This window comes from Lactuca sativa, chromosome 2 (genome assembly GCF_002870075.4).
Source record: "Lactuca sativa cultivar Salinas chromosome 2, Lsat_Salinas_v11, whole genome shotgun sequence".
NCBI classification, from domain to species: Eukaryota; Viridiplantae; Streptophyta; class Magnoliopsida; order Asterales; family Asteraceae; genus Lactuca; species Lactuca sativa.
The window spans coordinates 163,797,437-163,869,525 of record NC_056624.2 but is presented as its reverse complement, the minus strand read 5'-3'; the positions used below and the strand labels follow the sequence as shown (position 1 = coordinate 163,869,525).

At 41.8% G+C, this 72,089-nt stretch overlaps 1 protein-coding gene across 1 annotated transcript; it reads right to left on the bottom strand.

Moving 5' to 3' along the window:
• Nucleotides 1-35,259: 35,259 nt before the first annotated feature.
• Nucleotides 35,260-36,957, bottom strand: LOC111902585 (uncharacterized). Its single transcript, XM_023898413.3, has one exon. The coding sequence runs from the start codon at nucleotides 36,466-36,468 to the stop codon at nucleotides 35,428-35,430; it is 1,041 nt and encodes a 346-aa protein (XP_023754181.2). The 5' UTR covers nucleotides 36,469-36,957; the 3' UTR covers nucleotides 35,260-35,427.
• Between the last annotated feature and the right edge of the window lie 35,132 nt (nucleotides 36,958-72,089).

Below are 72,089 nucleotides of genomic sequence, written 5' to 3'. Positions count from 1 at the left end.
CATACCTAATGGTTCGAGCAACTTACAAACATCACCATAATCCTCCACATTATGGCTTGATGTTCCCATTACTCGAACCTTAGGTTCATAACTAATGGTTCGAGCAACATACAAAGTTCTCCATAATCCTCCCCATTATGGCTCGATGTTCCCATTACTCGAACCTTAGGCTCATACCTAATGGTTCTAGAAACTTACAAACATCACCATAATCCTCCACATTATGGCTCGATATTCCTATTACTCTAACCTTTGGCTCATACCTAATGGTTTGAGCTACTTACACATCGCCATAATCCTCTACATTATGGCTGGATGTTCTCATTACTCGAACCTTATGCTCATACCTAATGGTTTGAGCAACTTACAAACATCGCCATAATCCTCCACATTTTGGCTCAATGTTGCCATTAATCGAACCTTACGCTCATACCTAATGGTTTGAGCAACTTAAAAACATCGCCATCATCCCCCACATTATGGATCGTTGTTTCTTATTAGTCGAACCTTAGGCTCATACCTAATGGTTCGACCAACTTACAAACACCGCCATAATCCTCCATATTATGGTACGATGTTCCTATTACTTGAAACCTAGGCTCATACCTTGTTAACGTTACCATAAATGGTCTTGTTAAATGTAACGGACGTCATAAACGAGACGTTATCTCGTCAGGACTTTGGTCAAGGCCCGGTCTTGGCTAAGGAAGTCTAACACCGGGGTGGCAGTTCGTTTCCTGCCACGAGGGACGAATACCCCCTCCCCCCCCCCTCGTGTGCAATCTACTCATTCACTCACGACCAATCAGAACGTGACTTAAAGCTTAGGTGACACACATAGCTGGCGTCACCAGGCAGTTAGTTAACGTGGGCGTGATTCTCCTTGTCAGAGGAGGCCACGTTTGACGCTCATCGGATGAGGTCCCCATGATCCGTTAGAAGTAGGTTTAAAATAATCTCTTCCGTCTCAAGGAAAGGATCCATCTTCTCTGTCGAAAAGATTACCCTAAAATTATTTATCTCAGAAATCAAACTTGATCGTCGGAGCGACGTCGGAGGAGAACACCCAGACGTCCTTTAACAATTCTTCTCTTTGTTGTGTTCTTAGGAAAACTCGCAAGGAAAACTCGACAATTCACAGGAGTACACTCGACGAGTCAGGTCAAACATGGACTGTTGAATCAAGTTTGACTTCTATTGACCTTGGGGTTTTGGTCAACATGTGTAATAGAGGCCATGGAGGGGTAAAATGGTCTTTTATCCACCTCAAAGAGTTACAGAGAGAAAGAATATTCTTCGGTTATTTGAGTCGTGAAAAGAGTATTAATTAGAGATATTCATCCTTTGTGTTAGGAGGAGGCTAGTTCGATATCCGGGCGCGAGGTTAATTGCTCACCTGCTTGCGAGGTGAGTCTTCTCACTATACTTTACCTAGAGTGGTACTTATGTGTGACCAGAGGGTCTTATGTGCTTACTTGAGTTATGCATTTTGTCTGTTTGATATATATGCTATGTTATGTGTTACTGAGACCGGACCGGAGGGTCCAACGAGTTGTGAGACCGGAGGGTGCTCACTAAGACCGGACCAGAGGGTCCAACGAGCCGTGGGACTGGACGGCCCACTGAGACACATAGAACGGAGGGTCTTACATAGTTATAGCCTCGAGTGGCTAAAGTGTTGTATGTGGTATTTTGGGGGACTCAACAAGCTTCGTGCTTACCTTGTTGTGTGTTATGTGTTTCAGGTTCCTATCAGGATCGTGGGAAGGCGCCGGCTTGATTGTACACACATCCGAGTTGGAGATATGTCTTTGGAGGATATTGGATTTATGATAAACGATTTTTAAAATGTGTTGAAAATTTGTTACCTGTGAGTTTTAAGAAAACGTGACATGTGGTTTATTGTGTTTTAAAAATGAAAAATTTGGTCAAAAATTTATGTCATTACAAGTTGGTATTAGAGACTTAGTTTAAGGGATTCGGATGCACCTCCGGGTGTGTTTGAACTCAAACTGAGGATTTGAAAAGATTTTCAAAAGAGATAATTTTTTCTAAAATGAGAAAGAGTTTAATAGAAAACGAGTTGGAGCAGTGTGTACAATCAGCCAGAGCCCGAACAGCGATTTCCCAAAATACCCTTACTTATATGTTATGAGATATTTATGGGATATTATGCATGCTAGCGATAGGCTAGGTATTACATATTTTTAAACTAGAGTTGACTGATTTTTGATGCCTTAGCATAGGAGTTGCTGCTATCTGTGATGTGCTTTTGAGTATGTGCTGAGTAGAGTAGTTAGATACCTCGAGAGGTAGGATTGCCCGAGTCGGCAATGTCTTTTGAGTTGGGAATAAAGCAAGAGGAAGTATATGCCAGAGTGGCTTTATGTGTTAGTGGGGGGGGTCATTTGATGCCCGAATGTTGCTTGCTTGGTGCTTTGTGGAATTGTTGATGATGGGAGACAGCTACTAAGTGAATATGATGATATTCAGGAGGTAGATGGTTGGCATCATGAGGAGGTCTTCAAGCAGTTGATGGAAGAGAAGTGTGAGAACATAGGAAGAGCCTAGGGAGTGAACTTAGTCAGATGAGTATGCTGATGGAGGAGAGTATTCGCTGGAGGGAGAACTTGCGTAACGGGATTGGTCATCGAGAAGGTTAAACAACTACTTAGGAAATCTGGGACGATCTGTGTGGAAGGTATGGGTAGATGTGGTAGGTAGTATGGGCCCATACTACTAAAAGCAGAGGAACCATACTCGAAACAGGGAGAATTCCAGAAGTTCTAAGTAGCGGATTGAGAAGAGAGAACATGGTTCAAGTACCATGATTCGTAGCAGATTAAGAGGAGATAACATGGTTCGGGTACCATGATTCATAGCAGATCGAGAGGTGGCCACATGGTTCGAGTACCATGACTGGTAGCGGTTAGTGCTTCTGGTTTTACCAGTTATTCCGTTGTGATTGGCTAGACTGAGATCGGATGTGAAAGAGTATGGGGCCAGAGGGCCATGTTGAACGAGTTTCAATGGAGCATACCTTAAGAGGGAAATCGAGTTAGTTTCCGAGGGATTTTTGGTGAGATGCCAGTTAGAGTCGCAAGATTCAGGGATGAGTAGAAGATGGTGATTTATGGAGGATTACGGTCTGAATTAAGCAATCGGCCGATAGAGGAGATGGTACTTTCTATGACTAGAGTTGTGCTATTTCCGTTTCCTGTTAGAAGCAGAAGAGATATTGAGACTTTCGGTTTCTGAGCTTGGGGGTAAACCCTATTGGGTAGCATTGGTTGTGATCTTTCACCAGAGTATATGGGCAGTATGTCGACCACAAGGTGGTATTATAGTAAGAGAGGATCATCAGTGGTGACTGAGATGATCAAGGACAAGGATATACCCTATTTAAGTATAGTAGGGCATGTTTTAGCAGTAGTGCCAGGTAATCTAGAGGAGCATTTTGATGGGTTTGAGCCACAAGAACTTTCCTATGTGCACATGCAAACCCTAATTGCTTGGATCTAGGTTTCTCTAATTGAACATGCATTGAATCCAAGACTTACAATACTAGATCTAATGTAAAAAATTGAATCATATCATATGAAATCAGATCTAAAAGAATACCTTGAGTTGCTTGCTTGAAACTTCTTGTTCGTGGAGCTTAGAGTCACAATTTTCACTCCTCTAATGGCTTACAAACACCAACTAGCAAGAGGATGATCTTGAGAGAGAGAGAGAGAGAGGAGGTGAGAAATCGGCTCTAGGATTCTTCCTTGCAAGAGTATCACCGATTTCCCTCACCCAAGGGGTCTATTTATACTATGAGATACTAGGGTTACACCCTTAACCCTAATTGAATAACTTAGGCCCTAAGCAATCCAAAGATCCTCCTAGATATGAGGCTTGGACGATTTTAAGGTATCCTAACCTTAAAATCCGTCCACCCTAATATCCATAAGGATACATAGCCCAAAACACAACTATCACACATTTGACAGTTCATGCCCCTTGGAGCTTAGAGTCACAATTGTCACTCCTCTAATGGCTTACAAACACCAATTAGCAAGAAGATGACTTGAGAGAGAGAGAGAGAGAGAAAGAGAGAGATCGGCTCTAGGGTTTCTTCAAAGATAGAGTGGCCGATTTCTCCAACCCTAAGGGCCTATTTATACTATGAGCTCCTAGGATTTCACCTCAAAACCTAATTGGATAACTTAGCGTCAAAGCAATCCAAATATCCTTCTAGATAAGGCCTTGGACGATTTTTAAGATATCCATATCCTTAAAATCGTCTCTTCCCATATCCATAAGGATTCATAGCCCTAAACACAACTATCACACATTTGCCAGTTTATGCCCCTTTATTCAATTAATCTCTTTAAGTCACCAAATTAATTCTCAATTAATATATGAATTATATTAATCAAATAATATTATTATTCTTTTAATATATTACTCTCAAAATATAATATCTCTTCTCTCTTAACAAATCATCCTGTCAAGTTGCTATGGTGAAGGCAACCCAAAAGGACCATGCACAACCGGGTCAAGTACTTCTCTCTTAACAAATCATCCAACAGTCTCCCACTTGGCTAAATCTAGTAACTATATATGCAAACACAATCCGATTAGCAATCGTAGCTCCTAAAGACGCTGTCAAAATGTGATCTTATCAGTATCCTGTCCTTTAGATAAGGGATCGTACAGTCCTCTGTTTAGATATTATGCGGATAATCTTATGGAACTTATTGTCCAACAATTGGTTTCTTGATCTCAGATTCATTTGACATAGAACTTAATTGAACACATCAATTTAGTCCTGACCGGGCCTGGCACATAAGTCAAATTAAATCATCGAGTGGCCGTGATATCGCTTTTACCCTCTTAGGATAAAAGTAACAGATAAAATTTGACTTATATGCATTTACTTATCCACTAATCAACTATACACAACAATGCGTTTTATAACATCAATTTACTGATGCGGTTTCACATTATCAATACACAACCAATTACTATATAATAAATCATATATCTAGGTTGTAAGACCATATGATATTATCGTCTTGCGATCACTTTTGTCACATTCCATAAAGTGATTCTAGCAAGCGCGGTTTTATTCCAATGCTCAAAACTTGTTCATAAGCACTCATGAACGTTGCAGCAAACCTTTGCTATGTCTAATACCTTTAAAACACTCTACACGCCAATTCATGACAATCTTCATTCATACCTACTTCCAACATATGAATGATTGTGGACTGTTTGAATAATTCAATTATTCTTAATAACTCAATTATTCAGGAAGTCAAAACATACAAATTGAAACAATAGTTAAACAATTAACATAAGACAGTAACTTTACTTATAAATAATACTCCTTTATTTAATCATCAAATGTCAATTACATTTATCTATTATATGTTTCTAAAACTATCTAATCAAAACTAATATCATCCTTCAGCCCAATGCTACTAGCATGCTGCAAGTGCTTAACCCTGCTCAGTCCCTTCGTAAGCAGATCTGATGGGTTATCCTACGATGATACCCTCTTTACTACGAGGTGTCCTTCTTCTACTCGATGTCTAATAAAGTGATATTTTTTGTCGATATGTCGAGATCTACCATGATCCCTCGGTTCCTTGGTCAAGGCAACCGCTCCTTCATTATCACAGAAAATTTCCATAGGCTCCTTTATGGCAGGCACAACTCCAAGATCACCAATGAAGTTCTTCAACCACATTGCCTCCTTTGATGCTTCGCTCGCTGCAATGTACTCTGATTCGCACGTTGAATCAGATACGGTTTCTTGTTTGGAACTTTTCCAAGTCACTGCTCCTCCATTAAGGGTAAAGACCCAGCCCGACTGCGAACGGTAGTTGTCCTTGTCGGTCTGGAAGCTGGCGTCACTATACCCTCGCACCTTTAAGCCATCACTCCCTCTGAGGACTAAGAACCATTCCTTGGTCCTCCGAAGGTACTTAAGTATATTCTTGACCGCAATCCAATGAGCTTTACCCGGGTTCCCTTGATATCTACTAACCATGCTCAAAGCAAAGGCCACATCAGGGGGAGTACAAGTCATAGCGTACATGATCGAGTCAACTGTGGAAGCGTAAGGTACTCGGCTCATCTCAGCTATCTCGACTTCAGTACTCGGACATTGAGTCTTACTCAACTTGGCATTACTTTGTATTGGTAGTTCTCCTTTCTTCGAGTTTTCCATACTAAAATGTTTTAGCACTTTATCTAAGTAACTATTATGACTAAGTCCTATTAGTCTCTTACTTCGCTCTCTCACTATCCTTATTCCCAAAATATAGGAAGCCTCTCCGAGGTCCTTCATAGCGAAGCATTTCCCGAGCCAAGATTTAACCTCCTGCAAGGTCGGGACGTCGTTTCCTATGAGCAGTATGTCATCGACATACAAAACGAGGAAGCTAACTATACTCCCACTGGCCTTGACATATACACATGATTCATCTCCACTTTGTACAAATCCAAACTCTTTGACTTTCTCATCGAAGGAAAGATTCCATCAGTGAGACGCTTGCTTAAGTCCATAAATGGACTTCTCAAGCTTGCACACTCTATTGGGATGCTTCAGATCGATGAAACCCACTGGCTGAGCCATGTAAACATCCTCAGCCAACTTCCCATTAAGGAAAGCGGTCTTGACATCCATCTGCCATATCTCATAATCATGAAATACAGCAATGGCTAGCATCACCCTAATAGATTTTATCTTAGCAACTGGTGAGAAGGTCTCACCATAGTCAACTCCGGGAGTTTGAGTAAAGCCCTTCGCCACTAGTCGTCCCTTATACGTGTGCACATTCCCATCCACGTCGGTCTTCTCCTTGAAGATCCATTTGCACCCAACCGTCTTACGTCCGAGCACATTGTCAACCAAATTCCAAACTTCGTTGTCATACATGGACTGAATCTCGCTGTCCATCGCCTCTTTCCATTTTACAGACTCTGGGCCAGCCATGGCTTCCTTATAGCTATTAGGCTCATCTGGATTTATTAGTGTACCATCACTAATATACGTATCCCCTTCGGTAGTAATATAAAAACTATAAAATTGGAGTTGAACTCTAACTCTTTCAGAACGTCTAAGAGGTAAGGATTCGTCAATCGGTTCAACCGGAGTTTCCTCCTCGGGTTGAGCGCCAACGTTAGAGGTTCCTTAATCGCTCGACTCTTGAATCTCTTCAAGATCGATTTGCCTCCCACTGTCTCCTTGGCTTATGATTTCTCTCTTTCGGAAAACCCCTCTCCTCACAACAAAGACAACATTGTCACTCGGTCTATAGAAGAGATATCCAAAGGATTTCTGCGGGTAGCCGATGAAAATACATCGCTCACTATGAGGTTCGAGCTTGTCGTGAGTCTCTCGTCTTACGAAAACCTCACAGCCCCAAACCTTGATATGTGCCAACGAGGGAGCTTTCCCTGTCCACATCTCGTGAGGTGTTTTGGCAACCTTCTTTGTAGGGACTCGGTTAAGGATATGGGCAGCAGTCTCTAAGGCATACCCCCAGAATGAGATAGGTCGTGAAGCACGACTCATCATAGAACGAACCATGTCTAACAGGGTTCGATTACACCTTTCTGCCACACCATTCAACTGCGGTGTCCTAGGTGGCATCAATTGCGAAACTATTCCACATTCCTTGAGATCCTGGAATTCAAGACTTAGATACTCTCCTCCTTGATCGGATCAAAGCATCTTGATTTTCCTACCCAATTGATTCTGCACTTCATGTTTGAATTCTTTGAACTTTTCAAACGTTTCTGACTTGTGCTTGATTAAGTAGATATACCCATATCTACTATAATCATCAGTGAAAGTCACGTAGAAGTGGTTCCCATCCTTTGTGGTAGATCTAAAGGGCCCACACACTTTGGTGTGTATGAGATCCAATAAACCTTCACCCCTCTCACAAGTGCCAGTGAAGGGTGACTTGGTCATCTTTCCAAGTAAACAAGATTCGCACGTGTCATCTTCCCTAAGGTCAAATGACTCCAACACTCCATCCTTTTGGAGTTGGGCTATGCGCTTCTTCTTGACATGTCCAAGACGACAATGCCACAAGGATGCTCTATCGATACTATTGGAAGAATCCATACACAACACATCATTTCCTAGATTATTTACAACCATAACAGTTTCATAAATTCCATTACAAGGCATTGCTTCAAAATATAAAACACCATTTAGATAAGCATAAATCGAACCATTCTCATTATTAAACGAATATCTAAATCCTTGTTTAAACAAACCATGAAAAGAAATGAGGTTTCTTGCCATATCTGGCGAGTAGCAACAATTATTTAAATCTAAATTCAATCCATTACTAAGCACTAAAGAATACACTCCAATCTTGGTAACAGGCGACGATCTTCTGTTCCCCACGATTAGATTTATTCTTCCAAGCTCCACATCCTTATTTCTTCCTAGTCCCTGCAAATCAGAACAAATGTGGTAACCACACCCTGTATCAAGAACCCAAGAAATAGCATGGGATGAATCATTAGATTTTATTGTGCATATACCTACAAAAGATGGCTTGATCTTTCCATCCTTGATGGCTTGCAGATATTCTGGGCAACCTCTCTTCCAATGCCCTATTTTGTGGCAATGATGTCACTCTGCCTCTTTTGGGTTAGGGTTAGGATTAACGGGATCAACCTTGGTCCCATTAGAAGAGGAACCATCTTGGGACTTTCCTTTGTGGTGGTTCTTCGAATAAGCATTCCTTTTCTTTCCCCTTCCCTGCCCAATAGCCAAAACAGGAGCAGCAGACGGATTGGGAGTTGGTGCAACAGACTTGTCCTTTAGGTTGCTCTCAGTAGTCCTTAGGAGACCTTCGAGTTTGCTTATGGTGACCTCTTCTTTGTTCATGTGGTAGGTCATCCTAAATTGATTGTAGCATGAGGGCAAGGAGTGAAGAACAATGTCGATAGCCAAATCTTCCCCAAAGTTGACATTCAACTTGCGAAGACGATCGACATACCTTTGCATCTTTTGCAAGTGCACGGTTAGAGATTCTCCACTTCCCATTTTAGCAGTGATCATATTCATTATGATCTCATAGCACTCTTGCCTCACGCGTTGGTGATATCTCTCCATCAAGTCTAGATGCATCTCATAAGGATACATGTCCTCATAGGACTTTTGGAATTCGGAGTTCATTGTGGCTATCATGATGCAATGGACTTTCGTTGCATCATGCTCATGAGTCTCAAACACAGCCATTTCTTCGGGAGTGGCAGTTTCTGGATTGATCTTTTCGAGCTTCTCATCGAGAACATACTCCTTGTCCTCGTAACGAGCGATCGTGCGAATGTATCTCATCCATTCGCTAAAGTTCGATCCATCGAAAGTCACTTTTTGACAAAGGCTCATTAGCGTGAATGATCTAGCAGCAACGTTGTTTGCGTTAGACATCTGCAAATAGAAAGGAACAAAGTTGATTAGAGGTAAGTCCCTAATTAACACCCAAAATGGAAATTTAGGGCTAGGACCCAACAACAATATTTACACATTAGAAAAGGAATACCGTAATCCAACATGCAAATAATTTTGGAGGTAAGTGAATGACGATTCACTAATTCTTCACCACGAAAAACATAAGCTTTAAGTTTTAAATGTATTAAGAATTCCTAGATTTCTTTGAGATTCATTGAACTTTTCAACGACATGTTTAAATCTCGATATGCCCCTCTAGTTTGTGACTGGGATATCGAGGATCACAAAGCGGGTGTGAATAACCATGCAAATCTACATGGTGCCTTCATTGTTACAATCACCTATTCGATGTGCCGGTAAACCACACACGCTCCACCGAACTATGACAAACAATGAATCACCCTTTTCCACCTTTGCTTAGAACCAATTAGTGGGCCAGTTAACCACACACGTTCCACTAACATCTAAACAAGGGTGCAAAGTGTAATTTCATGGGATTGCATCAATTCACTTTTCCTAAAGTAACTAAGATTGGGAATTTTATAAAATAGTTTAGTTACTTTAACTAGACTGATTATACTTATTAATGAGAAGAGGTTTGCCCTATCCTACCCGTTCGGCTAACGACCCTCCACCAGTCAAGCAAGCGGTGGGTGTGAGTGTACACCCATTAAGCGCCATTTTATAGGCAGCAACCTTATACCCACCTTATAGACTGGCTTCGTGAATGAGGCTTACTAACGGTAAGACTAGCATCTTTAATCATATATATATATATATATATATATATATATATATATATATATATATATATATATATATATATATATTAAGCTTGTAAAAATATATTAGTATAGTGTTGGATTTTATACTTGTAAAATTCTAGGGTTTGAAATTTAAATTATTCAAATTAGACTTTTAATTACAAAACTTAAATTTCAAAACTTGAGGACAAGTTTTAAACTTTTCAAAACATAAGGATCAAATAGCAAATAATATAAATCAACTAATTAGATTATCTTAATTTGATCTTATTTAATATTACTTGCAAGACAATCCACCAATTCAATTTAAATAATCAATTGTTATCAAATAAGGAAATTATTATTCAACTAATTGGTAATTATCTTTTGTTTGGTCAAGAATATACTCATATATATGTTTAAAATCGGATTTTAATGACCCAAAGCAGTTAAGGTAAGTTTCCTCAAGTAAAACAGCAAGAAATCCCGAAACTCCCTCTTTCTGACGCTCGAACTTGCCGATTTCCCACTATAGACTCGCCGAGTTGGAGCTACTCACCGAGTCCACAGTGGAACTCGCCGAGTTCATCAGGCAGAATCACAAAATCGAATTTTTTTAAGCAACAAGCAATCAACCAATGCATCAATTCAATAGAAATCAATCAAAGCTCTGATACCACTGATGGGTTTGAGCCACAAGAACTTTCCTATGTGCACATGCAAACCCTAATTGCTTGGATCTAGGTTTCTCTAATTGAACATGCATTGAATCCAAGACTTACAATACTTGATCTAATGTAAACACTTGATTCTAATCATATGAATTAGGATCTATAACAATACCTTGGATTACTTGTTTGGTACTTATTCTTTCTTGGAGCTTAGAGTCACAATTGTCACTCCTCTAATGGATTACAAACACCAACTAGCAAGAAGATGATTTGAGAGAGAGAGAGAGAGAGAGAAATCGGCTCTAGGGTTTCTTCAAAGATAGAGTGACCGATTTCTCCAACCCTAAGGGCCTATTTATACTATGAGCTCCTAGGGTTTCACCTTAAACCCTAATTGGATAACTTAGCCTCAAAGCAATCCAAATATCCTTCTAGATAAGGCCTTGGACGATTTTTAAGATATCCGTATCCTTAAAATCGTCCCTTCCCATATCCATAAGGATTCATAGCCTTAAACACAACTATCACACATTTGACAGTTTATGCCCCTTTATTTAATTAATCTCTTTAAGTCACCAAATTAATTCTCAATTAATATATGACTTATATTAACCAAATAATATTATTATTCCTTTAATATATTACTCTCATAATATAATATCTCTTCTCTCTTAACAAATCATCCTGTCAAGTTGCTATGGTGAAGGCAACCCAAAAGGACCATGCACAACCGGGTCAAGTACTTACCATATATAGTTACAGCCTTAGACACTAATCCAACACATTTTTGGGGCGGTGGCTCTCGTTGCCTAAGTTGTGTATCGGCTATGAGAGTGAGGTCTCTTGCTTTTATGATTATTCCCACGTTGGGAGGCTGATCGAGGAGTCGGTGACGAAGTGCATAAGAGTTCATTATTTCCGGACCGAGAATCAAGACTAACTCATAACAGTGAGGTACCCGATAGTGTGTAAGTCTGAGGCTTCAAGATGACTAGAGGCAGTCACGTACGTTGGGAGGATTTTGAGATTTTTGGTCAAAGACAGGATATTTGGAGATTGCTTGGTTCAATTGGGAAGGTCCTTGAGTGATTACATAGTACGTTTTAAGAGTCAAGTGTGACATACCTGGTTAAAAGGTATATGGAATAGATTGTTGACATGCCAATCGGTGATGGTTCGAACCCTGAGTGGGGGAGAATTGGGTATTCTATTGAGGGGATCAACGATCCGTTCAAATAGGGTTAGAGAAATGGTTATGGAGATCTATGGTGCGAACACATGAGGCCAGGGTTATTGGGGTCGAAGTGAGGGCAGAGCGAGATAATGCATGTTGTATGTGTTAAGGAAAAGATGAGTGTCTCCATGACAGGTGGCCGTCGGTCGAAGACCTTGTGCTGGCTCGTAAGGATAGTTTCGATGGTTGAGAATGTCTGGTTCAATGTATGGGTTGTTATATGCACTTTGGGAAGGGTAGGAGTTGATTGGGCAACCAATTTCTGGTTGCGTATGGGTATTCTTGCATGGGATTTTGAGCAATAGAGGAGGGAGTTTCGGATGTTCATTAACGTGTTCTTAGTCGTTGACGATTCTTCCATGATTCATTTAAGAGTTGGAATATTCGGAAGTTACGTGTTGTGTGAAATGAAGATTATTTATGAGATTCTGAAGGAATTCATAGATGTATCTGTGTATGATGCCGTTGTAGCACCTGGTTCTTGGTATGTGTTCTGTAATTAATCTTCTTTATTTTTGCACTTTTGGCCCTGGACTCGGCGAGTCGAAGGACTGACTCGCCGAGTAGAAGCGGGATGAGGCGCGGGATTTAAGTGGCGGACTCGGCGAGTCGAGTCCCGGACTCGGCGAGTAGCCGTTGTTTGGACAAAAACCCTAATCTAGGGGTTTGCACCCTATTTAAACGACCTTATGCAGACTCCTTTTCCCTTTATGCTCCCAAACACTCCTCATAGCAAACCATACCCGTTTTGTGAAGATTAAAGGCTTTTAAGTGATTCTTGTGAGTTTTGGTCTCAAGGAAGAAGGAAGAGCATAGAAGGATCAAGAGGGGACTGAAGGATTCGAATTTGGTTCATCATTTACAGTCATTGGAAGGTATAAAGTCTGAACCTTGCTCATTCTTTTGTTAGATCCCTCTTTGGGGTGATTTAGGGCTTTTATGAGCCATTTTTGGTGGCCAACCATGTTTTCAAACATGGTTGGGGGTTTGGGATTCTGTAGTATGTCATTTTATGAGCCACAAGTTAGATCTAGGTTGCTTTTTGCACCAAGGAAGGCCCCATGCAACAAAAGAACCATTCTAGAGCCTTTTAAGCCCTAATGTCTCATGCATTGACGTAAAATTTATAACTTTTACGTGCTGGATCGAGTTTAGGGGTCTGGATCTATCATTTGGTTAAGTGTTGTACATCATAAATCAAGGTTCTTAGTAAGGAATATGTTAGACTCAGCGAGTCCATTCCTGGACCAAGGGGTAGGCCAGTACCCGGATAGTGGTCCGTAGGACCAAGGGGTAGGTCAGTACCCGGATATGTCGGAATGCGTGCTTATATCTTGCTATTGTATGCTAGTGGTGGGGGTGGAATAGTCCCCAGTTACCGGTTGAAAGATACCGACGATGATTACCGGTTGAAAGATACCAATGATGATTACCGGTTGAAAGATACTAATGATGATTACCGGTTGAAAGATACCGATGAGGATTACCGGTTGAAAGATATCGATGGTATTGTATGGTATGTGGTATGATGGGGGAACTCACTAAGCTTTGTTCTTACGGTTTCAGTTTTGGTTTCAGGTACCTTTTCATCGAAGGGGAAGGAGCCAGCGGCGTAGCATGGCATTACACACACTCACATATGATTTCCGCATAATGTTTTCTGGGATTGTACTCTGATATGTCATTTATTCATGGTTGTGGGTTTCAGACATGATACTTGGTTTTGAGATGATGTGTTTATACAATATTTCCTAATGAATGTTTTATGAATTAATTAATCAAAAATGAAATTTTTGGGCTTAAATTTTAGGATGTTACAAGTTGGTATCAGAGCCCTGGTTTGAGGGATTCGGACATGCCCTCGGGGGTTTCTGGACTCAAACTAAGGGGCTAAAAGATTTTTACTATAAAATGGTTTTCAAAAAATCTAAGCGAAAGGATTTTACGAAAGACAAGGTGTGTGATGCATGCGACCGGCCGGGCTCAAGTAAGTTTTCCCCAGGATACCCATACATGTTATGTTATGCTATATGGCTTGATTCAGAATTGCATGCTAGAATAGAACTAAGGATCTAGGAAGATTCCTTGTGTGCCTGATATATGATTCTGATAATCGCATGCTAGTTAGGGCTGAGGATCTAGGAGGATGCCTTATATGCCTATTATATGAGCTGTATACTAGGGCTGTTTAGTCAGCAGTAGGATGGCCTGTATAGGTTATGCCTGATTTGGTTACTTGATGTACGAATGCTGCTTGCTTTCTACTATAGGGGTTCTGGCTATTTCCAACTAACTAAGGAGCGGATATGTAATAGTACCTGCAAGTTAGTTGGAGGGAGATGGTAGGGGCTCCTGTGCAGCTGATGGCGGAGAGTAGGTCGGAGAGTGCCCTAGGGAAGCCTAGGATGAGGTTAATGGGAAGGGGTATCGGTAAAGGGACCTGGTGAAATCGAAGCAATCCTTGAGGAAAGCACGGGTAGATGTGGAAGGTAGTATGGGCCCGTACTACTGAAAGCAGAGGACCCGTACTCGAATCAAGGAGGGCCTAGATGAAATCGGGAACCTTTGGGAGCGTGTTAGAACTCCCGGTATATGTATGATCCTGAAGTTTATGCATGTGTTTTTAGTATGGTGACCACACGACTTGGAGCAGGAGGTTACGGATCAGGATCAGGATCGGGCTCGGGTTCGGGATCCGAGCAGGTTGATGATGGGCTACGCGAGTTCATCGCGTCTGAGATCACGAGGGGCATCCTTGAGTCGACCCTTATCATTTTCGGGTCGATCAAGGAGGGGATTGTTGAGCTGATGGAGGATCGTCTCCGATCATTCAGGAGTGATTTGGCTTCTAGCCAGATGGGTACACGCACACTGTCCTTTAAGGATTTTGTGGGAGTGGTGCGCCGGATTTCCATGGGGTGAAAGACCCCATTACTGCTAGGAGATGGATCGCAGACATTGAGTCTACGCAACTGATGAGCTTCTGCCCTGAGGGGTCGAAGGTGAGATATGCAGCAACATGCTTGCGAGACAGGGCTAGCGATTGGTGAGAGTCCGTTGGCGACTCATTTAGAGCCTCGATTGTTGAGGCTATGACTTGGTCGGATTTTGTGACCAGATTCAGGACGGAGTTTGCGCCAGCTGTGGAGCTTTAGTGGCTGGCCAGGGAGTTTTTGGACATGAGGCAGACTAAAGAGACTATGGCGGAGATCACCGCCAAGTTCCGGGAGAGGGCATTATTGGTGCCCCAGTATGCGGGTGATGAGGATATGAGGAGGACCCGCTACCATGACATGCTACGAGCTAACATTAGGGAGCATGTTAGTTTTTCGGCTTGCCCTACCTTGGACTCCATGATTGCCAGGGCTAGGGAGAGGGAGATTGATCTGGAGCACGTCAAGAAAAGGAAGGCAGTGGAGGGGCTGACGACTGGGGCTTCGGGGAAGAAGCCCAAGGGATCTGATGGTAGGCCGAAAGGCTAGGTAGGACGGGACCGCTGTGGGAAATGCGGTCGGTCACACGAGGGAGCTTGTCGCACTGGGCCGGGTTCGCGCTGCTATAAGCGTGGCAAGGTGGGGCATTTTGGCAGGGATTGTACTGCCCCCACCCCTGTGGTACAGATGACATACCTGATTTGCTTCCATTGCAATCAGAGGGGCCACAAAAGGGCCAATTGCCCGAGATTGACAGCAGCGTCAGCAGCAGTGCCAGCGGCAGCGCCGGTCTTAGCGACGGCGCGGGTTATAGATGGCCGAATGGTCAAGGCAGAGGTTCCAGTGGTGCTGAGCCGAGCATTTCAGCTGACAGCCGAGGAGGCACGCGATGCACCTGATGTGGTGACAGGTATGATTCTTTCCCTCTGATCTTCTTTTTGTGGTGATTGTGTTATTGATATGTTCTTTGTTTAGGATCGTTCCATGTGAACGGCATCCCAGTTCTGGTATTGTTTGACTCGGGCACTACCCGGTCATTTGTATCTCTTGCGCTTAGCAAGAGATTTTTCGAGTCTTTGGGGATGTTGGATTGCCCTCTAGAGGTAGAGATTGCAGACGACCATTCGGTGCGGGCATCGACGGTATTTCGAGATTGTGTACTGAGGTTATTTGAGGAGCGCTACCTGGTAGACTTGGTTCCCATTCCATTACGTGGGAACAAGGTGATTATAGGCATGGATTGGCTCAGCCCTAATGGGGCAGTGATCGACTGCGCGCAACAGTTGGTGCAGGTCAGGACCCCAAGTGGGGGAGAGCTGGTGATTCAGAGCGAGAGGCCACAGCGAGGACCAGTTTTATGTTCCTCGAGGAGTTGCCTAGGATACCTCTGGAACGACAGGTGGAATACAGGATCGACCTGGTCCCTGGTGCGGCTCCGATAGCCAAGGCGTCGTATCGATTGGCTCCCCCCCTGAGATGCAGGAGTTGTCTACATAGCTGCAGGAGCTGTTAGACAAGGGTTTCATTAGACCGAGCAGTTCACCCTGGGGTGCCCCGATTCTGTTTGTGAGGAAGAAGGACAGGTCGCATCGGATGTGTATAGATTACTGGGAGCTGAACAAGGTAACGGTGAAGAACCGCTACCCACTCCCAAGGATTGACGACCTATTTGACCAGCTTCAGGGAGCATCTTGGTTCTCCAAGATTGATTTGCGTTCAGGGTATCATCAGATGAGGGTCAGAGAGGAGGACGTGCAGAAGACTGCGTTTCAGACGCGTTATGGTTATTATGAGTTTGTGGTGATGCCTTTCGGACTCACCAATGCTCCTGTCGTGTTCATGGATCTCATGAACCGCGTGTGTAGACTGATGTTGGATCGGTCTGTGATACTATTTATTGATGACATCTTGGTTTATTCCAAGACGCGGGAGCAGCATGAGAAGCATCTGCGGGAGGTTCTGGAGACTTTGAGGAGGGAGAACTTGTATGCTAAGTTCTCCAAGTGTGAGTTCTGGTTGCGCGAGGTGCAGTTTCTTGGGCACCTTGTCAACTAGAACGGGATTTCGGTAGATCCGGCCAAGGTGGAGGCCGTGATGAATTGGGAGGTTTCGAGGTCTCCATATGAGATTCGGAGCTTCTTAGGTTTGGCAGGCTACTATCGGAGATTCATTCAGGACTTCTCCAAGATAGCAGTTCCGCTCACCCGACTAACTAAGAAGTCGATGGTGCATCGCTGGGGGCCTGAGCAGTAGGCCGCATTTGAGACGCTGAGACAGAGATTGTGCGAGGCGCCAATCTTAGCCCTGCCAGAGGGCATAGAGGATTTTGTTGTGTACTACGATGCATCCATCGCAGGTTTGGGAGCGGTATTGATGTAGAGAGGGCATGTCATCGCCTACGCGTCAAGATAGCTAAAGCCTCACGAGGCGAACTACCCGACGCATGATTTGGAGCTGGGGGCTGTTGTGTTTGCCCCTCAAGATTTGGCGTCACTACCTCTATGGGGTTCGTTGTACGATTTACACGGACCACAAGAATTTGAGGTGTCTCATGGACCAGCCAAATCTGAATATGATGCACCGTCGGTGGCTTGATGTGGTGAAGGATTATGATTGTGAGATCCTCTACCATCCGGGGAAGGCCAATGTCGTGGCCGATGCGCTTAGCCGCAAGGAAGCGTGGATCAGGGGTATCTGTCTGAGGATGACAGTGATGACTCCACTTCTGGAGCGGATCCAAGAGGCTCAGCAGGAGGCCATGAAGGAGGAACATCGGAAGAGTGAGCGGATTGTGGCGCAGGTTTCCTCTTTCGATTATGATAGCCAGGGTTTATTGACTATTTACCATAGGGTGTGGGTCCCTTATCATGGAGGAGTGCGCCAGGTCCTGATGGAGGAGGCGCGCAAATCCCGATTCTCCATTCATCCCGGGGCGACGAAGATGTATAGGGATCTTCGTCTGGACTATTGGTGGCCCTGCATGAAGCGGGATGTGGCATGGTACGTAGAGCGGTGCTTGACCTGCAGGAAGGTCAAGGCCGAGCATCAGAGACCACACGACAAGATGCAGCCGTTGGATATCCCGCTGTGGAAATGGGAGGATATTACGATGGATTTTATCACGAAACTTCCCAGGACCGCACGGGGGATGGATTTGATATGGGTCATCGTGGATCCATTGACCAAGAGTGCCCACTTTATTCCGATTCAGGAGAGCATCTGAGCCGAGAAATTGGCCGATATCTATATCAGGGAGGTGGTGGCGCGGCACGGAGTGCCAGTCTCAGTGATTTCAGACAGAGACGTGCAGTTTACTTCCAGGTTTTGGAAGAGGTTTCATGACGAGCAGGGTACTCGTCTGCATTTTAGCACTGCTTTTCACCCACAGACGGATGGCCAGAGCGAGCGGACCATCCAGAATCTGGAGGATATGTTGCGGGCATGTGTTTTAGATTTCGGAGGTAGTTGGGATACCTACCTCCCGTTGGCGGAGTTCTCGTATAATAACAGCTATCATGCGAGTATCGACCGTCCTCCCTTCGAGATGTTGTATGGGAGGAGGTGCAAGACCCCGATATGTTGGCACGAGGTTGGCCAGAGAGTCATGGGCAGCACCGAAGTAGTCCTCAAGACGACGGAAAAGATTTAGCAGGTCCGGAGTAGGCTTTAGACTGCACAGAGTCGGCATAAAAGTTATGCCGACAAGCGCTGATCAGACCTGGAATTCTAGGTCGGGGATATGGTTCTCCTGAAGGTGTCGCCATGGAAGGGCGTCATCCGATTCAGGAAGTGGGGAAAGTTGGGCCCAAGGTATATCGGACCGTTCAGGGTTGTAGCCCGGGTGGGCAAGGTGGCGTACCGGCTGGATCTGCCAGCCGAGCTTAGTCAGATCCACATCACTTTCCACGTCTCTCAGCTGTGGAAGTGCCTAGTGGACGATACGACGGTGGTACCCATGGAGGACATTCAGGTTGATGGCAGCCTGAATTACATCGAGCGGCCTGTGGCGATCCTTGACCGGAAGTCGAAGGATCTGAGGAACAAAAGAGTAGAACTCGTGAAGGTGCAGTGGCAGCACCGGAAGGGGTCAGAGTGGACTTGGGAGCCGGTGAGTGAGATGATGCAGCACTACCGCGAGCTGTTTCAGGATCGAGCGGCAGACTTCGAGGACGAAATCTAAAATAAGTGGGGGAGATTTGTAGCACCTGGTTATTGGTATGTGTTCTGTAATTAATCTTCTTTATTTTTGCACTTTTGGCCCTGGACTCGGCGAGTCGAAGGACTGACTCGCCGAGTAGAAGCGGGATGAGGCGCGAGATTTAAGTGGCGGACTCGGCGAGTAGCCGTTGTTTGGACAAAAACCCTAATCTAGGGGTTTGCACCCTATTTAAACGACCTTATGCAGCCTCCTTTTCCCTTTATGCTCCCAAACACTCCTCATAGCAAACCATACCCGTTTTTGTGAAGATCTAAGGCTTTTGAGTGATTCTTGTGAGTTTTGGTCTCAAGGAAGAAGGAAGAGCATAGAAGGATCAACAGGGAACTGAAGGATTCGAATTTGGTTCACCATTTACAGTCTTTGGAAGAAAGTCTGAACCTTGCTCATTCTTTTGTTAGATCCCTTTTTGGGGTGATTTAGGGCTTTTATGAGCCATTTTTGGTGGCCGACCATGTTTGCAAACATGGTAGGGGGTTTGGGCTTTTGTAGTATGTCATTTTATGAGCCACAAGTCAAATCTAGGTTGCTTTTTGCACCAAGGAAGGCCCCATGCAACAAAAGAACCATTCTAGAGCCTTTTAAGCCCTAATGTCCCATGCATGCACGTAAAGTTTGTAACTTTTATGTGCTAGATCGAGTTTAGGGCCTGGATCTATCATTTGGTTAAGTGTTGTATATCAGAAATCAAGGTTCTTAGTAAGTAATATGTTAGACTCGGCGAGTCCAAGAGTTTTGGTCCCAGTTGAGTGTGGAAGGGTTTTAGGGAGTCCCGGAGAGTGACCCAACGTTCTGGACTAAGCAAAGTATTCTGGGAATTCATGGTACTCGGCGAGTGCATGAGCGGACTCGGCGAGTCCAAGGCAATCTTCATGGAACTCGGCGAGTCCAAGGCAATCTTCATGGAACTCGGCGAGTTGTTCATCAAATCGGCGAGTCGAGGACAGAACGTGTTCATAGGATGAAGAGTAACTCGACGAGTTGCTCATATAACTCGGCGAGTCAAGTCAGGACATGAGTATCAGTCGCTGATGGACTCGACGAGTTGTTCATACAACTCAGCGAGTCGGATGTGGATTCAGTCGGTGTTCATTTAGAAGGAAAACTCGTCGAGTCATCGCCTAACTCAACGAGTAGAGACGGGTATGAGGTCTGATGAAAGGATAGGGACTCGGCGAGTTGACGAGTCAACTCGGCGAGTCAGGTCAACTAGAAGTTGACTTTGGCTTTGACTTGGTCAAGGGGTAAAATGGTCATTTTACCCTAAGGGTAGATGTTAGTTTCTGAGTAAGTGTTTTGTGGGAATTTTAGCCGGAGGACTTCCGGAGCAGCCGCGGCAGCAGTCAGAGGATTCCCACACAGTTCAGCAGATACGAGGTGAGTTACCTTCCAGTAGGGGTGGGTCTAAGGCCACAATGCCGGCCCACCATTGAGGAGTATTTAGAAGATAATTGTCTTTGTGATAATCTATCTTGGTTTGGTATGCGTTTGGTTATGTGTTATATCTGTATGACATGTTGCATGATAGGGATAGATTCCTTGATAGCGGTCCGTAGGACCAAGGGGTAGGTCAGTACCCGGATATGTCTGAATGCGTGCTTATATCTTGCTATTGTATGATAGTGGTAGGGTTGGAATAGTCCCCAAATACCGGTTGAAAGATACCGACGATGATTACCGGTTGAAAGATACTGATGATGATTACCGGTTGAAAGATACAGATGAGGATTACCGGTTGAAAGATACCGATGGTATTGCATGGTATGTGGTATGATGGGGGAACTTACTAAGCTTTGTGCTTATGGTTTCAGTTTTGGTTTCAGGTACCTCTTCATCCAAAGGGAAGGAGTCGGCGGCGTAGCATGGCATTACACACACTCACATATGATTTCCGCATAGTGTTTTCTGGGAGTGTACTCTGATATGTCATTTATTCATGGTTGAGGGTTTCAGACATGATACTTGGTTTTGAGATGACGTGTTTATACAATATTTCCTAATGAATGTTTTATGAATTAATTAATCAAAAATGAAATTTTTGGGCTTAAATTTTGGGATGTTACAGCCGTAAGTAGGAGATCAGTGGTTGAGGTAGGACATCATGATGTTCTGTGATGGTGTACCGAGGTATCTGAGTATGATGTTCTAAAATTTCAGAATATTTTGGGACTTGAGTTATGAGATGGCGAGTGGCGTATCAGGTGTCTACGGTTCCAGTGGGAGCCCTTTCAGCTAATTGACATCAAGAGGGGTTATCTGAGAATGTGAATTACAGCGAGAAAAAGTGTTTTGTCCCGACGGTGGTCGTCAGGAGTAGTGATGTTTAACCTGGGTGGGTATATGTACCTATCTATGTTGGGCCGAGAAGCATGAGTTAGTGAATGCAGTGAAGTAATGACTTGAGGATGAGATTGTGGGGTGATAAGAGAGGATGTTGTGATACTGTGGGGAGCCGTAGTACTCACTAGTCAGCGAGAGGGTGTTGTGATACTGCGGGGAACCGTAGTACTCACTAGTTAGCGAGAGGGTGTTGTGATACTGTGGGGAGCCGTAGTACTCACTAGTCAGCGAGAGGGTGTTGTGATACTGCGGGGAGCCGTAGTACTCACTAGCCAGCGAGAGAGTGTCGTGGTGTTGCGGGGAGCCGTGTTATTCGTTAAACCAGAGCATGACGCAGGAGAGTTCTTAGGCTTGAGTAGCCTTATTACATTGAGTCTTCGGGAACCCGGTGGCCAGACCAGGAAAGAGACCGAGGTCTCCATAATGGTCGAGAATCATTATATTCTGAGTTAGGCTGGGGAGACTGCAATCGGAAGGAATCAGAGAAGTGATGTACACGTGGGTTGCGGGTCATGGGTCACAAGTTGAGTGTTTCGTTAGGACGAGTGGTTCTAATTCTTTTCCGGACCAGACTCTCAAGTTGATTTTGATTCTAGTGGTGTCTTGAGTAGACGGAATGAGATTCCAGATTCAAAGATGAATTTCATTTTGGAGGGGGTATTGTTTTTCATCTGGTGTCTTAGACTTGAGTGGGTCAGTTCGTTAGTATGGGAAAACCGCAAGACGTATGGGACTAATGGGAGTTGACGACAGAGGTCGAGGGTGAGACAATTTCAGTTGGGATTATAGTGATCGTTGGGGTAAAGCGAGCTCCATGACTTGTGTGTCACAGTGGGTCGAGATAGTTGTTGTGAGAAGGAAGTCAGTGAGACCTTTTGGAGCATGTTGGGTAACCTTTGGAGGTTCAATTGTTGGGTCAAGAGATGACCTAGTGCTCAGTGTTGAAAGGGGATATCTGAGGAGGGAGCTGGGGTTTATGTTTGTTAGATGTCGGAGGATACTGCTGAGCGAGCATGTTCTTTTCTTGTGTCTGATGGCAGGGTGTTGAGAGTTCATCATTCAGATGGGTTTTGTTTACAATTCAGTGGATGGGGTCCCTGGTGTGATGTGATCCGTTCGTTTCTTTGAGTATGATTTGGATTGTATAATATATTTAGTTTAAGTGATCGGCAGTCGATTTTTGGGCATTGTCTTGGTTTATCTGTCACAACGAGAGAATCGGAGGGGAGGTGAGTTATCAGGGTCTGTTATTCAAGGAGAAATTATAATGGCGATATCTAAAGAGGACGGTCTGGTAGTGTGACAGGCCACTAGAGTTTCCAGAGTCTGAAGAGTCAGAAAGAGTGTCATAGCAATAGAAAGGTCCGTCCTATTCTGGGTTTGGAAGTTCCTGTTTAGATTCAGGTGACCATAGGGAAGATGCCTGAGTGGTATGAGATCCTTCCAGTGTCGCTTTTCAGGTTTTTGGGTTCGATCTATGTGTTGTTGAGGGGTGATTTCGAGGGCGAAATCAAATTCAAGTGGGGGAGAATTGTAAAATCCGGATTTTCAGGCACAGTATTGTGTATTTTAATCTTGAGATTTATGGAGAGACTTGACGAGTTGAGGGTCCAACTCACCGAGTCGAGTCGAGTTGTTCGCATGGAATTAATGAGTGGACTCGACGAGTCAGAGAACCGACTCGTCAAGTAGGTTCTGGGTAGAGAAACCCTAATTTCCTGGGGTTGGGGCCTATATAAGGGAACTTATACCCCCATTCATGCCTCACCAGTTACCCTACACCCCTGAGAGAAAACCCTAATCGCCTTTAGAGCTAGAGAGTGAGTGAGGAGCTAATTTGAGTGGTTTTGTGCATCCTTTGAAGGGATTTTAAGAGCTTGGTGTGTTCGATCAAGGAGAGTCTGTAGATCTAGAGTTCTCCAGTGTTAGCTTCAATGCAAAGGTAAAAAGCTCCTATCTAGACCTTTCCTTTGTGAGATCTTAGTTTAGGGAGATTTTGAGGGTTTTCTCCCATCCATTCCTGGCAATGAGTTATTGGAGCATATCATGAGGTTGAAACCTCAGATCTGGACTGTAGAAGGACTTGAGAGACCAAATATCCAAGCTTTATTAAGCTAGAGTCTAGCTTTTGTGCATCTTGCCCTTGTGGGAGCATGTTTTGGCTTTATGAGTCTTATATGCCATGTTTAAACGTAAAGCTTGCAGCTTTACATGACAATCGACCCTTAGGATGGTAGATCTAGTGTTTGGAGTGATGGATCTGCTTTAAATCGTCTGAATGAGGAATCTGATCGAAGTGACTTGCCGAGTCCACGGCCTGACTCGACGAGTCGGTGAGGGTTCGTCCCGATGGGTTGATTGTGTGATAACTCGACGAGTTGGGGAACAACTCAACGAGTTAAGCTGGACTTTTTGAGACTTCTGAGGATACGAGGGGACTCGACGATTCACAGGAGTGTACTCGACATGTTGGATTAAACATGGACTGTTGACTCAAGTTTGACTTCTATTGACCTTGGGGTTCTGGTCAACATGAGTAATAAAGACCATGGAGGGGTAAAATGGTCTTTTATCCACTTCAAAGAGTTAGAGAGATAAAGAATAGCCTTCGGTTATTTAAGTTATGAAAAGAGTATTAATTAGAGATATTCATCCTTTGTGTTAGGAGGAGGCTAGTTCGAGATCCGAGCGCGAAGTTAATTGCTCACCTGCATGCAAGGTGAGTCTTCTCACTATACTTTACCTAGAGTGGTACTTATGTGTGACCAGAGGGTCTTATGTGCTTACTTGAGTTAAGGATTTTTTCTGTGTGATATATATGCTATGTTATGTGGTACTAAGACTGGACCGGAGGGTCCAACGAGCTGTGAGACCAGAGGGTCCTCACTAAGACCGGACCAGAGGGTCCAACGAGCCGTAGGACCGGAGGGTTCCACTAACACACATAGACTGGAGGGTCTTACAGAGTTATAGCCTCGAGTGCCTAAAGTGTTGTATGTGGTATTTTGGGGAGCTCACTAAGCTTCATGCATACCGTGTTGTGTGTTATGTGTTTCGGGTACCTGTCAGGATCGCGGGAAGGCACCGGCTTGATTGTACACACATCCGAGTTGGAGATATGTCTTTGGAGGATCCGGTATTTGTGATAAACGATTTTTAAAATGTGTTGAAAATTTGTTACCTATGAGTTTTAAGAAAATGTGAAACGTGGTTTATTGTGTTTTAAAAATGAAAAATTTGGTCAAAAGTTTACGTTGTTACATTCTTCTTCTTTAATAACACCTCCAAAACACTCCAATAAGCTCAAAATGAACTCTTCTCTCTTAGGGTTTTCTTGGGGTCATTTTTCACAGAGGGAGGCTGATGAAGAAATGAGACACTAGGCTATAATAGGGTTTATATGTGGACCAAACCCTAAAATTTAGGTTTTTCACTTTCTTCACGTACGCCCCGCGTACGAGGTGTATGCCCAACGTACTAGGGTGATCCCTAGTACGCCTAGCTTACACAACGTACGCTCATCGTACAACCCCTGGAGAAAATTACCATATTGCCACTATGGGCCATTTGCAATTCCTTTCAATCAAAAGGGCTAAAGTACAATATTATTCAAACATATGGTTGAAATTGAAATTACCTAGACATTTGGATGTTACATTTCTCCCACACTTGAACTAGACTTCGTCCTCAAAGTTCGCCCTTGTGAATAACTCAGGATAATGCTCCCGCATCTCAGCCTCCGACTCCCAAGTCTACTCGGAGCCTCTTTGATGTTACCACTGAACCTTTAACAAAGATATCTCCTTGGTGCGCAGACCTTCATTTTTCTCTCTAATAAAGCCACCGGCCTCTTGATATAATTCAGGTGCTCATCGACCTGAATATCATCCAAAGGGACCACTGCCTCACCATCCAACACATACTTCCACAACTGAGAGACATGGAAAGTGTTGTGGATCTGACTGAGCGCACTCGGCAAATGCAACCGGTAGGCCACCCTGCATACCGTCGCATCACACGGAATGGTCCAATATAACGGGGACCCACTTTCCCCCTCTTACTGAAGTGTATCACACCCTTCCAGGATGAGCCTTCAGTAATACCATATCGTCGACCTGAAATTCCAACTCCAATCGGCATTTGTCAACATATCTCTTCTGCTGACTCTGATCTCTCTGCTGTCGCTGTCTAATCTGCTGAATAAGCTTTATGGTATGAAGGACTACTTCGGTCCTTCCCATGACCCTGTGACCAACCTCTCCCTAACATACCACGGTATGACATCTCCGACCATATAAGAGCTCAAATGGTGGGGCACCAATGCTGTAGTGATAGTTGTTGTTGTAGGAGAACTCTGTAAGAGGTAGGTTGGAATCTCAACTCCCACCAAAATCTATGACACAAGTATGCAACATATCCTCAAGTGTCTGGATGGTCTTCTCACACTGACTGTTAGTCTGCGGATGATAAGCAGTGTTGGAATGTAGCCTCGTGTCCAGTTCCTCGTGGAACGTGTGCTAGAAACGGGAAGTGAGCCGAACATCTTGGTCTAAAACAATGGAGAATGGAACCCCATGATGAGCCATAATCTCCCGGGCATACACATCGGCCAACATTTCGGCCAAAGAGCTCTCTCGGATGGCCAAAAAGTGGGCACTCTTGGTTAATCGATCCATGATGACCCATATATCATCAAAACCCTTGGCAGTCTTCGGCAACTTGCTGATAAAATCCATGGTGATCTGTTCCCACTTCCATATGGGAACCTCCAAAGGTTGCATCTTGCCATGCGGCCTCTAATGTTCGGCCTTGACCATTCCACATGTCAAGCACCTCTCAAAATACCAGGCTATCTCCTTCTTCATATACAACCACTGGTAACTCGATCTCAAATCTTGATACATCTTAGTGGTTCCTGGTGTATAGAAAAGCAAGACTTACGAGCCTCCTCCAACATTATCTGCCTGATTCCACCAGAAACTGAAACCCAAACCCGACCACACCGGGTCAACAGCCCCCGACTATCAGTGACAAACTAGTTGATCTTGCCCCTGATGCTCTCCTGTTTCCAGTTCTCCTTCCTCACTCCCTCTGCATGTGACTCCCAGATCAAACCCAAAAGGGGAGAATCAACGGATATCCTCATACACATCTCTCCATCTGAAGAACCATCCGACTTGCGGCTCAAGGAATCCGCTACCACATTCGCTTTACCCGGATGGTAAAGGATCTCGCAGTCATAATACTTAACCACGTCTAGACACCTGGGTTGCCTCATGTTCAGTTCGGTTGGTCCATAAGATATCGCAAACTCTTGTGATCTGTGTAAGCAATACAATGGACCCCATAAAGATAATGTATCTAAATATTGAGGGAAAACACCACTGCTCCTAACTCCAGGTCATGAGTAGGATATTGTGCGTCATACGACTTTAGCTGTTGAGATGCATAAGCAATCACTTGAATCCTTTACATAAGGACAAACCCTAAAACAGTGATTGATGCATCATAAAATACCATGAAATCCTCAACACCATCTGGAAGGGTCAACACTGGGGCCTCACATAACCTATGTCGCAGCGTCTCAAAAGCAACCTGCTGCTCAGGGCCCCAGTGGAAATAAACTCCCAACCTTGTCAGACGAGTGACGGGTACCACGATCTTGGAGAAGTCCTGAAAAAATGTTCGATAATATCCCGTCAAACCCAGGAAACTCCTGATCTCTAAGGGAGATTTCGGAACCTCCCACTGCATCACGACCTTGATCTTGGCCGAATCGACAAAAATCTCGTCTTGATTAACGAGATGTCCCAGGAACTGGACCTCTCGTAACCAAAACTCACACTTCGAGAACATGGAATACAACCATTCCCACCTCAATACTCCCAAAAGCTCTCGAAGGTGCTCCTCGTGTTACTCTCTGGTCTTAGAATACACCAAGATATCATCAATGAACACAATATCAGATCGGTTGAGCAACAGCCTGCACACCTGATTCATCTAATCCATAAACACTACAGGTGTATTGGTGAGCCCAAATGGCATCACCACTAACTCGTAATGCCTATAACGAGCCCGGAATCAATGCACATCCGATCTCACCCTTAACTGATGATACCCCAAACTCAAATCAATCTTGGAAAATGAAGATGCACCCAACAGCTGATCATCGAGGTCGTCAATCCGCGGAAGAGCATAACGGTTCTACATTGTCAACTAGTTCAACTCTAGGTAATCAATGCACATCCAGTATGAACCATCCTTCTTCTTGATGAACAATATAGACGCTCCCCATGGTGAACTGTTTGGTCTGATGAATTTCTTGACTAACAGCTCCTAAAGCTAAGAGGATAACTCTTGCATCTCGGGTGGTGCCAAGTGGTACGTCGCCTTGGCAATCGGAGCCGCACCTGGCACTAGATCAATCCTGAACTCAATCTGCCTCTCGATAGGTACATCAGGTAACTCCTCCGGGAATACAACGGCAAACTCCTTGACAGCTGACACATCTGAAACCGAGACCTGCTCCCCCACCCGAGTATCAACCACATATGCCATATAACTCGCACAACCATGCTGCATATACTGTCGAGCCATGGTTGCCGAACAAAACCCTGAACCAACCCTAGTACCCTCTCCATAGATAACCAGTTCTTCGCCACATGGGGTTCGAACAACTACTCGCTAGCCCTCGCAGTCTATCATAGCACCAAACTTGCTCAATCAATCCATCCCCAATATCATGCATACATACCCTATGGGGATAAGGATGAGATTAATCGGATAAGGCACCCCAAAGATCTCCAATACACAACCCTGATACACTCTGGATGCAGAAACCCCATGTTCGTTGCGATAGAAACCCTCAACGGACACTATAACTCCTCAATAGGCATATCAAACTCCTTACTGAACGTTTCGCATACAAAACACTGACTCACACCCGAGTCAAAAAACACAAGAGCAGGCAAAGAGTTCACTAGGAAGATACCTAACAACATCATAAATATAACCATACCACAAAATATTCGACAAAACTATAAATGTAAACATACCCGTCACGACATCTGGTGCCGCCTTGGTCACCTCCACTATGAGCTGAAAAGCATGACCTCGAACCCTCAGGGGCTCCACCCTGCCTTGGCTCCCATCAGTGATCATCAAAGTAGCCAGTGATGGAGCCTGCATGGGTCTAGCAGCAAGCAAGGGACATCTCTCCTTCATATGGCCCACCTAGTCATAGTGATAACAAATCCTAGTATTGGGTAATAGATCCTGCTGATAGCATTCCTTGCAATGTGGCCCATCCAACCACATTTGTGGCATCCAGAAGAAGATAAGTAAGCACCATCGTGAACCTTACTGCACTTCCAACAAGTGCGGACCCTATAAATCCCACATCTCATATCAGCGACCCTGAATCGATTCGCCGCAGGCTACGACTGCGCTAGGGCCTGCCTCTACTCCCTCGTTTGGAGCTCCAACTCGATCTCCCACTGCTTGACGGCCTCCTACAACTCCACCAGTGAACCGTAGCGATGTGCAGACACAAACTGATGGATGTCTATCTTGAGAATGCTGAAGTACCAGGTCATCTGAGCTTGCTCAGAAGCAGCAAACTCAGGGAAAAACATGGCTCTCTCTGTAAACATCTTGGTGATCTCCGTCACCAACTCGGTTCCTTGTCTCAGATCTAAGTACTCCTGATCCAGCCTCTCCCGCTCCACCAATGGAACATATCTCGAGCAGAACATCTCATAGAACTGCTCCCATGACACTACAACCCTCTGTTCTGGAGTGTATGCACTAGTAATCAGTTTCCACTAATCCTTCGCTACGGATCTAAGAAGGTTTAGAGCGCATTTGAACCTCCGGTCAGCTGGGTAGGAGCAAGTAAAGAAATATCCCTCAACATCTGACATCCACCTCATGGCAATGATCGGATCCTGAACCCTGTCAAACACCGAGGTCTTTGTATTGTTGAAGTCCTAGTACTAGAAAGCTCTCCCAATGCTAATACATGCCGCAATGACGGCTGCGGTGGCTGTAGCAGCAGCAGCCTCAAAAAGTGCAGCGTATCAGTCATCAAATAACTCCATCATGGAAGTCTTGATAGACCCCAAAAAACATTGGTATCTGCCCCCAAGAAATAGACACCACCTCATCATGAGTAATCTCCCTAATTCGGTCCCCAGTCAATCCTGGCCCATCCTAGCCACCTGCTCCAACTCCTGATCTAGATCCTGACTCAAATCGCCCCATAACCACCATACTGAAAATAAATTAGAGAGATATCGGATAGAACGCATATCATCCCATAGGAGCCATTCCCCAACAAAACCCTAGGGGTTTTGACCTACCTACAATACGTACGGGTCCTATGCTTCCAGTAGTGTGGGCCCATACTACCTTCCACACCTATCCATATTTGTCTCAGAAGATCATCACAAAAACCCTAATCACACTCACTGAAATATGCATATACCCTATTCTCACTTCCTAGAGAAAGGCTAGACATCCCTCAACTGGTCGGTTGACCCTATATAACTTATCCGTGAAACTTACACTAACCCAGCAACACTCGTGTATGCTAATCATATATAACACCGGATCCTACAGGCAGTCGAATACTTGATTCTACCCTAAACCCACAACAAAACAAGGAATAGGAAATAAGGCTAAATCAAACATTCTCAGGATATAAAATCTTAGTTAAGTGTAATTTTGAGGCATACACTAAACAACTACAGTAATGATGCCAATTCTATATAAGGAAGAAACCCTAGGCCATCAGGCATTATATAATCAGACAATTCTATCATGCAATTCCTGAAGATCCTAGCTTATCACTAGCATGTTGTTCTAGCATATCATAGTATGAAATAACAGTGTGGTAATTTGGTGTCTACTTACTAGCTTCGGATGATCGTACACATCACATCCTTTCTTGATTATTTTTGAAAACAAGTTTGAAAATCATTTTTAAAACCTTTACAGCTCCTTAGTTTGAGACTGGATTCACACGGGTGTTCCTCTAATTTGCTTAAACCAAGACTCTGATACAAAGTTGTAACATCACAAAAATCACAACCAATTTAAACTTTTCAAATCAACCCATTTACTAATAAAAGTGTTTACAAAACCATTGTTTCCAAATATTATTTAGAAAATAGTATACGAAGATCAACAATATAAAAATCAGGATGTGTACGGTCACACCTTCGCCTTGTGACAGTCCTCTGAAGTACTTTAAACCATAACCAAAAAGTGTAAGCCAAAGCTTAGTGAGTTTCCCCCAAAGTACCACCACACAAAACACCTATCATAAATGAACAAGAATGTTAGGTCCAATCAGTCATCAGACTTGAATACCCACGGGTCCACAACTATCGGGCTGGATTACCCCTGTACCAATCAGTCATCAAACTGGAATACCAATATACAACAACCTCTCTCAGTCATCGGGCTGGAGTACCCTCGGGTCCTCTTAGTTAACAGACTGGTATACCCCCGGTCTGTTGACTCACACACATAGCAGTAAAGTCTCAACCCCACACAATATGTCGACATATAACATAAAACAAACATATAATCATGCAGCCAGAAATCACAGGTAGTCCTACAGATCTACCAGTCTACACATATCAACAACTATCAGATAATCATACAGATCTATCCCATACTCAACATATCATAAATCAATTTATAAAATGATATCAATCTAATGGGCCGACCTTGGTGCCTTCAACCCATAGGTACAGTGAGGAAAACTCACTTCATAATCTGGCGAATAGATGATCAATACTATGCTCCCAAATACCGACTCAAACCAAATCCTAAATGTCAAAACATTATCCATGAATAATATTTTCCCTAAAATGCCCTTGGTCAAACCTGGTCAATGGTCGGAAGTCAAGTCAACACCTAGCCGAGTTAACCCAACCAAGCCAACCCGGTCGAGTCGATTGAGCCGAGTACGCTAAGCGTACTCTTCTGTACGCAAGGCGTACTCGGTGGCTGACCAGCTTATAGGGCATTGACCACGTACGCGTAGCGTACCACTTGGTACACCTAGTGTACATGCTCGTTGAGCCCTTTCCCCATTAAGAGTTTAATACTCCAGATCCTCACGTCCAAAATCATATCCAAATCCAAAATATCCTCAAGAGTCATAAAGTTTCCAACTTTATGACTTTCCATGTCCATTAAGTGCTTAAAAAACAAAATCTCAACATCTTAATGCATTAATACCTTCTATAGCATGCATGGAGCAAACTAACCATGAAGACCACATTATTATGACTGAATACCCCTGCTAAGGTCTGAAAGGACGACTTATTGGGTTAACACATGTCATGCTTAAGAATCACCATATTTGGGATAAAAAGTATCTTAAAGGAAGAAATGTCTAGATTTACAAGATGGAGTGATAAAGTTGTAAACTTTATATCTCTTGGAGGTTGCTAACAAGAAGGAAATCCCAAATCCAAGATGCTTCCAAGCTCCAAGTTCTTCTTACCACCTTCTTCTTATTCTTCAAGAACACCTCCAAAACACTCCAATGAGCTCAAAATGCATTCTTCTCACTTTGGGTTTGCTTGGGGTCGTTTTTCACAGAGAGAGGCTGTAACACCGTAAAAATTAAAACAATTTTTCACATTTTCAAAACACATTTTTCATTCACATTTATTAATAAAATCTCATTGTATCATATCTCTGTTCCACAAAACATTTCCCAATATCGAAATACATAAAATTCCATGTGTGCGTACTAAATCATGCGGCGCCTTCCCGCGATCATCACTGGTACCTGAAACACATAACACATAATACTGTAAGCATAAAAGCTTAGTGGTTTCCCCAAAATATCACTCTAACACATATTAGCCACTCAAGGCTATAGCTCAGCTGACCCTCTGGTCAGTGTGTCTCAGTGGGACCCTCCAGTCCCAACTCTCTGTGGGCTCTCTAGCCCTAACTCTATGGACCCACTGGTCCTATCTTTGGAAACTCTAAATCATGCATATCACATATCACAATAACACACATAAATAGCATACAAATACACTGGCACATAACTCAACAGTACACTAGCACATAACTCTGTTACCACTCTAGGTAAGTATAGTGAGAAGACTCACCTCGGATGTCTCGGTAAATCTTTGACTCGGTAGAAATATGGTCTAGCCTCCACCTAATCACATAAAGTAAATAATCTCATAAATATAACTCTCGAGACTAGACTCAACCCTCTATTGGCATCCTCAGAAGGGTAGAAGACCATTTTACCCCTCTCTTGACACAAAGACCCCATTGATGACCAAACCCTCAAAATCAACAAAGTCAACGGTCAAACTTTGACCCGACTCGCCGAGTGCACTTGGGTGACTCGGCGAGTCTACGTGTGTCAACTAACCCTCTAGTCTCGCATGACACGTCGAGTCTTTCCCCTGCTCAACGGGTTACACCTGGCATGAATTGCAGGGCACCCCGACTCAACTCGCTGAGTCCCATTATGAACTCGGCGAGTTCTGCCTTGAACTCCAGTCCTCTAATTCCCTCTGACTCACCGAGTCATTCCCCCAACTCGGCAAGTACTCACTGAGTGAACTATGGGGAAACCCTAACCCTACTCGTCGAGTCTGTTCTTGGTACTCGGCGAGTTCATGCCATGCTTGAGCTCAAATGACCTCCTGAGGTCAGATCCGTTCCTCTAACTCATAGATCTGGCCTCCTTAAGCAATATAAACACGTAAAGTTTGGATCTTGATGCCCATGTAAAGACCCAATGGCTCTATATGAAGAAATGGCCTCAAAATGTCACCCTAAGCTCATATTACCCAAAGACACCCCATAAAGATCAGGGAGTTAAGGTCTCTGGACCTCTTTGGATCCAGATCCGCAACCTCAACACAAGAAGGGACCAATTGCATCAATAATCACACTCTAAATAGGCTAGAAACCCTAACTCTCAAGGATTAACACCCAAAACTGAAGAAGGATCGAATATATACCTCAATATGAAGTTCTTAGGCTCTGAAATCCACAGAATAGTGCCTTCTTCAGCTCCCTCTTGCCTTGGTCACATTCTTCTTGCAAAAACACTCACACAAGGATCAAGAATGGTCTCTCCTTCCTCACAAACGCTCTAGATGGCTTAGGGTTTCACTCAGGGGTCTGGTAGCCGCAAATGGTGGCTATAAGCCCCTTTAAATAGGCCTCAAACCCCGGGGATTAGGGTTTCATTAACAGCGCGGACTCGCCGAGTCCACTAATCGACTCGCCGAGTCCGGTCATTAACCCGGATGGAATTCGCCACTCTACTCGGTGAGTCTAAGCATCAACTCGTTGAGTCTCTCCAAAATAAATGAATAAATAATGTACCTGGAAATTCGGATGTTACAGAGGCTGATGAAGAAATGAGACATGAGGCTCTAATGAGATTTATATATGGACCAAATTCTAAAATTAAGGGTTCGCACTTTCTTCACGTACGCCCAGCGTACTAGGGCGCGCCTAGTACGCCTAACATATATAACGTACGCTCAACGTACTACATCTGGACCAAAATACCATGTCGCAACTATGGGCCATTTGCAATTCCTTTTAATCACAAGGGATAAAATACAATATAATTCAAACAGAGGGTTGAAATAGAAATTACCTTTACATCGGGATGTTACATATCCTCCAAACACAAAGACATTCATTCCGCTCGGTTTCGCATTATACAAGACCTATGCGAACCTACTCAACTCGCAAAGCTCAAAACAACTATCATTTTCCAACAACTTTTTCGTTCCACAGACACCTAATGGCGTAGCCACATAGAAGTAAGGGTGGGCCTTGGCCCACTCATAAAATTTTAAGTTTATATATATATATATATATATATATATATATATATATATATATATATATATATATATATATATTATTCTGTTAAATAAACTGAACTAAGGTTGTGATTTGATACACTCCATTCTAAATTCTAGATTTTATTTATCGTTCATATTTTATAAATTATTTGGCCCATCTTAAAATAAAATCCTGGCTACGCAACCTAAACATCCCTTGTTTAGTAAATTGAGAAAACTTGAAGCTGGAGCCGCAAAAGTCAAAGTTAGCCTGTAAAGTCGGCCAAAGTACACAGCTCTTTTGCTTGGGAGATGTGAGTCATGAAAGACCGTTCCATTGACCGGCTGGTCTTTTCATAACATGGTCCCTTCTAAATGTATTCGCAGTTTCAATTACAAATTTACAATTGACTTATTATTTCTCTTGCTTTTAGTGTTCAACAACTTCAAATCTTGGTCGTCGTTACACCATATAAACGTTAAAAATACTACATATGTAAGCTGATAATGTTTAACCATCGTAATTGGCGAATTGCATTTGAGCAATACCATGAAAAACCTTTTGTGGCGGAGATTTTATTTTAGTTTTTTTTTCATTAAGATTATGCATTCCTAATATGAATAAATATAGTTTAAAACATTGGAATACGACAGCGGAGTTGGGGAAATAAAAGGAATATAAAATTAATGAGAGCAATTTTGTGTAAAATTTGAACTTAACCGGAAAAATCTAATTTTCCTAATGATCTCCATTAATTCGTTTTTCCAGCACTAAAAAAATGAACACCCATTTATAACTTACGTGAATAATGTTTTATAAGTCCATTAAGTAATACAGAAGCTACAACGTATATTTACATATTCATATGTACTTGCATATATAACTAAAAATTTTGGCGAATGTACATGAGCTATCCAAATAAAAAACTCGAAAGCATAGGCATATCCGCTAAAAAAGTTAATGCATATGCATGTTTTCGATGTTGAGAAGAGAAGCTCTGGTTCGAATCAAGCACCTAAACATGTATTCGAACCCACTCTCCATGTTTTCAATCTGAACTCCCAGTCTCTGCAATCGACATTGAGCAATCTCCACGTTCCCCCCTTCGCCACTCAACGATCCATGTTTACATAATCTTTGCAATGCAGAATCAACACTTTCCAATTCATTCAGAATTCCATGTTCTTGTTGAGTTTCACATGCAACAATCCCCTTGTGTATCAACTTCGATACAACAAATGACCATCTGTTTGCCTTCAAAATCGGCACAGATAAGAACATTAAGAAAGAGTTGAAAACCGAAATCGTCATTTCAACAACGCCCAATACCGCCTTGATCGTTGCGGCAAGCTGGTGGTTATCTGAATCAACCACCACTGAGTCACCAGTGGTCACGTTATCGAATTGCTTTAAACTAGCAACTAATTTTCTAACGTCTTTTATCATCTTCTTTCTGAAGCAATTGTACTTTGTTATGCTGTTTTGGATATTCAAGTCTCCCTTTCTCCTCCGTAGAGCACAAAGAAGATCCCTAGTATGGCCTTTGATTTCTGATAGAATATCCCTTATATTGCCACAAACATCCAAGAGCATCACAGATTCCTCCATTAGCTCATCGACCCATTTCTTGTTTTGTTGTCGAGACATCAAAACGTGGGTGGTTGAGGAAGTTAGTAGCTCATCCATGCATTCGTACAATCCTGTCAGTTGGGATAAACCACTGCAGATTGTCTCTGTAGATGCTGTTGTTGCTTTGATCTTGTTGAGCAGTTCTTCGATTCGAAGAGTGGTCGGATGCGATCTGCTAGGCAAGCTAATGGACTTTGTTTGGGATCTGATGCTAAATCTTGAAGCAGCAGCCATCTTTGTGAGTCGAAAGGTAAGCTGAGGAGTTTTTGTTATAGTAACCTTATCCTCTATGCTTTGGTATATATACTTGAATATGACATTATTGGTCATTAGATATACGATAAAGCATGGTACAAGTATGTAAAGCATGTTCTTGACAGCAATATGGGCATTCCTTCGTTGTGTTGGGAGTTTGGCCAACACTACTATATCCCCCAATGATACATGCCACTATATTTGTTTATTGGCAAATAATGGTGAGTCGTATTTATGACCTGAGAAAGTGCCACTTTAGTTTCTCTTTACATATACGTGTCTTAGCAAGATTGCATATTTCATAAAGGTGGAATCTTTTTACATAAATGCAGATATCATTGAAGATCTCAAGAGATTGGCAAATAATGTGTTCTGTTCTTGTTTAAGAAACGTTTCACTTTTGTAATAGTTAAGATTTCACAGGTCCACGTATTAGTTTTCTGATTTTCTTAATTTATGCTCCTTTTTACAGCAAATGTAGTGATGATGTTAAATTTGTTATAGCTTTCACATATGAGAGGCTCAATTAGGGTGAGGCTCTAACATAAAATTTGAGGCTCTTTTTAATGTTATAAACCCTATTCTTTTATTTGGGATTGAGACCGGCAATAATAAACTAAAAGTTTAAAAATGATAGAGCTAATTTTTTTTTATTTTTTATTTTCTATTATTTTTTTTATGTATATGTTTTTTTTGAATATATTTTATGATATCAAGTTAATTTTTCTAACCTTTTTAGATGCAAATTCTTTAATGAATTTTCCATAATAAATTTTTTTTACTAAATGTTTTTCAATTGACAAAATAGTTAATCCATTTGATATTTCTTGTAACATTAAAGATCTTAAATAAATTTTTAACAGTTTTAATTTAGAAAAACTTCTTTCTGTAAAGGCAACGGTTATAGGAATAATTAACATTGTCCTATAGGCAACATATGCATTTGAAAAAAGAACTAAACTTTTTAATGTAATTAAGTATATTAATAGTTGTATTACGTTCTAAATATACAATATGTCTTAAAAGTTTTAGTTCATAAAATAAATCTAAACCATCAATATCTAAGTTATTATCATGTTTTTAAAAAATTTCAAGATTTAAACAATGTTCTTTTAAAATATTTTCATCAAATGGTTTTAATTTTTCTATACTAAATAGAAAACCAAAAATATTTTTGAACTCGTTAAATTGCTCAAATCTATTTTTAAGTGAAGTAATGGCTTTATATACTATATATAAAACACAATCAGTTACTGAACATGGGTTTTAATTGTTTCATTAGCAACATTTTCATCATATCGTCTATTTATTTGAATAATCCATTTTTCACGAAATGCAGGTTTTACGTTCATTTCTAAAGTCAATTCTTTTGCATAATCTAAAGCCCTTTTAAATCCGTTTTCTCTATATTCTTCAAAGAAACAAACAAATCCATTTAGTTGATCTATAACATCATCGATACATATATCGTTTGATTACAAGTTTTTACTAACAGTATTAATAGCAAACAAAACATCATACCAAATAATCATTCCTAATAAAAATTCATAGTTTTCAAGTTCATATATAGCTAAACATTTAGCCTCACTTTTAATTTTTGGATCTCCATAATTTTTGGATAATTGTAAAAGTGTTTTTCTTAATTTTGGTGTTTGAAATCTAATTGCTTTTACACGTTCTACCTTACTTTCCCAACGAGTTTGCGATAATGATTTAAGTATTAGGTTTGATATATTATCTTCTAATATTTTCCACATTTGAGTTGATGAAGTAAATATCGAATATATACGTTGTTTAACTCCAAAAAATTCACTAACTTTATCACACGAGTTAGCCATATCACAAATTACTAACTTTAAACGATGACAACCACAAGGAGTGTAGAATGCTCTAGAGTTAATATCTAATAATCGTTTATATACACCTTGATGTTTTCCTTTCATATTTGATCAATTGTCATAACTTTAACCCCTAACTTCACTTATATCTAGTCCTATATTTTTAATTTCATCAACTATAGCATTATATAAGCTTTTACCAGTTGTATTACCTACAATTAAAAATCCTAGAAAGTACTCTTTAACTTCAATTGGAATTGTTAAAAGATCTAAACCTCGTAAGATAATTGACATTTGTTCCTTATGACTTGTATCAGGAGTACAATCAAGTATTATTGAAAAGTATTTAGCCTCTTTTACTTTTTTAATAATTTTACTTTTAACTCCTTCTAATAAACTAATAAGTTCATTTTGCATATTGTGTCCAAGATAATTATTATGAATTTCTTTGTCATTAATTCTCCTAATATGTTCTTGCATAATAAGATCAAATTTCGCAATCATTTCAATTATAATTAAAAAATTACCATTATTTTCTTCATAAATCTTTTCATTTGTTCCACGAAATGCTAAATTATTTTTTCCTAAAGTTTTTACTACAATAATTATTCTTATTAACACATTTTTCTAATGTTCTTTTTCTTTATTTATTTGTTCTTGGATTTGCTTGTCAATTGTTTTATTATTTGCTAATCTAGTTTCTAAGTCAATCCATGACCTCATATTAAGAATGTGTTTGTTACTTGCTTCGTGTCTTTTTAGTATACTAGAGATATTGTTCCAATCATTGTTACCTTTATCTGCTAATAAATATTTATATGTATTAACATTAAATAATTTTCAACGATAACAAAAAACTCTATCTACATCTATGAAATAAACCAAACATGTTAGTTCGTATTTTTCTCTGTTTGGTATAGTTTACATATAAAGAGTTGTACTAAAGCTTCTTAAATGTCGATCTTTTAGAAATTTAAAATCATAAATCTTAATAGGGCATTTTTCTACGATTTAATGTCTTAAATTAGTAGTAATATTATTCCATCTACTTGGATCATATATGTTTAAAGGCGTGTTATCATTTTCACTACTAGTTTGTTCGTTATCAATTTCAATATTAGTTTGTTCGTTATCATTTTCACTATTACTTTGTTTGTTATCAATTTCAATATTAGTTTGTTCGTTATCAATTTCAATATTAGTTTGTTCATTATCATTTTCAATATTAGTTGGTTCATGCTCATTATTATCAACATTAGCTTGTTCTTGTTCATTATCAACATTAGTTTGGTGTTGTTCATTATCAATATTTTTTTGTAGTTAAATATTTTACAAATGACCCTTTTGTTTTATCTAGAAAAGCTTTTTTTTTGCATTTTTCGTTTCCTTTTTGAAGCACCAAATTCGTATTTTCTCTTTAACATGATTATTAATTATTTGATTAATAATAACTATACGTATAGAAGATATGGATTCGGATTATACCGTCCCTGAGATAATGGAAAGCTCAAAGACAATGGAATCTACTAATCTGGAATTAGTGAACAATGGAATCAACCAATATGGAATCAGTGAGCAATGGAATCAATTAACAATGGAATATGTCAATCTAGAATAAAAAATCAGAAAATTGAAAAGATTAACAACTTTGATCATTCATGGCATTTGGTTAAAGCCAAAAGCAGTTAAAATACAAATTACATAACTTAATAATAAAACTTGTGTTTTAATCAGAAGACATTATATAACATGATGTCAAACAAGAATCTCATTAAAAAACAAATTATAAGGCCAAACCAAAGAATTCAAATCAAATCTCGCCACTTTTTCTACTTCTATCATTCTATGGGTACATTCGTCATTCCATCAGAATTCACAATTTCACATAATTGAAAAGATCAAAAGATTAACCCTAATTAACCGGCTATTAACCCAATTAGATAATTAGATAATAGAAAAATCAAAAGTGAAAAGTGAAAATACAAGCACATTATCGTTTCAAAGACAGTAGAATAGTAGCAGATCATCAAATCAATGATTTTTGAGTAATGGAGAAACCGGGAATGAAGAAGGAAGAAGAACCAAAGTCTGAAGAGTGAAGAACAACAGTGATTCAGTGGAAGACTCAATTGGAGAAGGCCTAGATCGAGTTAGAGAATGGAGAAAAAGAATGGAAGTTTAATCGTCGTACTCATCGCTTGAAGAATCGATCAGCAGGCGTGATTTTTTGGAAACTAGGAAGCTGGACTTGAAATTAAATGGGGCCCCTTACAATTGGGGGGCACTAAGCCCTACCTTTACTCATTAAAGCATAAGGTCGACCCTGCTTTGCTATGTATGTGCATGATATTCAACCAACATATGTGGTAGAGCGGACAATGAGAGATCGTTTCTTATTTCCATGAGATATTTAGGGAGGAACTAGAAAAAAACGATCCTCTAATACCTTTTTCAGGCATAAAAGTTTTGATAGTTTTTATAAAAATACAAATTATGAAAACCAAACTCAACTATTAAAATGAAATAAAAAATAATTAATTAAATATTTTCATAAATATTAAATATAAGAGATAGATATGACGATAATAATTAAATGAAATTTTGTTTGAATTAAATTACAAAAATATTATTAAGAGGGTCTTAATTTTAAATTCATTAAAGAAGAGATTTAACCTAGAGTTAACTTAATAGTAAAAAATTAGTAAAGTGACGGGGAATGAAAAATGTTGAAAAATGTATAAGTTAGTCAATTAGTCAGTCATAAGTCATTAAGGGTAAATCCTGCAAAGTGTGAATGTTGAGGGGTTATATTGTGTAATATCCCAAAAAACATAACTCAATTTTTCATTATTAAAAACATTTTCATAAAATCATATAATGATCAACCATTGTTTTCAAATCAAATTCATAGAATGAGCGTCAAATAATCTCTCATATATAATTCAGCAGGAGGACGTGTATGATCACATTTTCGCCTTGCTTGATCATCTGAAGTGTAACTCTAGTTTCTAGGTATTCATATTGATTGACCTTGATTTTTATTAACTTTGCCTTTTGGTCCCAAACACCAGACATTGGGAATGGAACGCTAGGCGTAAATTTGTGGACGCCCGACGTTCGTACGCAGAGGGAAAACCCTAATTTTTATGGTTTGCACCCTATTTAAATGCCATTATAGCCTCAAAACATTTCTTATCTTTAACCTCCGTCCCTTATAGCCCTCATTTCGAAACCCCAAGTGTGTGTGAGTGTTTTGAAGCCTTGGAGTAACATTTTGGTATCATTTTAGTGTTCTTGGTGGAGAAGGAAGATATTTAGAGTGTTGGTGTTGCCATCTAGCCTTTGGATCTGGACTCTTCACATCTTAGAGCACCTTTTTGAGGTATAAAGTTCAGATCTTGATGAATTCCTTATTAGATCTTGCTTAAGTGTATTTTTATGTCCTTTTGGGTCCTAAGAACTTGACTTTTGTGAGGTTGGAATGCTCCAGAGGTTTGGGTTGTCCTTTCAAGCATTTTGGATGGTTTAGAATCATAAAAATGAAAGCTTGGACCTTGATACTCTACCATGCAAGAGTTTTGGAACTTTAGAGTGTGATTTAAGTTAGATTTTGGTGTTGGGCTCTTTGTAGCCATGAAAAGTCACAAAGGTTGTGTAACATCCCAAAAATCTCAACAAATTTAAACTTTTCAAAAACATCCTATTTACTCGTTAAATGTTTACAAAACCATTGTTCCCAATAATATTATTTAAAATCAAAGTTTCCCATAATCCAACGACATAAAACCCAAGGATGTGTATGGTCACACATTCGCCTTGTCACAGTCCTCAGAAGTACCTGAAACAAAACTACAACTGTAAGCCAACGCATAGTGAGTTCCCCCAAAGTACCAACACACATCCATATAACATATATTGGGTCCACAACTTAAAAAGATAAACATAAACACATAACCAACAAATACAGATAATCATGCAGATCTATTACTCAGCTACATACCAGCATAAAACTATCCTATAACCAGGATACATAATCTAGTGGGTCGGTATTGGTACCTTCTGTAACGCTCTAAATTTTCAAACAAAATTTTTATTTTAAAAGTTTCACACATAACATAGTTTAACATTTCTCATGCCAAATTTGAAATTTTCCCAAACACAAAACATCAGAAATTGTTTGTCAAATATCCCAAAATCCACATAAACACAAATCATCAAGCTAGTGTGTACAATCATGCCGGCGCCTTCCCGCGATCTTGAGATGTACCTGAAACACATTTTACACACACACTGTAAGAATGAAGCTTAGTGAGTTCCCCAAAATACCATATACACAAATAATTAGCCTCTCATGGCTATGTCTCGGTAAGGACCTTCTGGTCTCACGGCTCGGTATGGACCCTCCGGTCATGTGTCTCAGTGAAGACCCTCCGGTATCACGGCTCGGTATGGACCCTCCGGTCATAACTCAATATATGCACATCATAATGTAATAGCACAAATCACAAGAACAGAATGCTCATTAACACATATCTAAATATAAGCAAATAGGACCCTCTGGTCAATAACACGAATAAGACCCTCTGGTCACACAAAGATTACCACACAAGTAAGTATAGTGAGAAGACTCACCTTGCAAATAAAGCACGTAAATCCTGCACCCGAACTGCCGGTCTAGTCTCCCTCTAATATATGTCACATATACCTCTAATTAATAATTGACATGAACAACCCTTAAAATGTACATGTTAGACCAAGTTTCTCTACTAAACCTTATGAGCGTAAAAGACCATTTTCTCCCTCAAAAGTCCACATCTTGACAAAAACCCTAAAAGTCAAAGAAAGTCAACACCCAGTGCGTACATTGGGCGTACATCCCTCTACGCTGGTAATACAACTAGCCATGCATGCATTGGGGTGGCTCAGCGCTACGCAGCGCGTAGCTAGGAGTACGCACGACGTACTTCCCAAACTTCCTATTTTCACTTGTTTGGTCTTAATCCATTAAGACAGTTGCTAACACTACAGATCTAGGCTGAATAAGGTCCATTACTCCATAAAGTTGGTGACTTTAAGCCTTAGCATGACTAGACATGTCTAAAACTCAAAAACTCTAATCCTCTAATCACAAAGGTCCACATATCTCATGCATAAAGAGATCTTGATGAGCAAGATCTCATTTTTATGAACCCAAACGTCTAAAAACACCTAAAAGGACAAGAGCTATGCTCTGGAGTTCTTTAAACTCATAAAACTTCAAGCTTGGGACATAAAACCCAAGAAATGGACAAAAACATGAACTATTCAAAACAATGAGAAAGCTTCGAGCTTGATACTTCTAGATGATGCACCAATCACAGAAAAACTTAGATCCAAGAGCTTGGACACTAAATCTCCTTCCTTCAAGGCTCCTTCTTCACAAAAGAACTCCAAGAACACTCAATAAGCCACAAATACTCACACAAGCTATGGAAACGGGATTTAGGGTTTGATGGGAGTTGGAGGCCAGAAATGGTGCTTGGAAATTAGGCCATCGTGTTCCTTAAATAGAGGCACACAAGTCATTAAGGTTTACACTCTGAACCTGGTATGCCCAGTATACCCTCTAATATGCCTAAAGTAATAGGCGGCCTCCGCGTTCATGCTACGCACATGAGTACGCTGAGCGTACACATACGTACACCCTGCGTACTTAATTGCCACATTTTCTCAATTAAGGACTAGTTTTGACAAATGCAATAAAAGTTAGGGTCATCGATGCGTACCTTATCTCAGGATGTTACAATTCTCCCTTACTAGGATCAGACTTCGCCCTTGAGTTTATCCTCTGGAAACAGCTCTGGGTACTGCTTGCGCATCTTGGACTCCGGCTCCTGAGTCCACTCCGAACCTTTACGATGCTACCACTGAACTTTAACCAGGTGCACCTCCTTATTTGTCGAGGTCTTTACTTTCTTACCTAATACTGATACCAACCTCTCAATATAGTTCAGGCGATCATCAACCTGAATGTCCTCTAAGGGAACCACTGTTGTCTCATCGGCTACACACTTCCTCGGCTAGGATACATGGAAAGTGTTATGAATCTGGCTCGACTCCTCAGGTAGCTCTAACTGATAAGCTACCTTGCCCACTCGAGCAATCACCCTGAAAGGACCAATGAATCTAGGTCCTAGCTTGCCCCGCTTCCTAAATTGGATCACCCATTTCCATGGGGATACCTTCAGGAGAACAATGTCACCAACCTAGAACTCTAGCTCGGAATGCCTTCAATCTTCGTAACTCTTTTGATGACTTTGGTCCATCAGCAACCTCTGTCTAACCTGTTGGATCTGCTCTGTCGTCTTGAGCATTATCTCGGTGCTCCCCATCACCCTTTATCTGAACTCCCCCTACAGATAGGAGTCTGGCATCTCCTCCCATATAAAAGCTCAAAGGGAGGCATCCTGATGCTGGAGTGATGGTTAGTGTTGTATGAAAACTCAGCCAATGGTAGATGGGAATCCCAACTCCCACCAAATTTCATAACACAAGTGTGCAACATATCCTCGAGCGTCGGAATAGTTTGCTCACTTTGTATGTCTGTCTGCGGATGGTATGCAGTGTTAAAATGTAACCGGGTACCCAAATCCTCATGAAATTTCTTCCAGAACCTAGAAGTAAAATGCACATTACGATAAGACACTATCGATATTGGCACTCCACGCCAAGCCACCACCTCTCCAACATAGAACTCAACTAGTTTCTCCGTAGAAGAGTTCTCACTTATAGCCAAGAAGTGAGCACTCTTTGTCAATCGGTCTACAATCACCTAGATCGTATCCACACCCCTCCAAGTCCTTGGCAATTTTGTAATAAAATTCATTGAGATCCATTCCCACTTCCATAGCGGAACCTCCAGAGGCTGCAACTTTCCATGAGCGCGTTGGTGCTCCGCATTGACCTTGTGATAGGTCAAACATCTCTCGACAACCCATGCCCCATCTCTCTTCATACAAGGACACCAATAATCGTTTTTCAAATCCAAATACATCTTAGTGGCCCTAGGATGGATTGAGAACCTCGACCTATGGGCCTCCTCCATCAAAATCTGTCAGGATCCATCCGTATATGGCACCTATATCCGCCATGAAAGGTCATCAGTCCCTGACTATCCATCTCAAACTCAAAAATATGCCTAATCACCCGCTCTCTCTTGCGGTTCTCTGGTCTCATGGCCACCGCTTGGGCCTCTCGGATGACATCTAAGATTGGAGCCATCACCGTCGTCCGCATACATACATCTCGAATTAGAGCACTCCTTGCTCTACGACTCAAGGCATCAGATACCACATTAGCCTTGCACGGATGATACAAGACCTCACAATCATAGTACTTCACTACATCCAACCACCTCCTTTATCTCATATTCAGGTTGGGCTTATCCACAAGGTACCTCAGGCTCTTATGGTTCGTGTATATGGTACATCAGACATCATAGAGATAGTGGTGCCAAATCATGAGGGCGAATACCACCGCCCCCAGCTGCAAATCATGGGTGGGATATCTCATCTTGTGAGGCTTCAGCTGCCTCGATGCATTTGTTATCACGTGCCCCCTCTACATCAACACATCACCCAATCCCATTATGGATGCATCACAGTAGACTACGAAGTCCTCCACTCCTTCCGGGAGGGCTAGTAATGGAGACTCGCAAGATACCCACACTTGTTTTGTGTATTGATAGAATTTCTTGCTAGTATGTAGGCTAAGGATCTTTAGGAATTTCATTATAGAATTTTCTGATGTATGATGCTTGATAGCCTAGGATAGCTTCTTGTTATGCTAGATGTAACTAAATTATTACTATGGTTGTTTAGTGTGTGCATCATATTTGTATATAACTAAGATTTTATAGCATGAGAATGTTTGATTTAGCCTTATTTCCTTTTCCTCGTTTGGTTGTGGGCTTAGGGTAGGATCAAGTATTCGACTATCTATCAAATATAGTGTTATATATGATTAACATGCACGAGTGGCTGCATGGTTAGTAGAAGTTTCATAAGTGAGTATGGATTGTAGTAGGCCAGCGAGAGGAAGGATTAGCCACTCTTGAGAGAGTATGTATAGGATGTATGCGTATCCTAGTTTTGTACTTTATAGTCAGATGGTCCATGATGTTCTTTCAAGAAAAATACGGGTATGTGTGGAAGTTAGTATGGGCCAATACTACTGAAAGCAAATGACCGATACGCGTATCAAGGAAGTCACGAACCCCATGGATTTAGTGATTTTGTAATGATTTCATAGTATGAATTGTGGCTTTTCTAATGTATTCCAGTTTGTTTTTCAGTACGCCGATCACTAGAGGTTCTGGATCAGGAGCTGGCAGCCTAGACAAGACACATTTTTCTGATGATGAGATCTGCGAGATGATCACCACTTAGGTAACCATAGATTTTATAGATGCGATCTCAGAGGTTTTTGGGTCTATTAATACCACCATGATTGAGATGTTCAACGAACACTATGCTTCTATCTTAGAGGTTGCTGCTGCCGCAGCCATCACATATGTTACTACTGCAGGACTCCAGGGGAGAGGGTCATTACAGTACCGGGACTTCAGAAACAAGAAGCCCCATATTTTGATAGGGTCAAGGACCTAATTGTTTCTATAAGGTGGTTATCCGCTGTGGAGGGCTTTTTCTACACTTGTTTATGTACGGAGGACCAAAAGGTCAGACGCGCCATGAACCTTCTTCGTTTGGGGGAAAAGGACTGATGGAAGCTAGTAAGTGGTACTTATTCTCCTTCGGAGAAAGCTGAAGTGAACTGGGAGCAGTTTGCAGAGATGTTCTATACTTAGTATGTGATGCTGGTGGAGATGGAGAGGTTAGCTTAGGAGTATATGTCGCTGAAACAGATGACAAACTCGGTGACAGAGATCTCCAATATGTTTACTAAGAGATCCATTTTCTTTCCCGAGTATGCTAACTTGGATCAGGTCCAGATGTCCCATTTCTTGAGCATGCTCAAGATGGAGATCCACGAGTTTGTCTCAACCCATTAGTACAGTTCTATTTTCGAATTTCAGTCTTTCGCTCGAAAGAGAGAGAGAGAGAGAAAGAGAGAGAGAGAGAGAGGGAGAGATTGAGATTGAGATTGAGACCAAAATAAGAGAGAAGAGTCATACCCCAGGCCATTTACAGCCGGCAGTGAACCGGTTCAAGCCCGCTGATTAACAATCTGGAGGTCAAAGGAGCCGCACTTGTGGCAGGTGCGAGAATGCGCATGTTGATCAGCTGTTGGGTGCCACAAATGTGGCGAGGAGGGGCGTTTCGGGAGGGATTGTCGTCAGCGGGCTCCGTTATTGAGTACCAAGATTTGTTATGATTGGTATTAGGTGAGTCATGTGAAGGCCCAATGTCCTTTGCTTGCTACTAGGCCTGTGCAGGCACTAAACCCGACTACTTTGAGGATTACGAATGAACGCCAAAGGAGAGTTATGTCCCCTAAGGCCAGGGGTCTTTCTTTTCAGCTCAGGGAAGAGGAGTGCAAGGCGGCACCTGACTTGGGGAGTTGAAGTGTCCGTTGCAAGTTTCCATAGATAACGAACACGGGTTTCTATGCTGAGTGCTTTTCAAGATTGTACCATAGAGATATTTGGAGTTTCTTTTCTGATCCATTTGATTCCCATCCCTACGGAGGATGTTTGCATGATTGTAGCGATGTACTGGTTGAGCATATTTTAAGCCATGATTGACTGTGATAGATAATGGATGGTACTTCAAACCCTAAGTAGGGGAGAAACAACTATTTATGGTGATGGTACCAGGGTTGGTTCGAACTTTTATTTAGCCACCAAGGCTCGACAATATCTTCAACATGGGTGTTTGGGTTATCTCTCTTAGGTGGGTGGCACTCAGGATGAGCGAAGAGTTTCGTTTTCAGATGTGCTAGTATTCAGAGATTTTCGAGATGTATTTCTGGAGGATTTACCTGGTATGCCTCCTGTGAGGCAGGTGGAGTTAAGGATCAATCTAATACCCGGTGTGTCTCTGATTGCTAAATCTTCGTATCACCTCGCACCACCAGAGATGCATGAGTTTTCCTCTCAACTACATGCCTTGTTGGGCAAGAAGTTTATTAGACCGAGTAGTTATCCCTGAGGAGCACCGATCCTGTTTGTAAAGAAGAAGGATGGGTCTCATCGCATGTGCATAGACTATCAGGAGTTGAACAAGTTGACAGTAAAAAATCATTACCCACTCACCAAGATTAATGATCTCTTCGATCAATTGCAGAGTGCATATTGGTTCTCCAAGATTGATCTGAGATCAGGTTATCACTAAATGAGAGTCCGGGAGGAGGATGTGGAGAAGAAATCATTTCAGACTCGTTATGGTCATTATGAGTTTGTGGTGATGTCGTTTAGGCTCACCAATGCACCGAAAACGTTAATGGTTTTGATGAATCAGGTGTGTAGACTGATGCTCGATCAGTCGGTTATTGTATTCAATGATGATATTCTAGTCTAATCCAAGACCAGGGAGCAACATGAGGAACATCTTAGAGATTTACTTGGGGTGCTGAGACAGGGCAGGATTTATGCCAAGTTCTCTAAGTATGGGTTCTAGTTATGAGAGGTCCGGTTTTTGGCACAACTCATCAATTAGAATGGGATTTTGGTCAATCCGGCCCAGATCGAGGCAGTAATGCAGTGGGAGATGCCAAAGTCCCCGTCCGAGCTTAGTAGTTTTCTGGGGTTGGGTGGTTATTATCTAAGATTTGTTTAGAATTTATCCAAGATTGTTGTTCCTCTGACCCACCTGGGGAAAAAGGGTGTGGATTTCTATTGGGGGCCTGAGCAACAGAATGCATTTGAGACTCTAAGGAGGATGTTATGTGAGGCCCTGATATTGACCCTCCCTGAGGGTGTTGAGGATTTTGTGTTTTTTTGTGATGCGTCGATCACATGTTTAGGGGTGGTTCTCATGAATTGAGGTATAGTCATTGCATAAGCATCCGGGAAGTTGAGGCCTCACGAGGTTAGATATCTGACTCATGATTTGGAGTTGGGGGTAGTGGGGTTTGCCGTCGAGATTTAGCGACAGTATCTCTAACGGGTCCGATGTACCATATACAAGGATCATAAGAGTTTGAGATATCTTATGGATCAGTCGAATCTGAATATGAGGCAATGTAGATGGCTTGACGTGGTCGAGGATTATGATTATGAGATTCTGTATCATCCGGGGAAGGCCAATGTGGTCGTCAATGCTTTGAGCTGCATGGTGACTAGTACTCCTGCTCTAGGGAACTGTTTGAGGATGACCATCAACTCCCCAATTTTGGATTTGATCAGCGAGGCTCTAGCCGAGGGAGTCAAGAAGAAAAATTGGAAGCATGATAGAATCAAGGTTGAGATTGACAGGTTTTCCACCAAAATTCACAGACTTTTGACCCGGTGTGGTCAGGTATGGGTGCCATTTTCTGGCAGAGTCCAACAGGTAGTATTGGAGGTGGCTCATAATTCCACGACGCGGTCAAAGTTTGCCACAGGCATGGTGGACTGTTGATTGATGACTTTTTTACCAGTTGACATTTGGTCAAATGTTAATAGTGTATTTTAGACCATTGATTAAGGAAAATGGTTTTTTTCTCCAAAATCAACGATTAGAAAGAGAAGGATTTGTTTATGGAGAGGAAATAACGTAATATACCTTAATTGCTAAATTGGGGTTAATTATTATGTAGTGGTTGTAGGTAGTATCAGATCCACCTAGCTCTCTATGAGGATTAGCTTATTAGTCATTCCAGGTGAGTTCTCACAAACTTTCTTATTATGTTGGACTATATGATTATGATAGGTATGACCACAAATATCATTTTAGTGGGAAGTGCGGTCGGGAGGATCGAGCAACTAGAGAAAAGCCTCTCAGAGGGAAGTTCTCGTATTACCAAGGAAATATGATCACGAACAGCCTCTCGTAGGGGAGTGTGATCAGAAGATATGGGCTTGTTGAGAATAGCTTCTCGGGGGGGGGGGGGGGGGGGGAGGAGTTCTAGACACATTGGTTAGAAATATCCAAACATATGTTATGTGGTAGAATATAGGTCATATGTGATTTATTACTTGATGTTATGGGTTGATGTGTTATGGCATATGATTTGTATAATGAGCAGGTCATTCAGGTACGAATGGCAAGGAACCGACATCATCTGGGATCTGGACAATCATCGCGGCACGACATCCATTTTATATTATCTTTTGTGGATTTTGTTTTGAAAAAAAGGTATTAGCTCTCATTTTTGTTGATGACTTTTCATGCGTTATGATTTGATGGTGTTATGGATGGAAACCCTTTTTATTACCCCTGCTCTTATTTTATAAAAAAAAAAAAAAAAAAAAAAAAAAAAAAAAAAAAAAACTATGCTTGATTTTAGGATGTTACAAGTTGGTATCAGAGAAATGGTTTAGGAGAATTAAACATACTAAATAGTGTTTTTATACTCATACCATTATGGATTTTTAGAAAGGAAATTGTTTTTTTCTTTATAAAAGCAAAGATAAGTAAAAGGGACCAATTTTGAAATTTAGAGTAAAGGAAAATGTCTTATGCTTCGAAGAACGGAATGTAGATCGTTCAATCATACGAGCTCAATGGTTAGTTAGTGTCTTATTGTGACATGTTTACTTGCTTATATGATGATTATATATGCAGTTAGTATATGCGCATATGTTGTGGTTTAATTATCCATGTACAAAATTGGTGATTTATATGTCATAGTTAAGCATGATTAGAAAAGGCTTAGAAATCTTGATTTGGCCTTATTTCCTATTCCTTTTTTGGTTATGAACTTGGTAAATCAACTTTTAGAACATTTATGTGTAGTTGTATATGCAAATTTCATGATTGTCAGGTTGGACAATAGATTATGATAGGAAATGAAATAACATAGTTTCAGAACACGCATGCAAATAATAATCACCAAACACTTAGTTCAGTAGAGAAACTTCGAGTGATCTACGGGGGAATTTACTAATAGGTGCGAATGATGGTATGGGTCTGTACCATCTGAAGCGCATGATGGGTAGTTGGATCTGGAGGAATCACAAAGGGGCCTGAAGTACTAATGGTAGTTGTTGTACGATGGAATCTCACTTTAATTGATATAGTAGTATGCAATCATTCTTAATGTTAGTTGCACCTTTTATGTATTCAGCCATGTTGTAAATGAAAGGTAGACCTACAAACAAAACAGGGGATCATGTGGTGAACGAGGCTCCATATTTTTGAGAGGTCATTGCTAGCGAGGTTAGGGAGGCAGTCCAACAACTTCTCCTTAAATTGTTCGCCCAGATTAGGACAAAGTTTTTGGATACTGTGACGTAGAGGATTGTTTTGGCTACTCGGGGACTAGGTCAAGACAGACTCAAGTAGCAAGTTGCGAGACTTCTTTTCATGCCATCCACCACAGTTTGAGGGGAAGAATGATCTCTTTCTAGTATGAGGTGGATTGCGGATATCAAGGCTGCATATCATACTAGTTATTGTCCCAAGGAGGCCAAGGTTCGTTATACTATAAGCATTATGAGAGATACAACTACGGATTTGTGGAAACTTGTTGGTAGCACCCGTTCGCTTGCTGAGGTTGCGGTTATGACCTAGCATGATTTCTCAACATTGTTCAAGGAGGAGTTTATTCAAGTTGTGGAGGTCCAACGACTCACTGAGGAGTTCCTTACTCTAAGACATACTATAGATTCTATGCATGTGATTACTATACTGAACAATGATAAGTGATTGTTATGTCCAAAATATGTGGCTACGGAAGCCATGAAGATGTCCAAGTACAATTCTATGCTGAAATATGAGATCTGTGAGTGTGTGATCATCGTAAGGTGAAATATTTTTTGTGGGATGATTGAGGTAGCTCACCTTAGCTAGATCGAGCTAGAGCTATAAGCAAAAATGAAGAGGCCAACCTCTACCCAGACGACCAGTCAACCATATAAAAAGATCAAGACACCTATGGGAAAGGGGATGGAAAGAAGACTACACTAAGGTGCAGTAAGCATGGGAGGAACCACAAGCCGAGTGCAAGGCTGGTTAGTCTTTGTGTTATAGGTATGGTAAGTCAGGGCATATTAGCAAGCATTTCAAGGAGCCTTTGAAGCTATGCTTCAGATGCAATCAATTTGGATACATCAGGTCAGAGTGTTCGAATAGATTCGGTCAGCAAGTCATGGCTCCTACTCTTGCTACTCTGGGGTTCATTGACGGCGGGCATAAAAATCTCGAGGATTCGAGGGCCCGAGGCAGGGGATTTCAGTTGATAACCGTTGAGATTGTTGCAGCTCCGGATGTTATGGCATGTATTTTTCTTATTTTACTCCTCAGTATTTATGGTTATTAACTATGGTTGTACTTATGGGTAAAATCATGTATTTTTCCATTAACTATGTACATTCTCTTGTTCTTTTCGACTCGAGAGTGAGTCGATCTTTTGTGTCTCTTGCTTTTAGCAAAAGTTTTAGCATTTGTAACGTCCAAAAAACCATAGTAAAAAAAAATTATTTTAAAATAGATAAAAGATGTTTCCATAAAATAAAAAGCATCAAAAGAATTGTTTCACATTATATTATAAAATGTCAGAGTATCATAACATCTCTTAAAATCATGAACAATATTGGATACAGTGACACCTTCTCCTTTCCTCGATCCTTAGAAATACTTGAAGCACTTAAATTCACAATTGTAAGCCAAAGCTTAGTGAGTTCCCCAAAGTATCACATATATCACAGCACATCAAAACATATATAATAGTTATGGGTTATCAGAAACCCTACAGACAATCTGCAGTCCTATGGACTATCAGCAGTGCTATGGGCCATCAGCAGCCCGGAGTTATTGGCAACTCAACAACTATGGTTTATCAACAAACCTATAGGATATCAGCAACCCGCTAGACTATCAACAGTCTTATGGGTTATCAGCAACTCCAATACATCATATGATATAAGTAACACAATGAGATACAAACATATCAGAAACCACTACAACTCACAACACCGAAAGGAAGGCACAACGTTCATCTAAACACTTATTCCAAGGTCAATTCTTAGCATATGACCTAAAACCGTACCTTTGACCCAAGGTCAAACCAAGTCCAAAATTCAATGGTCAATAGTCAAATTAGCATACCTCCACACCATGGCAATACCCTCACCACTTTATGGACTAATATAGTCTAGTCGTGATCCCCGATCCTGCCACATCGTGGCTAACTTCTTTCCACATCATGGTAAAAACATACCAGTAGTGAGACCTTTTCTCACCATGATGTGGTCAGCCCCAGGCCATACCGTGCTTCACCTGGAAGAATCAACATCTTGTTAAGTCCTTAATCCTCTAAGACCAAGGCTTAAAATTTCCAAAAAGCTTAATCATAATAAAATGACCCATAAAAATCCAAACTTTATGAATATAAACACCCCATGCAAGCCCCACTTCATTTTAAGTCAAAGAGGACAAAAATGGGATCTTATTTCATTACATGGCTCCAAAATAGTCTTTAGTTCTAGATCTGAAAGGTAAAACTCATTTGGGATACATGAGATTGATAAAGTTGCAAGTTTTATCAAAAGATCTTCACTCTACTTTCACTAAAACTATAAAGAGATACATTCATCATCTGTCTTTAATACTTAGCAAAGGCCCCTACCTATAATCGTTAAATCTTAAGTGAGCATGAGAGTTATGCATAGATCTATACGGGTTGACACCCCCGCCAACGGTTGCTAGCTACAACCACGATGCGGGCGATAATTGTATAAAGTACAACCAAGATGCTAATGAAGCGTTGTAAGGGAAAAAACGCGTCACAACTCGATTATGGGAACTCATTGTAACCTTCATATTCACATTTTAAGAAAACATTTATATTACTTGAAACATACTTATATATCGTGAAACATTACCTTTAGATAAAAAGTACACAAATTATTATATAAGTTAAAACAGACTTATATACCATAAAACACCGCCTTTGGATAAATGCACAAGTTCAGTAAACACAATTCGGTATAAAAGTACCTATTTAGTTACCACACTTTAAATATAAAGTACATATTTAGTAAACATACTTTTGGTACAAAAGTACTTTCGATACAAACGTTAAAAACCTATGAATATTTCACCAAAAGTATGTTGACGTTCTTAAAATCACATGTATTTCTCAGAAAAATAAGAAGTTCACACATTGGAACACTGGAATTTTTTTTTTCCAATTATAGTTATGTACCTCGTTTACGTTTATGTCTGAATATTAGGACATGTATCATATTTTACTATCATGTAATTATACATCGAGACAATGTAACTTCCATTTACGGTATTAACAAAAGCATGTATTTTTCACATTGTTAATTTTGTACTATTCAACGTATGTTCAATAATTTTGATCCATGAAACATCTCACAACCCAACATTACAGCTGCCGACTGGGGGTGTGACAGATTGGTATCAAAGTTATTGGCTATATCGAACTATTACTTTCTTAGGAAATTACAACTATAACCTAGGTCTTATACTCTTAGGTTAGGTATATTCCGTAAACTATATATATATATATATATATATATATATATATATATATATATATATATATATATATATAAACTCAAACATGTGATAAGAACACACGTATATACAACACTAACATATAGAAAACTCTAACCCTCGATTAAGAATACAAATCAAGGTTTTACGTCAATTACCTTAGCTAAGTTTGTTGTACATGGGCCGAAGCTCAACTAAACGTAGACTAATCACCTATGTTTAATTATGGTTACACCGATGCACAACTAAACTTCGATTTGGTAGATGGTAGACTAAAACACTTAGAAATTCTAGGAGACTCAAGAAAGATTACAGTTAAAGACACAAAGAAAAACACTTAGGAACCCGGATACAAGTAACTTATTCAAAATGGATAGACGACTTGCCATGTGGCGCTCGATTTCTTAGATTTTCAAAATGGCATAACTTGTTCATACGAGTTTCATGTTTGATGTTATTTATATGTCCAGAAAGCTCTCAACGAGATCCAACTTCCTTTAGATCCCACGAGCTAATTCTTACTCTAAAAAAAATATAACTTTGATAAGCTAAGACTGTTAGAAATCGCTACAGAAATCATAACTCCTACATACTGTCTCAGTTCTAGATTTTCCTTATATCGACGAAATCCTATTCACGAGATCTTCAATTCTCGTTTATATTGTTTAGTTTAGCAATCAACCGATTATGATTTTGATTTCGGTGTGCACATTATTACGATGAGTCTTAGAAAATCATAACTTCCTTTAATGAAGTCAGATTTAAACATTCTCTATATTCACACTCTCGAATTAACGATTACTATGAATTTCGTTAAGATCACTTAGGCTAGAAAGTAATTTATCAAAAATTCATTTTTATTATACATAGAGTCGCGTTGACTTAATCTTGAAACTTCGAAGAAGCATAACTTCTTCATATGAATTCGGATTCCAACGCTCTTTATATGTACGAAATCCTTGTTACATATACTATAACTTTTGCTAAGATTATTTATCCTAAATAATCTTCTATCAAAAAGTCATTTTAATGCTTATTATACTTTAATTCACTAGACCGAATCTGCGGGTGTTACGAGTTTAAACTTTAAAGGTATCAAGAAAGAAGTTAGTGTTGGATTAGTGTCTAAGTCCATAACTATTTTGGTATGTACTTGACCCGATTATGAGCATGGTCCTTTTGGGTTGCCTTCACCATAGCAATATGTAGGATGAATTATGGAGATAAAGGTTTAATTATGATTTATTAATATATTATGAGAATAATATATTAAAGGAGAAATCATATTGTTTAATTAATATTAGTCAAGAATTAATTTTGCGGCTAAAAGAGATTAATTAAACTTAGAGGACTGGAATTGTAATTATAAGATAATTGCAATTGGGCTATGGATCACCTTGGAACAATAGGTTGGACGAATTCTATGGGGAAGCCCATTAGAAATCGTCCAAGGCATGTTCCAGAAGGGGTCCATGGGCTGCTTATCGCTTAAGCAGTCAAATTAGGGTTTTCTTGTTAGATAACCCTAATTGCCTACCTATTTAAGGAGCCCCTAAGCCCCAAAAACGTGGTGAATGATTCCCTTAGGGTTTCTGGACGCTTTTTGGTGCTCCCCTCTCTTCTCTCTTCATCCAAGTTGCTTAGTGGTGTCTGTGACTCCATTAGAGGTGCAACACTTGAGGCACTAAGCTTTCTGAAGCCAAGGAATTGATTGTTATTTCTAAATAACAATCAAGGTAAGATTTAAACCCTAATTCATATGTTAACTTGATTACTAGTATGCTAGATCTAGGGTTTGTAAGTCTTGGAAGTTTATTGCATGTTTAAAGTAGAAAAACTAGATCCAAGCAATTAGGGTTGCATGAACACCATAGGATTGATGTTTTGCACAAAACCCTTCAGTGGTATCAGAGCCTAGGTCGTTTTTCTAGTTGAATAAATGCAAAAGTGAACTGCCAAAGGATCAAAAAGTCGAAATTTTTTGTTGTCTGCGCCGTCGACTCGGCGAGTCCATCAGTGGACTAGGCGAGTAGCCCCGACTCGGCGAGTCCATCAATGGACTCGACGAGTAGGCTGAACTCGGCGAGTCCAGTGTGCTATTGACGGGATTTTCGATTTTTTTAGTAGATTTTGGTAAGGGTAATTACCAAAACTCATTTTTATTGCCTAAAATCGATTTTTTAGGTTTGGAATGTTTATCCTTATCAAAATTAATGGATTTGGTTAAATATGGATAATATAGGATTATTATTAGATAAATATTTGACCTAGTAAGTTTGAAAAGTTTCAATTTGCTCCCTTTAAGTTTTATAGTTTAAATTTAAACTTAAAAGTTTTGTTTTTGAAATTTAAATAGTTAAGCCCTAATGTTTTGAAAAGTTTCAAAACTTGCCCTCAAGTTTTGTAATTTAAATTTTTGATTAAAAGTTTAATTTTGAAATATATATTCTAAACCCTAATGTTTTGAAATGTTTCAAAAATTGCCCTCAAGTTTTGGAATTTAAAATTTTTATTAATAGTTTAATTATGTAATATTTAAATTCTAGAACTCTAGTATTTTGAAAAGTCCAAATTACACCCACATGGTTTTTTTAAGTTAATTAAAATTTTAATTAAAAGAGAAAGTTAATAAAACCACCTAGTATTTTAAAAGTGTAAAATACAACCTATATTATATATATGTAACACTAAAAGTCTAATATCATATATATATATATATATATATATATATATATATATATATATATATATATATATATATATATATATATATATGGGTAAAGAGTCAGTCTTACCGTTAGTAGGCCTCATTCACGAAGCTGGTCTATAAGGGGTGTTTAAGGAAATTACCTATAAAATGGCAATTGAATGGGTATCCACTCTTACCCACCGCACTCTTGACTAGTGGAGGGTCGTTATCCGAACGGGTAGGATGGGACAGAAACCTTCCATTATAAGTATAATGAAGTACAAAGTAACTAAATGCTTTTACAAATTCCCAACTCATAGTTACTTTAGGAAAAATGTGAAATTGTATGCTAATCCATGGAATTTCACTTCATACCCTTGTCAAACGTTAGTGGAACATGTGTGGTTAACTAGCTTAGTAAATATGTAGCACCTGGTTTCCGGTATGTGAATTTTATTTGAGCATTGCCCTAATTTAGCCTTAGACTCGGCGAGTCATAGGGTCCGACTCGCCGAGTAGGGACGAGACTCAGGACGCGTTTTAAGTAGGCGACTCGACGAGTCCATATCCTGGACTCGGCGAGTCACCGCTGCGGGATGAAACCCTAAGTTTCAAGGGTTTGCACCCTATTTAAACTCTCATTCCGCCCCAACTCGTCCCCATTCACCCCCAGAACTCCCCCTACATCGTTTTCCCTTGTTTCCTTGAGAGTTTGAGGTATTCTTGGTGTGTTCTTGAAGGTTTTGAAGAGTAAGAGGAGTAGATCAAGAAGAGGAGAAGGAGATCAGCCATCCTTGTGTCATTTCAACTTTTCCTTTGAGGTATAACCCGTTTTCCCCTTGATTCTATGCTTAAAACTTCATTTGGGTCCTTCTTGGTCAATTCCCCAAGTTTGCATGATCATTATATGTTGTAATAAGGCGTTTGGCCTTTGGATCTATGTAAGATTGAGCTCCAGGAGCTCAGATCTGTTAGCTTTTTGGCCTCATGAGGCTTGTTAGCCCTAGATCTACCATTTTGAGACATTTTGAGCCTTATAATCCATATTGGTGAATATCCACACGTAAAGTTGGAAACTTTACGTGTGATTCGTGTCCTAGAAGTCCAGATCTATGAATGGCATGGTCTGGAACCGAGCAAATCGGTATATTTAAGGAGTGCATGGCGACGACTCGGCGAGTCGCATAGGTGACTCGGCGAGTCTGGTCGCGAGTCACCGAATTGGTCCCTTCTTCATGTGTCGAGTTGAGCCTTGAGTCACAGGGGGTGACTCGGTGAGTTGGGAGCTGAACTCACCCATGTTAGGACTCGGCGAGTCAATGCCCTGACTCGGCGAGTCCAAGGCAATCTTCATAGCTCAAGAACAGACTCGGCGAGTTGTTCATACAACTCGGCGAGTCTTAGCATAAAGTGTTCATCGGATGAAGATGAACTCGACGAGTTGTTCATACAACTCGGCGAGTAGGATGAAGGTGTTGAATGGCAGTTAGAAGGTGAACTCGTCGAGTCATAGCCCGACTCGACGAGTAGAACCAGGGACCCAGGACATTGGTTTGCTAGGGACTCGGCGAGTGGAGATCCACTCGGCGAGTCGGGTCAACTGAAAGTTGACTCCAGCTTTGGCTTAGAGTTAATCCAGGGGTAAAATGGTCATTTTACCTAAAGGACAGTTAGCAGTGTTTGATTGAGTATGTCGTGGAAATTGCAGCCGGAGGACTCCCGGAGCAGCAGCAGTCAGTTAGTTCCCGATCAGTTCAGCAGCTACTTCGAGGTGAGTTACCTTCCAGTAGCGGTGGGTCTAAGGCCACAATGCCGACCCACCAGTAGGAGTTGTATGATAGATGATTGTCTTTGTGATATCATCTAAGTTCGCTAGTACCTTACATGTTATATGCTAGCATGATATGCTGTATGTGATAGTAGTAGAGTCTGGTTGTTCGGACCGAAGGGTAGTCAGACACCCCAGATACGTCTGACAGTATGTGACGATATGTATGCATGCTGGCTTGTTATGTTATACGTGATCGTAGTAGTAGGGGTGAAATAGTCCCCGAGGATCGGTTGTTAGGACCGATGGGTAGTCAGCACCCCAGAATGGCTTGACACGGGTAAGACGGCACCCCAGAATGGCCGTATGGGTAGGTCAGCACCCCAGAATGGCTTGACACGGGTAAGACGGCACCCCAGAATGGCCGTATGGGTAGGTCGGCACCCCAGAATGGCCGTACCGGGTAGTCAGGCACCCCAGAATAGCCTGGCAGTATATATGTTATGTGTTTTGTATGGTATGCGGTACGTTGGGGGAACTCACTAAGCTTTGTGCTTACATTTCCAGTTTTGTTTTCAGGTACCTCTGCATCGAAGGGGAAGGAGCCGACGCGGTAGCGGCACGTCATACACACACTCTTCGGTTTCCGCATTTATGAGATTACTGGGATTGTACTCTGATATTTTGGTGGGATGTACGGTTTGGCTTTTGAGAACATGGTTGCAATGTGTTATGGTGTGAACAAACAATGTTTCTTTTATTTAGACAACGTTTTATTTATTACTGTTTTTCTAAAAAAAAAAAATTTTGGGTCGTTACAAGTTGGTATCAGAGCCCTGGTTTGAGGGATTCGGACACGCCTTCGGGAGTGTTGGACTCAAACCGAGGGATTGAAAGATTTTTCCAAAAGAAATTATTCTTTAAAACCCGGAAAAGAGTCACGAGAAAGAGTAAAGTGTGTGACGTGCGCAACCGGCCGAGCTCAAGTAAGTATTCCCCATAGTACCCATACAAGTTTATGTTATGTTTATCAGCTTTAGGAATATTGCATGCTAGAATAGGCTAAGGATCTAGGAGTGATGCCTTATGTGCCTGTTTATTTGTTGCAGCTTATTGAATATTGCATGCTAGAATTGAGTAGACAGCAGTAGGGTAGCCTGTTTAGGTTATGCCTGATAGTATGAGCTTAGCATCCTATGTTAAGTGTCGTTTCTTGTTTTAAGAACAGTTTTGGCTTGAGTTTGTTTTTCCTTATCCGAATGTTGCTTGCTTCGCGCTCGGTGGGATTCTGAGTAATGGGAGTGAGCCACTAGGTAAACACGTCACACCACATGTAATCGGGGTTGAATAATCCCAAAGTGTTGGAACTGGCCCTATTGCGCAGCTCTTGTTTGAGTCCAACCGTTGTAGGGACGGGCCTTTTACTTGAAGGATGATCTAATCCTCATCACAGGTGGTGGTGTTTAGGTGGTGGCTAACTGGCATTATGAGGAGACCTACAGCAGCTGAGGACCAGTTGTGTTGAACTTGAGTTCTCCCTAGGGCAAGTCTAGGGTGAGAATATCGGAGAGTAGCAGTAGTAGAGGGGAGTTGGTGGAGTCGAGGAATTTCTCGGAGAAGGTACGGATAGATGTGGAAGGTAGTATGGGCCCGTACTACTGAAAGCAGAGGATCCGTACCCGAGCCGAGGAAGGCCAAGACGAGACCAAGGAACCTGTAAGTAGTTGAGATCCCTCAGAAAGTAGCAGTACCACTAATGATCATTATTGATGCTTTGCAGAATGGTGGTACTTCGACCGAGACCGACAGATGGCGGGTCAGGAGAGGGGTCAGGTTCGGGATCTGGCACCGAGCCGATTGAGGAGAGGCTACGTGAGTTCATCACATCGGAGATCACTAGGGGCATCCTGGAGTCGACCCCCATCATCTTTGGGTCGATCAAGGAAGGGATCGTGGAGATGATGGAAGATCGCCTACGGGCATTCAGGAGCGACTTGGCCTCTAGCCAGTCAGGATCTCGCACACTGTCCTTCAAGGACTTCAGGAGCAGTGGTGCGCCGGATTTCCATGGGGTGAAGGACCCCATTGTCGCCAGGCGGTGGATTGCGGATATCGAGTCTGCCCAGTTGATCAGCTTCTGCCCCGAGGGGTCGAAGGTGAGGTACGCAGCAGGATGTTTACGGGACCGGGCCCGAGATTGGTGGGAGACAGTGGGTGACTCGATGGGAGCCTCGGCTATCGAGGCAATGACCTGGTCGGACTTTGTGGCTAGGTTCAGGGCAGAGTTTGCGCCAGCGGTCGAGCTTCAGCAGCTGGCCAGGGAGTTCTTAGACATGAGGCAGACGATAGAGACCGTGGCGGAGATCACCGCCAAGTTTCGGGAGAGGGCTTTATTGGTGCCCCAGTATGCAGGTGACGAGGATATGAGGAGGACTCGTTACCATGATATGCTACGAGCTGACATTCGGGAGCATGTTAGTTTTTCGGCTTGCCCTACCCTGGGCTCCATGATTGCCAGGGCTAGGGAGAGGGAGATAGATTTGGAGCACATCCGGAAACGGAAACTTGAGAATGGTCAGTCATCGGGGGCTTCGGGGAAGAAGCCCAAGGGATCAGATGGGAGGCCGAAAGGCCAGTCGGGACCGAGCCGCTGCGGGAGGTGCGGCAGGCCGCACGAGGGGGAGTGCAGGATGGGATCGTCAGGCTGCTACAAGTGCGGCAAGTTTGGGCATATCAGCAGGGATTGCACTGCTCCTGCGACCGTTATTCAGACATCGGAGTTGCTGTGTTTCCACTGCAACCAGAGGGGCCACAAGAAGGCCAATTGCCCCATGTTGACAGCTTCCGCGCCAGTGAAGGCGCCAGCTCCAGCGACCCTGCGGATCACGGATGGCCGTCAGGGCAAGGCAGAGGCTCCAATGGTGAGGAGTCGGGCATTTCAGTTGACTGCCGAGGAGGCACGCGCCGCGCCCGATGTGGTGACGGGTATGATTCCTTCCTTCTATCTTTTATTTTACATTGTTATGATATTGATATGTGCTCCGTGTGTATACATGTGTATTAGGATCGTTCCATGTGAACGGCATCCCGGTTCAGGTATTGTTCGACTCGGGTGCATCCCGATCGTTCGTTTCTCTTGCTCTTAGCAAGAGATTTCATGAGACTTCAGGCGAGTTAGATTGCCCGTTAGAGGTAGAGATTGCCGATGATCGATCGGTGCGAGCATCGATGGTGTTTCGAGATTGTGTCCTGCGACTGTTTGAGGAGTGTTACCTGGTAGACTTGGTTCCCATTCCATTGCGTGGAAACAAGGTGATTATTGGTATGGATTGGTTGAGCCCTAATGGGGCAGTGATAGATTGCGCACAGCAGCTAGTGCGAGTCAAGACCCCAAGCGGGGGAGAGTTAGTGATTCATGGAGAGCGGCCGCAGTGTGGACCCACTGTATGTTCAGCAGCGAGGGCTAGGCGCTACCTTCAGCAGGGATGCGTGGGTTATGTCGCGTACGTGATGGACACCCGGGAGGCGGGTAAGGCAACCGTGAGCGAGGTCCCGGTGGTTCGAGATTTTGCTGATGTTTTTCCGGAGGAACTACCTGGGATACCTCCGGAGCGACAGGTGGAGTTCAGGATTGACCTCGTTCCCGGTGCGGCTCCGATAGCCAAAGCACCGTATTGGTTGGCTCCTCCCGAGATGCAGGAGTTGTCTACGCAGCTGCAGGAGCTGCTGGACAAGGGATTTATTCGGCCGAGCAGTTCGCCCTGGGGAGCCCCGATTCTGTTTGTGAAGAAGAAGGATGGGTCGCATCGGATGTGTATAGATTATCGGGAGCTGAACAAGGTAACGGTGAAGAACCGTTACCCGCTCCCGAGGATTGATGACCTCTTTGACCAGCTTCAGGGCGCATCTTGGTTCTCCAAGATTGATTTGCGTTCGGGTTATCATCAGATGAGGGTCAGGGAGGAGGATATGCAGAAGACCGCGTTTCGGACGTGCTATGGCCATTACGAGTTTGTGGTGATGCCGTTTGGGCTCACCAATGCTCCTGCCGCGTTCATGGACCTCATGAACCGTGTATGCAGACCGATGCTGGACCGGTCTGTGATAGTCTTTATCGATGATATCTTGGTTTACTCCAAGACCCGGGAGGAACATGAGGAGCATTTGAGAGAGGTGTTAGAGACCCTGAGGAGGGAGAGCTTGTATGCCAAGTTCTCCAAGTGTGAGTTTTGGTTGCGCGAGGTGCAATTTCTGGGGCACCTCGTCAACCAGAACGGGATTCTGGTCGATCCGGCCAAGGTTGAGGCCGTGATGAGATGGGAGGTTCCGAAGTCCCCATCTGAGATTCGGAGCTTCCTAGGATTGGCAGGCTACTATCGGAGATTTATCCAGGATTTCTCCAAGATAGCCGTGCCCCTGACGCGGCTGACGAAGAAAGTCGTGGTCTTTCGGTGGGGACCCGAGCAGCAGGCTGCATTTGAGACGCTGAGACAGAGATTGTGTGAGGCGCCGATCTTAGCCCTGCCAGAGGGCGTAGAGGATTTCGTGGTTTATTGCGATGCGTCCATTTCTGGGTTGGGCGCGGTGCTGATGCAAAGGGGGCATGTCATTGCTTACGCTTCGAGGCAGCTCAAGCCTCACGAGGCGAACTACCCGACGCACGATTTAGAGTTGGGGGCGGTGGTATTTGCCCTCAAGATTTGGCGACATTACCTCTATGGGGTTCGGTGTACCATCTACACGGACCACAAGAGCTTGAGGTACCTCATGGACCAGCCGAATCTGAACATGAGGCAGCGTCGGTGGTTGGATGTGGTGAAGGATTATGATTGCGAGATCCTTTACCACCCGGGAAAGGCCAATGTGGTGGCCGATGCGCTTAGCCGCAAGACGGCACCGATCAGGGACGCCTGTTTGAGGATGACTGTGGTGACTCCCCTGTTGGAGCAGATTCGGGAAGCTCAACAGGAGGCTGTCAAGGAGGAGCATCGGAAGAACGAGCGCGTAGTAGGTCAGGTTTCCTCCTTTGATTATGATAGCCGAGGGTTATTGACACTACACCGTAGGATGTGGGTGCCGTATCATGGGGGCGTGCGTCAGATTTTGATGGAGGAGGCGCACAAGTCCCGATTCTCTATTCATCCCGGGGCGACGAAGATGTATAGGGATCTTCGTCTAGACTATTGGTGGCCCTGCATGAAGCGGGATGTGGCATGGTACGTCGAGCGGTGCTTGACCTGCAGGAAGGTCAAGGCCGAACATCAGAGGCCGCATGGCAAGATGCAGCCGTTGGACATTCCACTGTGGAAGTGGGAAGATATCACGATGGATTTTATCACGAAGCTTCCCAGGACCGCGCGTGGAGTGGATACGATTTGGGTCATCGTGGATAGATTGACCAAGAGTGCTCACTTTATTCCGATTCCGGAGAGCATATCGGCCGAGAAATTGGCCGACATCTATATCAAGGAGATTGTGGCACGGCATGGGGTGCCAGTATCGGTGATCTCGGACAGGGATGTGCGTTTTACTTCCAGGTTTTGGAAGAGATTCCATGACGAGTTGGGCACTCGTCTGCATTTCAGCACCGCCTTTCACCCGCAGACAGATGGACAAAGTGAGCGGACCATCCAGACTTTGGAGGACATGTTGCGGGCGTGTGTTCTGGATTTCGGTGGTAGCTGGGATACCTATCTTCCTTTGGCTGAGTTCTCCTACAACAACAGCTATCACGCGAGTATCGACCGCCCTCCCTTCGAGATGTTGTACGGACGGAGGTGTAGGACCCCGATATGCTGGGGTGAGGTTGGCCAGAGAGTTATGGGAAGCACCGAAGTGGTGCTCAAGACGACTGAGAGGATACAGCAGGTCCGGAGCAGGCTTCAGACTGCTCAGAGTCGACAGAAAAGTTATGCCGACAAGCGTCGATCCGATTTAGAGTTCCAGGTCGGGGATATGGTCCTCCTGAAGGTGTCACCGTGGAAAGGCGTCATCCGATTCAGGAAGCGGGGCAAGTTGGGCCCGCGATTCATCGGACCGTTCAGGGTCTTAGCCCGGGTGGGCAAGGTAGCATATAGGCTGGATCTGCCAGCCGAGCTTAGCCAGATCCACAGCACTTTCCATGTTTCGCAGTTGCGGAAGTGCCTAGTGGACGATTCTGCAGTAGTACCTTTGGAGGATATTCAGGTTGATGACAGGCTGAACTACATCGAGCGCCCAGTCGCAATCCTCGACAGGAAGTCGAAGGATTTAAGGAACAAGAGGGTGGAGCTAGTGAAGGTGCAATGGCAGCACCGCAAGGGTTCAGAGTGGACTTGGGAGCCGGTAGACGAGATGATGGAGCACTACCCCGAGCTGTTTCAGGATCAGGCGGCAGACTTCGAGGACGAAGTCTAAAATAAGTGGGGGAGATTTGTAGCACCTGGTTTCCGGTATGTGAATTTTATTTGAGCATTGCCCTAATTTAGCCTTAGACTCGGCGAGTCATAGGGTCCGACTCGCCGAGTAGGGACGAGACTCAGGACGCGTTTTAAGTAGGCGACTTGACGAGTCCATATCCTGGACTCGGCGAGTCACCGCTGCGGGATGAAACCCTAAGTTTCAAGGGTTTGCACCCTATTTAAACTCTCATTCCGCCCCAACTCGTCCCCATTCACCCCCAGAACTCCCCCTACATCGTTTTCCCTTGTTTCCTTGAGAGTTTGAGGTATTCTTGGTGTGTTCTTGAAGGTTTTGAAGAGTAAGAGGAGTAGATCAAGAAGAGGAGAAGGAGATCAGCCATCCTTGTGTCATTTCAACTTTTCCTTTGAGGTATAACCCGTTTTCCCCTTGATTCTATGCTTAAAACTTCATTTGGGTCCTTCTTGGTCAATTCCCCAAGTTTGCATGATCATTATATGTTGTAATAAGGCGTTTGGCCTTTGGATCTATGTAAGATTGAGCTCCAGGAGCTCAGATCTGTTAGCTTTTTGGCCTCATGAGGCTTGTTAGCCCTAGATCTACCATTTTGAGACATTTTGAGCCTTATAATCCATATTGGTGAATATCCACACGTAAAGTTGGAAACTTTACGTGTGATTCGTGTCCTAGAAGTCCAGATCTATGAATGGCATGGTCTGGAACCGAGCAAATCGGTATATTTAAGGAGTGCATGGCGACGACTCGGCGAGTCGCATAGGTGACTCGGCGAGTCTGGTCGCGAGTCACCGAATTGGTCCCTTCTTCATGTGTCGAGTTGAGCCTTGAGTCACAGGGGGTGACTCGGTGAGTTGGGAGCTGAACTCACCCATGTTAGGACTCGGCGAGTCAATGCCCTGACTCGGCGAGTCCAAGGCAATCTTCATAGCTCAAGAACAGACTCGGCGAGTTGTTCATACAACTCGGCGAGTCTTAGCATAAAGTGTTCATCGGATGAAGATGAACTCGACGAGTTGTTCATACAACTCGGCGAGTAGGATGAAGGTGTTGAATGGCAGTTAGAAGGTGAACTCGTCGAGTCATAGCCCGACTCGACGAGTAGAACCAGGGACCCAGGACATTGGTTTGCTAGGGACTCGGCGAGTGGAGATCCACTCGGCGAGTCGGGTCAACTGAAAGTTGACTCCAGCTTTGGCTTAGAGTTAATCCAGGGGTAAAATGGTCATTTTACCTAAAGGACAGTTAGCAGTGTTTGATTGAGTATGTCGTGGAAATTGCAGCCGGAGGACTCCCGGAGCAGCAGCAGTCAGTTAGTTCCCGATCAGTTCAGCAGCTACTTCGAGGTGAGTTACCTTCCAGTAGCGGTGGGTCTAAGGCCACAATGCCGACCCACCAGTAGGAGTTGTATGATAGATGATTGTCTTTGTGATATCATCTAAGTTCGCTAGTACCTTACATGTTATATGCTAGCATGATATGCTGTATGTGATAGTAGTAGAGTCTGGTTGTTCGGACCGAAGGGTAGTCAGACACCCCAGATACGTCTGACAGTATGTGACGATATGTATGCATGCTGGCTTGTTATGTTATACGTGATCGTAGTAGTAGGGGTGAAATAGTCCCCGAGGATCGGTTGTTAGGACCGATGGGTAGTCAGCACCCCAGAATGGCTTGACACGGGTAAGACGGCACCCCAGAATGGCCGTATGGGTAGGTCAGCACCCCAGAATGGCTTGACACGGGTAAGACGGCACCCCAGAATGGCCGTATGGGTAGGTCGGCACCCCAGAATGGCCGTACCGGGTAGTCAGGCACCCCAGAATAGCCTGGCAGTATATATGTTATGTGTTTTGTATGGTATGCGGTACGTTGGGGGAACTCACTAAGCTTTGTGCTTACGTTTCCAGTTTTGTTTTCAGGTACCTCTGCATCGAAGGGGAAGGAGCCGACGCGGTAGCGGCACGTCATACACACACTCTTCGGTTTCCGCATTTATGAGATTACTGGGATTGTACTCTGATATTTTGGTGGGATGTACGGTTTGGCTTTTGAGAACATGGTTGCAATGTGTTATGGTGTGAACAAACAATGTTTCTTTTATTTAGACAACGTTTTATTTATTACTGTTTTTCTAAAAAAAAAAAAAATTTGGGTCGTTACAAAATATGATTATACTTATAAGATTAAGTGTAATTCTAAGTTGATTGAAAAGGTTTCAATTAATAGCAGAATGAATAAGAAGAATCAAGAAGGCAAAAAGATAAAAGTTTATTCATTCTAAGAAGAAGGGATAGTACCTTTTATTGTGTTTTATGATAAGTCTTAATGATTAAGAACCATATCTCAATTGATCCTATAAGTGAGTCTTAGTACATTTGTATTTCTAAGAAGAGGAATCGGGAATTGTGGAAATGGTTAAATCAAGAAGTCAATTATACTTCGTTCCAATATCGAGTCTTAGAGTCATACTCCAAGATTGCGAATTGAGTGACACGTCTTTAGTATGTTTATAACACTCAAAAAATGTGGAATTAGAAATTTTCCTTCTTATTCCTGCACATTTGAGATTGGTAAGTTGTGATGTCTAGGATAAGACAAAGACCAACTAGAACCAATTATGTGAAGTGATAGTCTTGATAAAAACTACACTAACTCTTGAATATTTGTTTTGTCAAGGAATGGTTCTTGACAAGAGAATCTTATATGTCAAGGAGTCAGTTGGAGTCTTAATGGTCTTGAAAGGTTTCAAGAACAAATCACGAATTAAACCTAGTTGATCATCACTAGCACACGACTTGAGGTTTAAATCCTATCGTGGATGCCATACTCTTTTTCTTTGCCATTCCAATTGAGTTAATTATGCATGTGAGTTCTATGAGTTCTCATTTGAATGCATAAAGACAAAGCACCTTGATCAATGGAAAGAACATTGATATGAAAGGGTGAGTTGCTTGGAAGACATGGTGGGCATTCATGTTACCATGAGACAAGAAATCAAGATTAAGAAAGTTCAGTCCATATAAGTTTGGATTTGTCGCAAACTTTGGTTTTGGCAAATTCACATGGATGGGAACACATACACCATAAAATCTAAGTGTCATAAGATTCCCTCCTTCATGAAAATGACTGTGAGGAAATGCTTTCACTAAGAGAGATTTTTAAGAAGATAGCAATTGTGAAAATTGTATTCTCAAATTCGATTATGGTTACAGTATCCCTTTCCATAGTTCAAATTGTGAGATTTGGCAATTAGTCTAAACATATGGGACTTAGTAACATAAGTTCTGAATTATTTAGACACACATATGAGCTATCTAAGGCAAAGGTGTATAAGTTTAAGAAGCTTAGATAAAGGCTTATCGAAGCATCTGGTATTAGAAATATGAACTTCAGAAATTCAATAGGCATTGTTTTCGGGAAGTTCAGCTATTTTCTGAATACATGTCAAAGCTAGTGGGAGCATATGTGTTATGCTTATATGATAATAATCATCATGATAGTGGGAGCATAAGTGTTATGCTTGTATGATTATTATGGCAAGTATAGCAAGTTAGCTATATTAATTATAGAAAAACAAAGATTTAATTTGCAAGGTTGCATGGCTTGAAAAGTTGTTTTGCTATAATTAAGGGAGAGAATATTATACTTTGTTTCAAAATATAAAGCTTAGATTGAGAAATTTTAATAAATTTAGTCAAAGGATACATAGTGTGTTCTTAAATTTCGATTATGATTACAGCATCCCTCTTCATAGTTCGAATTGTGAGAACGTGACACATAAAATAATATGGCAGAAGATTGATAAAGTATCATATCTTTATGCATCGTGTCCCATATGCTTCGGGTATAGGATCGATTGCAAATGCTATAATATTTGACCATTCTAAAATTTTCCAAGTGTCTAGCGCATTAAGAGAAAAAAAAGGGACTAGAATCGGTTTTGACTAAAATAATTAAACAACTATCAAAGGACGATCCAAAGTTCGTTGAGGATTGGTTGCTTATGAGTAGTTGGAAGTATGGTATTGGATGGACCATATCGACATTATTATGAATAGATAAGATTCTATTAAGAATGATTTGTCATTCGGCAAATATGGAAATGTTTTGGGAGTTGGAAATTAAGAATTTATGTCTAGATTAGAAAATTTTATGCAAAAAGGATGTTCAAAGGAATGTACTTTGAATGTGAGACTTCACGTCTACGGAATTGTCTTGTAACAATATCCGATAGAGTACTTTGTAATTTCATTGGCCAAGTCTTGGTGACTTTTGTGTTATGAATTTGCGAAAGGATCATTGCATAAAATGTTAGAATCTAGCATATTCTAGTAGTGGCAAGAACCTTGTGTTCTAACGCTAATGATAAGGATTGGGAATTGTGAAATGAGCATCATTGGAAAAGGTTTTCAATTGATCTATTTCACAAAGTAAGGACCATAGGAAACATAGTGTGCATGCTTTGTGCATGGGACAGCTATTGTTGTAATTTGAGTAATAAGTTGATTTTCTGAAACAGTAAACAATGAATAATGAGTAATTGATATGGTGTTTAAACAAAAGTGTTTTATTTACTCCCACAAGTTTAGGGCCATATAGGATTAAGTATTATTGGTGTGTTTCAGTTTGCATGTTTTGACTTCCAGAATAATTGGGTTATTCGAACCTCCACAGTCGGTCATACGTTGGAAGTAAGTATGAAGGAAGACTGTCATGAAGAGTTTGTAGATTGTCTGAAGATTTTAGACATATCACAAGTTTGCTGCAGGGTTCATGAGTGCTTTAATAAGATTAGAGTATTGGATGAAACCCACGCTCACTTGGATCACTTCATGGATTTATCACAGGTGATTAGTGAGACGATAATATTGTATATTCCTGAAACTGAGACGTGTGAGTTGTTATTTGCTGGTCGGTTGGACATTGATAATAAGTAAACGCCCCAGTAACTTGGTGTTATAAAACTTATTGTTGTGTGTGATTCGATCAGTAAATGCAAGTAAGCATATGAGTCGAAGTTTATCCATTCCTTTTACCCAAAGTGGGATAAAAGCGATATCTTTGGGCCCCTCGATGATCTAGTGAAGACACCTAAGTGCTTGGCCAAGCCGAGACTAAGTTGATGTGTTCAATTGTAGTCTGTTGTCAATCGTCATAAATCGGAAGTGGGGAAACAGTATAGAGAGAATGATTAAAATTTATGTCTTATGTCTGTACGGTATCTTGAGAATGGAGGAATATATGATCCCTTATCCAAGTGGGAGACTGTTGGATTAGTGTCTAAGTCCATAACTATTTTGGTATGTACTTGACCCGATTATGAGCATGGTCCTTTTGGGTTGCCTTCACCATAGCAATATATAGGATTAATTATGGAGAGAAAGGTTTAATTATGATTTATTAATATATTATGAGAATAATATATTAAAGGAGAAATCATATTGTTTAATTAATATTTGTCAATAGTTAATAAAGAATTAATTTTGTGGCTAAAAGAGATTAATTAAACTTAGGGGACTGGAATTGTAATTATAAGATAATTGCAATTGGGCTATGGATCACCTTGGAATAATAGGTTGGACGAATTCTATGGGGAAACCCATTAGAAATCGTCCAAGGCATGGTCCAGAAGGGGTCCATGGACTGCTTAGGGCTTAAGCAGTCAAATTAGGGTTTCCTTGTTAGATAACCCTAATTGCCTACCTATTTAAGGAGCCCCTAATCCCCAAAAACGTGGTGAATGATTCCCTTAGGGTTTCTGGATGATTTTTGGTGCCCCCCTCTCTTCTCTCTTCATCCAAGTTGCTTATTGGTGTTTATGACTCCATTAGAGGTGCAACACTTGAGGCACTAAGCTTTCTGAAGCCAAGGAATTGATTGTTATTGCTACATAGCAATCAAGGTAAGATCTAAACCCTAATTCATATGTTAATTTGATTACTAGTATGCTAGATCTAGGGTTTGTAAGTCTTGGAAGTTTATTGCATGTTCAAAGTAGAAAAACTAGATCCAAGCAATTACGACGCACATTTATGACACGCAATGCGTACCATTAAAGCCGCTGTCAAGAAAGGCCATGTCATAAATGAAGATGACACACATTTTGCGTATCGTAATATTAAAATTTTTTAAAAAAAATTATTTCTAGATTTACTAATTTTCATATTAAATTTGCATCTCATGTCTCATAATAGATAATAAAATACCATATACAAAAATACAATCCATTGCACAAAATTTAATGTCATACAACTTCTCTGTACCAATGGACACATAGGGAAGAACAAGAATTTCTATGCAATGCCTGCATCACTAGCTTAGACCTATTTTTTAAACAAATTCATTACTATACATGACAATTTCTAAAGAGCCAACCATGTCTGCTTCAGATAGCTCTGGCGACTCATCCACAGATTGGC

What these genes read in the sequence shown, in the direction of transcription:
- LOC111902585 (XM_023898413.3), bottom strand. Translation starts at nt 36,468, where the DNA reads ATGCTTTACATACTTGTACCATGCTTTATCGTATATCTAATGACCAAT.